The sequence below is a fragment of the Ranitomeya imitator genome, chromosome 1 (assembly GCF_032444005.1).
Source record: "Ranitomeya imitator isolate aRanImi1 chromosome 1, aRanImi1.pri, whole genome shotgun sequence".
NCBI classification, from domain to species: Eukaryota; Metazoa; Chordata; class Amphibia; order Anura; family Dendrobatidae; genus Ranitomeya; species Ranitomeya imitator.
The window spans coordinates 619,176,569-619,244,685 of NC_091282.1; positions in this window are offsets into that span (position 1 = coordinate 619,176,569).

Genomic DNA, 68,117 nt, shown 5'->3' on the forward strand with positions numbered 1-68,117 from the left:
TTAAGGCCTGGGCACAAGTGCGGGCTAGGCTTAAAGCCGGGGCACAAGTGCGGGCTAGGCTTAAGGCCTGGGCACAAGTGCGGGCTAGGCTTAAGGCCTGGGCACAAGTGCGGGCTAGGCTTAAGGCCTGGGCACAAGTGCGGGTTAGGCTTAAGGCCTGGGCACAAGTGCGGGCTAGGCTTAAGGACTGGGCACAAGTGCAGGCTAGGCTTAAGGCCTGGGCACAAGTGCTGGCTAGGCTTAAGGCCTGGGCACAAGTGCGGGCTAGGCTTAAGGCCTGGGCACAAGTGCGGGCTAGGCTTAAGGCCGGGGCACAAGTGCGGGCTAGGCTTAAGGCCGGGGCACAAGTGCGGGCTAGGCTTAAGGCCGGGGCACAAGTGCGGGCTAGGCTTAAGGCCGGGGCACAAGTGCGGGCTAGGCTTAAGGCCGGGACACAAGTGCGGGCTAGGCTTAAGGCCTGGGCACAAGTGCTGGCTAGGCTTAAGGCCTGGGCACAAGTGCGGGCTAGGCTTAAGGCCTGGGCACAAGTGCAGGCTAGGCTTAAGGCCGGGGCACAAGTGCGGGCTAGGCTTAAGGCCGGGGCACAAGTGCGGGCTAGGCTTAAGGCCGGGGCACAAGTGCGGGCTAGGCTTAAGGACGGGGCACAAGTGCGGGCTAGGCTTAAGGCCTGGGCACAAGTGCGGGCTAGGCTTAAGGCCTGGGCACAAGTGCGGGCTAGGCTTAAGGCCTGGGCACAAGTGCAGTGCTGGCTAGGCTTAAGGCATGGGCACAAGTGCTGGCTAGGCTTAAGGCATACAGCTAACTCTTTGCACTCTTTGCATAAAGGGTTAGGCACCCATAGGGGTGAAGAGCTAGCTTTCACCCCTCTACTCTGTACTTGGACATTTAGGACTAGATCCTTTGTTGTACAGTGCGGAGCCTCTCCATAACCCCATGCTCCAAGCGACCAGGCACTTCTTGTCTGTCCTCCGTAAATGGGTAATGCCTTCTTCCCCAATTACAGTCGTGCATGCGCATTCAGATGGGACAAGAGCGAAGAGCGTAAAGCTGGCCCTGTGCATAACCAACATGAAGCTGAAGACAAAAACAAACAAACAAGCATTCAAGGGGCTCGAAAGTGCGGGCTAGGCTTAAGGCCTGGGCACAAGTGCGGGCTAGGCTTAAGGCCTGGGCACAAGTGCGGGCTAGGCTTAAGGCCTGGGCACAAGTGCGGGCTAGGCTTAAGGCCTGGGCACAAGTGCGGGCTAGGCTTAACGCCTGGGCACAAGTGCGGGCTAGGCTTAAGGCCTGGGCACAAGTGCGGGCTAGGCTTAAGGCCGGGGCACAAGTGCGGGCTAGGCTTAAGGCCGGGGCACAAGTGCGGGCTAGGCTTAAGGCCTGGGCACAAGTGCGGGCTAGGCTTAAGGCCGGGGCACAAGTGCGGGCAAGGCTTAAGGCCGGGGCACAAGTGCGGGCTAGGCTTAAGGCCGGGGCACAAGTGCGGGCTAGGCTTAAGGCCAGGGCACAAGTGCGGGCTAGGCTTAAGGCCGGGGCACAAGTGCGGGCTAGGCTTAAGGCCGGGGCACAAGTGCGGGCAAGGCTTAAGGCCGGGGCACAAGTGCGGGCTAGGCTTAAGGCCGGGAAACAAGTGCGGGCTAGGCTTAAGGCCGAGGCACAAGTGAGGGCTAGGCTTAAGACTGGGGCACAAGTGCGGGCTAGGCTTAAGGCCTGGGCACAAGTGCGGGCTAGGATTAAGGCCGGGGCACAAGTGCGGGCTAGGCTTAAGGCCTGGGCATAAGTGCGGGCTAGGCTTAAGGCCTGGGCACAAGTGCGGGCTAGGCTTAAGGCCTGGGCACAAGTGCGGGCTAGGCTTAAGGCCGGGGCACAAGTGCGGGCTAGGCTTAAGGCCGGGGCACAAGTGCGGGCAAGGCTTAAGGCCGGGGCACAAGTGCGGGCTAGGCTTAAGGCCTGGGCACAAGTGCGGGCTAGGCTTAAGGCCTGGGCACAAGTGCGGGCTAGGCTTAAGGCCTGGGCACAAGTGCGGGCTAGGCTTAAGGCCTGGGCACAAGTGCGGGCTAGGCTTAAGGCCTGGGCACAAGTGCGGGCTAGGCTTAAGGCCTGGGCACAAGTGCGGGCTAGGCTTAAGGCCTGGGCACAAGTGCGGGCTACGCTTAAGGCCTGGGCACAAGTGCGGGCTAGGCTTAAGGCCTGGGCACAAGTGCGGGCTAGGCTTAAGGCCTGGGCACAAGTGCAGTGCTGGCTAGGATAAGGCAGGGGGCACAAGTGCTGGCTAGGCTTAAGGCATGGGCAAAAGTGCTGGCTAGGCTTAAGGCATACAGCTAACTCTTTGCACTCTTTGCATAAAGGGTTAGGCACCCATAGGGGTGAAGAGCTAGCTTTCACCCCTCTACTCTGTACTTGGACATTTAGGACTAGATCCTTTGTTGTACAGTGCGGAGCCTCTCCATAACCCCATGCTCCAAGCGACCAGGCACTTCTTGTCTGTCCTCCGTAAATGGGTAATGCCTTCTTATCCAATTATAGTCGTGCATGCGCATTCAGACGGGACAAGAGCGAAGAGCGTAAAGCTGGCCCTATGTGCATAACCAACATGAAGCTGAAGACAAAAACAAACAAACAAGCATTCAAGGGGCTCAAAAGTGCGGGCTAGGCTTAAGGCCAGGGCACAAGTGCGGGCTAGGCTTAAGGCCTGGGCACAAGTGCGGGCTAGGCTTAAGGCCTGGGCACAAGTGCGGGCTAGGCTTAAGGCCTGGGCACAAGTGCGGGCTAGGCTTAAGGCCGGGGCACAAGTGCGGGCTAGGCTTAAGGCCGGGGCACAAGTGCGGGCTAGGCTTAAGGCCGGGGCACAAGTGCGGGCTAGGCTTAAGGCCGGGGCACAAGTGCGGGCTAGGCTTAAGGCCTGGGCACAAGTGCGGGCTAGGCTTAAGGCCGGGGCACAAGTGCGGGCTGGGCTTAAGGCCGGGGCACAAGTGCGGGCTGGGCTTAAGGTCGGGGCACAAGTGCGGGCTAGGCTTAAGGCCGGGGCACAGGTGCGGGCTAGGCTTAAGGCCGGGGCACAGGTGCGGGCTAGGATTCAGGACTGGGCACAAGTGCGGGCTAGGCTTAAGGCCGGGGCACAGGTGCGGGCTAGGCTTAAGGCCAGGGCACAGGTGCGGGCTAGGCTTAAGGCCTGGGCACAAGTGCGGGCTAGGCTTAAGGCCTGGGCACAAGTGCGGGCTAAACTTAAGGCCTGGGCACAAGTGCGGGCTAGGCTTAAGGCGGGGGCACAAGTGCGGGCTAGGCTTAAGGCCGGGGCACAAGTGCGGTCAAGGCTTAAGGCCGGGGCACAAGGGCGGGCTAGGCTTAAGGCCTGGGCACAAGTGCGGGCTAGGCTTAAGGCCTGGGCACAAGTGCGGGCTAGGCTTAAGGCCTGGGCACAAGTGCGGGCTAGGCTTAAGGCCTGGGCACAAGTGCGGGCTAGGCTTAAGGCCTGGGCACAAGTGCGGGCTAGGCTTAAGGCCTGGGCACAAGTGCGGGCTAGGCTTAAGGCCTGGGCACAAGTGCGGGCTAGGCTTAAGGCCTGGGCACAAGTGCGGGCTAGGCTTAAGGGCTGGGCACAAGTGCGGGCTAGGCTTAAGGCCGGGAAACAAGTGCGGGCTAGGCTTAAGGCCTGGGCACAAGTGCGGGCTAGGCTTAAGGCCTGGGCACAAGTGCGGGCTAGGCTTAAGGCCTGGGCACAAGTGCGGGCTAGGCTTAAGGCCTGGGCACAAGTGCGGGCTAGGCTTAAGGCCTGGGCACAAGTGCGGGCTAGGCTTAAGGCCGGGGCACAAGTGCGGGCTAGGCTTAAGGCCGGGGCACAAGTGACACGCGTTGGGCTTTCCCTCCGGTCATCACTGCCCTGCGGTAGCTTAGCCTCATAGCTGAGTCGCGGCCTCTTGGTGCCTCTTTAGTACATACCCTTGGGTCCTTGTATATCCTTGGCTCACGATCTTACTGGGTATGTTGGTTCATTGTGGACACACTTGCTTTTTTGTCTAAGATATTATTCCACTACGCCCTCCCTGGATCCATAGGGATATTGTGCGGGGGCTATGCATTATGTAGGGGTGGCTTTTGCTACCAGGTTTTCATTATTTTGTATTGTGCACAACATGTTAGTATATGATATGGTGTCTTGTATATTATACTGATATTGTACTTAGGATTCATGCACGGTTGTGTATGCGTTCCATTATTGTATGGTTCTTTGCTGCACGCAGTGGGCATAACTATAACTATGTATGTACGGAGGGTGTTGTACACGATTTTAAATGCTTTTAAATTATGTTACCAATAAAGCTTTTGTAATTTTTACATATTATCTTGGTGGTGTGCGGACATCTCTGGTGGCTTCTGTTTCTTATGTGTCGCTGGCCCTATGTGCATAACCAACATGAAGCTGAAGACAAAAACAAACAAACAAGCATTCAAGGGGCTCAAAAGTGCGGGCTAGGCTTAAGGCCTGGGCACAAGTGCGGGCTAGGCTTAAGGCCTGGGCACAAGTGAGGGCTAGGCTTAAGGCCTGGGCACAAGTGCGGGCTAGGCTTAAGGCCTGGGCACAAGTGCGGGCTAGGCTTAAGGCCTGGGCACAAGTGCGGGCTAGGCTTAAGGCCTGGGCACAAGTGCCGGCTAGGCTTAAGGCCGGGGCACAAGTGCCGGCTAGGCTTAAGGCCGGGGCACAAGTGCCGGCTAGGCTTAAGGCCGGGGCACAAGTGCGGGCTAGGCTTAAGGCCGGGGCACAAGTGCGGGCTAGGCTTAAGGCCGGGGCACAAGTGCGGGCTAGGCTTAAGGCCGGGGCACAAGTGCGGGCTAGGCTTAAGGCCTGGGCACAAGTGCGGGCTAGGCTTAAGGCCTGGGCACAAGTGCGGGCTAGGCTTAAGGCCTGGGCACAAGTGCGGGCTAGGCTTAAGGCCTGGGCACAAGTGCGGGCTAGGCTTAAGGCCTGGGCACAAGTGCGGGCTAGGCTTAAGGCCTGGGCACAAGTGCGGGCTAGGCTTAAGGCCTGGGCACAAGTGCGGGCTAGGCTTAAGGCCTGGGCACAAGTGCGGGCTAGGCTTAAGGCCTGGGCACAAGTGCGGGCTAGGCTTAAGGCCGGGGCACAAGTGCGGGCTAGGCTTAAGGCCGGGGCACAAGTGCGGGCTAGGCTTAAGGCCGGGGCACAAGTGCGGGCTAGGCTTAAGGCCTGGGCACAAGTGCGGGCTAGGCTTAAGGCCGGGGCACAAGTGCGGGCTAGGCTTAAGGCCGGGGCACAAGTGCGGGCTAGGCTTAAGGCCGGGGCACAAGTGCGGGCAAGGCTTAAGGCCGGGGCACAAGTGACACGCGTTGGGCTTTCCCTCCGGTCATCACTGCCCTGCGGTAGCTTAGCCTCATAGCTGAGTCGCGGCCTCTTGGTGCCTCTTTAGTACATACCCTTGGGTCCTTGTATATCCTTGGCTCACGATCTTACTGGGTATGTTGGTTCATTGTGGACACACTTGCTTTTTTGTCTAAGATATTATTCCACTACGCACTCCCTGGATCCATAGGGATATTGTGCGGGGGCTATGCATTATGTAGGGGTGGCTTTTGCTACCAGGTTTTCATTATTTTGTATTGTGCACAACATGTTAGTATATATGGTGTCTTGTATATTATACTGATATTGTACTTAGGATTCATGCACGGTTGTGTATGCGTTCCATTATTGTATGGTTCTTTGTTGCACGCAGTGGGCATAACTATAACTATGTATGTACGGAGGGTGTTGTACACGATTTTAAATGCTTTTAAATTATGTTACCAATAAAGCTTTTGTAATTTTTACATATTATCTTGGTGGTGTGCGGACATCTCTGGTGGCTTCTGTTTCTTATGTGTCGCTGGCCCTATGTGCATAACCAACATGAAGCTGAAGACAAAAACAAACAAACAAGCATTCAAGGGGCTCAAAAGTGCGGGCTAGGCTTAAGGCCTGGGCACAAGTGCGGGCTAGGCTTAAGGCCTGGGCACAAGTGAGGGCTAGGCTTAAGGCCTGGGCACAAGTGCGGGCTAGGCTTAAGGCCTGGGCACAAGTGCGGGCTAGGCTTAAGGCCTGGGCACAAGTGCCGGCTAGGCTTAAGGCCGGGGATTAAGTGCCGGCTAGGCTTAAGGCCGGGGCACAAGTGCCGGCTAGGCTTAAGGCCGGGGCACAAGTGCGGGCTAGGCTTAAGGCCGGGGCACAAGTGCGGGCTAGGCTTAAGGCCGGGGCACAAGTGCGGGCTAGGCTTAAGGCCGGGGCACAAGTGCGGGCTAGGCTTAAGGCCGGGGCACAAGTGCGGGCTAGGCTTAAGGCCGGGGCACAAGTGCGGGCTAGGCTTAAGGCCGGGGCACAAGTGCGGGCTAGGCTTAAGGCCGGGGCACAAGTGCGGGCTAGGCTTAAGGCCGGGGCACAAGTGCGGGCTAGGCTTAAGGCCGGGGCACAAGTGCGGGCTAGTCTTAAGGCCGGGGCACAAGTGCGGGCTAGGCTTAAGGCCGGGGCACATTTGCGGGCTAGGCTTAAGGCCTTGGCACAAGTGCGGGCTAGGCTTAAGGCCGGGGCACAAGTGCGGGCTAGGCTTAAGGCCGGGGCACAAGTGCGGGCTAGGCTTAAGGCCGGGGCACAATTGCGGGCTAGGCTTAAGGCCGGGGCACAATTGCGGGCTAGGCTTAAGGCCGGGGCACAAGTGCGGGCTAGGCTTAAGGCCTGGGCACAAGTGCGGGCTAGGCTTAAGGCCTGGGCACAAGTGCGGGCTAGGCTTAAGGCCTGGGCACAAGTGCGGGCTAGGCTTAAGGCCTGGGCACAAGTGCGGGCTAGGCTTAAGACCTGGGCACAAGTGCGGGCTAGGCTTAAGGCCTGGGCACAAGTGCGGGCTAGGCTTAAGGCCTGGGCACAAGTGCCGGCTAGGCTTAAGGCCGGGGCACAAGTGCGGGCTAGGCTTAAGGCCGGGGCACAAGTGCGGGCTAGGCTTAAGGCCGGGGCACAAGTGCGGGCTAGGCTTAAGGCCGGGGCACAAGTGCGGGCTAGGCTTAAGGCCGGGGCACAAGTGCGGGCTAGGCTTAAGGCCGGGGCACAAGTGCGGGCTAGGCTTAAGGCCTGGGCACAAGTGCGGGCTAGGCTTAAGGCCTGGGCACAAGTGCGGGCTAGGCTTAAGGCCTGGGCACAAGTGCAGTGCTGGCTAGGATCAAGGCAGGGGGCACAAGTGCTGGCTAGGCTTAAGGCATGGGCACAAGTGCTGGCTAGGCTTAAGGCATACAGCTAACTCTTTGCACTCTTTGCATAAAGGGTTAGGCACCCATAGGGGTGAAGAGCTAGCTTTCACCCCTCTACTCTGTACTTGGACATTTAGGACTAGATCCTTTGTTGTACAGTGCGGAGCCTCTCCATAACCCCATGCTCCAAGCGACCAGGCACTTCTTGTCTGTCCTCCGTAAATGGGTAATGCCTTCTTCCCCAATTACAGTCGTGCATGCGCATTCAGACGGGACAAGAGCGAAGAGCGTAAAGCTGGCCCTGTGCATAACCAACATGAAGCTGAAGACAAAAACAAACAAACAAGCATTCAAGGGGCTCGAAAGTGCGGGCTAGGCTTAAGGCCTGGGCACAAGTGCGGGCTAGGCTTAAGGCCTGGGCACAAGTGCGGGCTAGGCTTAAGGCCTGGGCACAAGTGCGGGCTAGGCTTAAGGCCTGGGCACAAGTGCGGGCTAGGCTTAACGCCTGGGCACAAGTGCGGGCTAGGCTTAAGGCCTGGGCACAAGTGCGGGCTAGGCTTAAGGCCGGGGCACAAGTGCGGGCTAGGCTTAAGGCCGGGGCACAAGTGCGGGCTAGGCTTAAGGCCTGGGCACAAGTGCGGGCTAGGCTTAAGGCCGGGGCACAAGTGCGGGCAAGGCTTAAGGCCGGGGCACAAGTGCGGGCTAGGCTTAAGGCCGGGGCACAAGTGCGGGCTAGGCTTAAGGCCAGGGCACAAGTGCGGGCTAGGCTTAAGGCCGGGGCACAAGTGCGGGCAAGGCTTAAGGCCGGGGCACAAGTGCGGGCTAGGCTTAAGGCCGGGAAACAAGTGCGGGCTAGGCTTAAGGCCGGGGCACAAGTGAGGGCTAGGCTTAAGACTGGGGCACAAGTGCGGGCTAGGCTTAAGGCCTGGGCACAAGTGCGGGCTAGGATTAAGGACTGGGCACAAGTGCGGGCTAGGCTTAAGGCCTGGGCACAAGTGCGGGCTAGGCTTAAGGCCTGGGCACAAGTGCGGGCTAGGCTTAAGGCCTGGGCACAAGTGCGGGCTAGGCTTAAGGCCGGGGCACAAGTGCGGGCTAGGCTTAAGGCCGGGGCACAAGTGCGGGCAAGGCTTAAGGCCGGGGCACAAGTGCGGGCTAGGCTTAAGGCCTGGGCACAAGTGCGGGCTAGGCTTAAGGCCTGGGCACAAGTGCGGGCTAGGCTTAAGGCCTGGGCACAAGTGCGGGCTAGGCTTAAGGCCTGGGCACAAGTGCGGGCTAGGCTTAAGGCCTGGGCACAAGTGCGGGCTACGCTTAAGGCCTGGGCACAAGTGCGGGCTAGGCTTAAGGCCTGGGCACAAGTGCGGGCTAGGCTTAAGGCCTGGGCACAAGTGCAGTGCTGGCTAGGATAAGGCAGGGGGCACAAGTGCTGGCTAGGCTTAAGGCATGGGCACAAGTGCTGGCTAGGCTTAAGGCATACAGCTAACTCTTTGCACTCTTTGCATAAAGGGTTAGGCACCCATAGGGGTGAAGAGCTAGCTTTCACCCCTCTACTCTGTACTTGGACATTTAGGACTAGATCCTTTGTTGTACAGTGCGGAGCCTCTCCAAAACCCCATGCTCCAAGCGACCAGGCACTTCTTGTCTGTCCTCCGTAAATGGGTAATGCCTTCTTCCCCAATTACAGTCGTGCATGCGCATTCAGACGGGACAAGAGCGAAGAGCGTAAAGCTGGCCCTATGTGCATAACCAACATGAAGCTGAAGACAAAAACAAACAAACAAGCATTCAAGGGGCTCAAAAGTGCGGGCTAGGCTTAAGGCCAGGGCACAAGTGCGGGCTAGGCTTAAGGCCTGGGCACAAGTGCGGGCTAGGCTTAAGGCCTGGGCACAAGTGCGGGCTAGGCTTAAGGCCGGGGCACAAGTGCGGGCTAGGCTTAAGGCCGGGGCACAAGTGCGGGCTAGGCTTAAGGCCGGGGCACAAGTGCGGGCTAGGCTTAAGGCCGGGGCACAAGTGCGGGCTAGGCTTAAGGCCGGGGCACAAGTGCGGGCTAGGCTTAAGGCCTGGGCACAAGTGCAGTGCTGGCTAGGCTTAAGGCATGGGCACAAGTGCTGGCTAGGCTTAAGGCATACAGCCAACTCTTTGCACAAAGGGTTAAGCACCCATAGGGGTGAAGAGCTAGCTTTCACCCCTCTACTCTGTACTTGGACATTTAGGACTAGATCCTTTGTTGTACAGTGCAGAGCCTCTCCATAACCCCATGCTCCAAGCGACCAGGCACTTCTTGTCTGTCCTCCGTAAATGGGTAATGCCTTCTTCACCAATTACAGTCGTGCATGCGCATTCAGACGGGACAAGAGCGAAGAGCGTAAAGCTGGCCCTATGTGCATAACCAACATGAAGCTGAAGACAAAAACAAACAAACAAGCATTCAAGGGGCTCAAAAGTGTGGGCTAGGCTTAAGGCCTGGGCACAAGTGCGGGCTAGGCTTAAGGCCTGGGCACAAGTGCGGGCTAGGCTTAAGGCCTGGGCACAAGTGCGGGCTAGGCTTAAGGCCTGGGCACAAGTGCGGGCTAGGCTTAAGGCCTGGGCACAAGTACGGGCTGGGCTTAAGGCCGGGGCACAAGTGCGGGCTAGGCTTAAGGCCTGGGCACAAGTGCGGGCTAGGCTTAAGGCCTGGGCACAAGTGCGGGCTAGGATTAAGGCCTGGGCACAAGTGCGGGCTAGGTTTAAGGCCTGGGCACAAGTGCGGGCTAGGCTTAAGGCCTGGGCACAAGTGCGGGCTAGGCTTAAGGCCTGGGCACAAGTGCGGGCTAGGCTTAAGGCCTGGGCACAAGTGCGGGCTAGGCTTAAGGCCTGGGCACAAGTGGGGGCTAGGCTTAAGGCATTGGCACAAGTGCGGGCTAGGCTTAAGGCCTGGGCACAATTGCGGGCTAGGCTTAAGGCCTGGGCACAATTGCGGGCTAGGCTTAAGGCCTGGGCACAAGTGCAAGATAGGCTTAAAGCCGGGGCACAAGTGCGGGCTAGGCTTAAGGCCTGGGCACTATTTCGGGCTAGGCTTAAGGCCTGGGCACTATTTCAGGCTAGGCTTAAGGCCTGGGCACAAGTGCGGGCTAGGCTTAAGGCCGGGGCACAAGTGCGGGCTAGGCTTAAGGCCGGGGCACAAGTGCGGGCTAGGCTTAAGGCCGGGGCACAAGTGCGGGCTAGGCTTAAGGCCGGGGCACAAGTGCGGGCTAGGCTTAAGGCCTGGGCACAAGTGCGGGCTAGGCTTAAGGCCGGGGCACAAGTGCGGGCTAGGCTTAAGGCCGGGGCACAAGTGCGGGCTAGGCTTAAGGCCTGGGCACAAGTGCGGGATAGGCTTAAGGCCGGGGCACAAGTGCGGCCTAGGCTTAAGGCCGGGGCACAAGTGCGGGCTAGGCTTAAGGCCGGGGCACAAGTGCGGGCTAGGCTTAAGGCCGGGGCACAAGTGCGGGCTAGGCTTAAGGCCTGGGCACAAGTGCGGGCTAGGCTTAAGGCCGGGGCACAAGTGCGGGCTAGGCTTAAGGCCGGGGCACAAGTGCGGGCTAGGCTTAAGGCCTGGGCACTATTTCGGGCTAGGCTTAAGGCCTGGGCACTATTTCAGGCTAGGCTTAAGGCCTGAGCACAAGTGCGGGCTAGGCTTAAGGCCTGGGCACAAGTGCGGGCTAGGCTTAAGGCCTGGGCACAAGTGCGGGCTAGGCTTAAGGCCTGGGCACAAGTGGGGGCTAGGCTTAAGGCCTGGGCACAAGTGCGGGCTAGGCTTAAGGCCTGGGCACAAGTGCGGGCTAGGCTTAAGGCCTGGGCACAAGTGCGGGCTAGGCTTAAGGCCTGGGCACAAGTGCGGGCTAGGCTTAAGGCTGGGGCACAAGTGCGGGCTAGGCTTAAGGCCGGGGCACAAGTGCGGGCTAGGCTTAAGGCCGGGGCACAAGTGCGGGCTAGGCTTAAGGCCGGGGCACAAGTGCGGGCTAGGCTTAAGGCCGGGGCACAAGTGCGGGCTAGGCTTAAGGCCGGGACACAAGTGCGGGCTAGGCTTAAGGCCGGGACACAAGTGCGGGCTAGGCTTAAGGCCTGGGCACTATTTCGGGCTAGGCTTAAGGCCTGGGCACAAGTGCGGGCTAGGCTTAAGGCCTGGGCACTATTTCGGGCTAGGCTTAAGGCCTGGGCACAAGTACGGGCTAGGCTTAAGGCCTGGGCACTATTTCGGGCTAGGCTTAAGGCCTGGGCACAAGTGCGGGCTAGGCTTAAGGCCGGGGCACAAGTGCGGGCTAGGCTTAAGGCTGGGGCACAAGTGCGGGCTAGGCTTAAGGCCGGGGCACAAGTGCGGGCTAGGCTTAAGGCCTGGGCACAAGTGCGGGCTAGGCTTAAGGCCTGGGCACAAGTGCCGGCTAGGCTTAAGGCCGGGGCACAAGTGCGGGCTAGGCTTAAGGCCGGGGCACAAGTGCGGGCTAGGCTTAAGGCCGGGGCACAAGTGCCGGCTAGGCTTAAGGCCGGGGCACAATTGCGGGCTAGGCTTAAGGCCGGGGCACAAGTGCTGGCTAGGCTTAAGGCATACAGCCAACTCTTTGCACTTTTTGCATAAAGGGTTAGGCACCCATAGGGGTGAAGAGCTATCTTTCACCCCTCTACTCTGTACTTGGACATTTAGGACTAGATCCTTTGTTGTACAGTGCGGAGCCTCTCCATAACCCCATGCTCCAAGCGACCAGGCACTTCTTGTCTGTCCTCCGTAAATGGGTAATGCCTTCTTCACCAATTACAGTCGTGCATGCGCATTCAGACGGGACAAGAGCGAAGAGCGTAAAGCTGGCCCTATGTGCATAACCAACATGAAGCTGAAGACAAAAACAAACAAGCATTCAAGGGGCTCAAAAGTGCGGGCTAGGCTTAAGGCCTGGGCACAAGTGCGGGCAGGGCTTAAGGCCTGGGCACAAGTGCGGGCTGGGCTTAAGGCCTGGGCACAAGTGCGGGCTGGGCTTAAGGCCTGGGCACAAGTGCGGGCTGGGCTTAAGGCCTGGGCACAAGTGCGGGCTGGGCTTAAGGCCTGGGCACAAGTGCGGGCTGGGCTTAAGGCCTGGGCACAAGTGCGGGCTGGGCTTAAGGCCTGGGCACAAGTGCGGGCTGGGCTTAAGGCCTGGGTACAAGTGCGGGCTAGGCTTAAGGCCTGGGCACAAGTGCGGGCTAGGCTTAAGGCCTGGGCACAAGTGCGGGCTAGGCTTAAGGCCTGGGCACAAGTGCGGGCTAGGCTTAAGGCCTGGGCACAAGTGCGGGCTAGGCTTAAGGCCTGGGCACAATTGCGGGCTAGGCTTAAGGCCTGGGCACAAGTGCGGGCTAGGCTTAAGGCCTGGGCACAAGTGCGGGCTAGGCTTAAGGCCTGGGCACTATTTCGGGCTAGGCTTAAGGCCTGGGCACTATTTCAGGCTAGGCTTAAGGCCTGGGCACAAGTGCAGGCTAGGCTTAAGGCCGGGGCACAAGTGCGGGCTAGGCTTAAGGCCTGGGCACAAGTGCGGGCTAGGCTTAAGGCCTGGGCACAAGTGCGGGCTAGGCTTAAGGCCTGGGCACAAGTGCCGGCTAGGCTTAAGGCCGGGGCACAAGTGCGGGCTAGGCTTAAGGCCTGGGCACAAGTGCGGGCTAGGCTTAAGGCCGGGGCACAAGTGCGGGCTAGGCTTAAGGCCGGGGCACAAGTGCGGGCTAGGCTTAAGGCCGGGGCACAAGTGCGGGCTAGGCTTAAGGCCGGGGCACAAGTGCGGGCTAGGCTTAAGGCCTGGGCACAAGTGCGGGCTAGGCTTAAGGCCTGGGCACAAGTGCGGGCTAGGCTTAAGGCCTGGGCACAAGTGCAGTGCTGGCTAGGATCAAGGCAGGGGGCACAAGTGCTGGCTAGGCTTAAGGCATGGGCACAAGTGCTGGCTAGGCTTAAGGCATACAGCTAACTCTTTGCACTCTTTGCATAAAGGGTTAGGCACCCATAGGGGTGAAGAGCTAGCTTTCACCCCTCTACTCTGTACTTGGACATTTAGGACTAGATCCTTTGTTGTACAGTGCGGAGCCTCTCCATAACCCCATGCTCCAAGCGACCAGGCACTTCTTGTCTGTCCTCCGTAAATGGGTAATGCCTTCTTCCCCAATTACAGTCGTGCATGCGCATTCAGACGGGACAAGAGCGAAGAGCGTAAAGCTGGCCCTGTGCATAACCAACATGAAGCTGAAGACAAAAACAAACAAACAAGCATTCAAGGGGCTCGAAAGTGCGGGCTAGGCTTAAGGCCTGGGCACAAGTGCGGGCTAGGCTTAAGGCCTGGGCACAAGTGCGGGCTAGGCTTAAGGCCTGGGCACAAGTGCGGGCTAGGCTTAAGGCCTGGGCACAAGTGCGGGCTAGGCTTAACGCCTGGGCACAAGTGCGGGCTAGGCTTAAGGCCTGGGCACAAGTGCGGGCTAGGCTTAAGGCCGGGGCACAAGTGCGGGCTAGGCTTAAGGCCGGGGCACAAGTGCGGGCTAGGCTTAAGGCCTGGGCACAAGTGCGGGCTAGGCTTAAGGCCGGGGCACAAGTGCGGGCAAGGCTTAAGGCCGGGGCACAAGTGCGGGCTAGGCTTAAGGCCGGGGCACAAGTGCGGGCTAGGCTTAAGGCCAGGGCACAAGTGCGGGCTAGGCTTAAGGCCGGGGCACAAGTGCGGGCAAGGCTTAAGGCCGGGGCACAAGTGCGGGCTAGGCTTAAGGCCGGGAAACAAGTGCGGGCTAGGCTTAAGGCCGGGGCACAAGTGAGGGCTAGGCTTAAGACTGGGGCACAAGTGCGGGCTAGGCTTAAGGCCTGGGCACAAGTGCGGGCTAGGATTAAGGACTGGGCACAAGTGCGGGCTAGGCTTAAGGCCTGGGCACAAGTGCGGGCTAGGCTTAAGGCCTGGGCACAAGTGCGGGCTAGGCTTAAGGCCTGGGCACAAGTGCGGGCTAGGCTTAAGGCCGGGGCACAAGTGCGGGCTAGGCTTAAGGCCGGGGCACAAGTGCGGGCAAGGCTTAAGGCCGGGGCACAAGTGCGGGCTAGGCTTAAGGCCTGGGCACAAGTGCGGGCTAGGCTTAAGGCCTGGGCACAAGTGCGGGCTAGGCTTAAGGCCTGGGCACAAGTGCGGGCTAGGCTTAAGGCCTGGGCACAAGTGCGGGCTAGGCTTAAGGCCTGGGCACAAGTGCGGGCTACGCTTAAGGCCTGGGCACAAGTGCGGGCTAGGCTTAAGGCCTGGGCACAAGTGCGGGCTAGGCTTAAGGCCTGGGCACAAGTGCAGTGCTGGCTAGGATACGGCAGGGGGCACAAGTGCTGGCTAGGCTTAAGGCATGGGCACAAGTGCTGGCTAGGCTTAAGGCATACAGCTAACTCTTTGCACTCTTTGCATAAAGGGTTAGGCACCCATAGGGGTGAAGAGCTAGCTTTCACCCCTCTACTCTGTACTTGGACATTTAGGACTAGATCCTTTGTTGTACAGTGCGGAGCCTCTCCAAAACCCCATGCTCCAAGCGACCAGGCACTTCTTGTCTGTCCTCCGTAAATGGGTAATGCCTTCTTCCCCAATTACAGTCGTGCATGCGCATTCAGACGGGACAGGAGCGAAGAGCGTAAAGCTGGCCCTATGTGCATAACCAACATGAAGCTGAAGACAAAAACAAACAAACAAGCATTCAAGGGGCTCAAAAGTGCGGGCTAGGCTTAAGGCCAGGGCACAAGTGCGGGCTAGGCTTAAGGCCTGGGCACAAGTGCGGGCTAGGCTTAAGGCCTGGGCACAAGTGCGGGCTAGGCTTAAGGCCGGGGCACAAGTGCGGGCTAGGCTTAAGGCCGGGGCACAAGTGCGGGCTAGGCTTAAGGCCGGGGCACAAGTGCGGGCTAGGCTTAAGGCCGGGGCACAAGTGCGGGCTAGGCTTAAGGCCGGGGCACAAGTGCGGGCTAGGCTTAAGGCCGGGGCACAAGTGCGGGCTAGGCTTAAGGCCGGGGCACAAGTGCGGGCTAGGCTTAAGGCCGGGGCACAAGTGCGGGCTAGGCTTAAGGCCGGGGCACAAGTACGGGCTAGGCATAAGGCCTGGGCACAAGTGCGTCTAGGCTTAAGGCCTGGGCACAAGTGCGGGCTAGGCTTAAGGCCTGGGCACAAGTGCAGGCTAGGCTTAAGGCCTGGGCACAAGTGCGGGCTAGGCTTAAGGCCTGGGCACAAGTGCAGGCTAGGCTTAAGGCCGGGGCACAAGTGCTGGCTAGGCTTAAGGCATACAGCCAACTCTTTGAACTTTTTGCATAAAGGGTTAGGCACCCATAGGGGTGAAGAGCTATCTTTCACCCCTCTACTCTGTACTTGGACATTTAGGACTAGATCCTTTGTTGTACAGTGCAGAGCCTCTCCATAACCCCATGCTCCAAGCGACCAGGCACTTCTTGTCTGTCCTCCGTAAATGGGTAATGCCTTCTTCACCAATTACAGTCGTGCATGCGCATTCAGACGGGACAAGAGCGAAGAGCGTAAAGCTGGCCCTATGTGCATAGCCAACATGAAGCTGAAGACAAAAACAAACAAACAAGCATTCAAGGGGCTCAAAAGTGCGGGCTAGGCTTAAGGCCTGGGCACAAGTGCGGGCTGGGCTTAAGGCCTGGGCACAAGTGTGGGCTGGGCTTAAGGCCTGGGCACAAGTGCGGGCTGGGCTTAAGGCCTGGGCACAAGTGCGGGCTGGGCTTAAGGCCTGGGCACAAGTGCGGGCTGGGCTTAAGGCCTGGGCACAAGTGCGGGCTGGGCTTAAGGCCTGGGCACAAGTGCGGGCTGGGCTTAAGGCCTGGGCACAAGTGCGGGCTGGGCTTAAGGCCTGGGCACAAGTGCGGGCTGGGCTTAAGGCCTGGGCACAAGTGCGGGCTGGGCTTAAGGCCTGGGCACAAGTGCGGGCTAGGCTTAAGGCCTGGGCACAAGTGCGGGCTAGGCTTAAGGCCTGGGCACAAGTGCGGGCTAGGCTTAAGGCCTGGGCACAAGTGCGGGCTAGGCTTATGGCCTGGGCACAAGTGCGGGCTAGGCTTAAGGCCTGGGCACAAGTGCGGGCTAGGCTTAAGGCCTGGGCACTATTTCGGGCTAGGCTTAAGGCCTGGGCACTATTTCGGGCTAGGCTTAAGGCCTGGGCACAAGTGCGGGCTAGACTTAAGGCCGGGGCACAAGTGCGGGCTAGGCTTAAGGCCGGGGCACAAGTGCGGGCTAGGCTTAAGGCCTGGGCACAAGTGCGGGCTAGGCTTAAGGCCTGGGCACAAGTGCGGGCTAGGCTTAAGGCCTGGGCACAAGTGCAGTGCTGGCTAGGATCAAGGCAGGGGGCACAAGTGCTGGCTAGGCTTAAGGCATGGGCACAAGTGCTGGCTAGGCTTAAGACATACAGCCAACTCTTTGCACTCTTTGCATAAAGGGTTAAGCACCCATAGGGGTGAAGAGCTAGCTTTCACCCCTCTACTCTGTACTTGGACATTTAGGACTAGATCCTTTGTTGTACAGTGAGGAGCCTCTCCATAACCCCATGCTCCAAGCGACCAGGCACTTCTTGTCTGTCCTCCGTAAATGGGTAATGCCTTCTTCACCAATTACATTCGTGCATGCGCATTCAGACGGGACAAGAGCGAAGAGCGTAAAGCTGGCCCTATGTGCATAACCAACATGAAGCTGAAGACAAAAACAAACAAACAAGCATTCAAGGGGCTCAAAAGTGCGGGCTAGGCTTAAGGCCTGGGCACAAGTGCGGGCTAGGCTTAAGGCCTGGGCACAAGTGCGGGCTGGGCTTAAGGCCTGGGCACAAGTGCAGGCTGGGCTTAAGGCCGGGGCACAAGTGCGGGCTGGGCTTAAGGCCGGGGCACAAGTGCGGGCTGGGCTTAAGGCCTGGGCACAAGTGCGGGCTGGGCTTAAGGCCTGGGCACAAGTGCGGGCTGGGCTTAAGGCCTGGGCACAAGTGCGGGCTGGGCTTAAGGCCTGGGAACAAGTGCGGGCTAGGCTTAAGGCCTGGGCACAAGTGCGGGCTGGGCTTAAGGCCTGGGCACAAGTGCGGGCTGATCTTAAGGCCTGTGCACAAGTGCAGGCTGGGCTTAAGGCCTGGGCACAAGTGCGGGCTAGGCTTAAGGCCTGGGCACAAGTGCGGGCTAGGCTTAAGGCCTGGGCACAAGTGCGGGCTAGTCTTAAGGCCTGGGCACAAGTGCGGGTTAGGCTTAAGGCCTGGGCACAAGTGCGGGCTAGGCTTAAGGCCTGGGCACAAGTGCGGGCTAGGCTTAAGGCCTGGGCACAAGTGCGGGCTAGGCTTAAGGCCTGGGCACAAGTGCTGGCTAGGCTTAAGGCCTGGGCACAAGTGCGGGCTAGGCTTAAGGCCTGGGCACAAGTGCGGGCTAGGCTTAAGGCCGGGGCACAAGTGCGAGCTAGGCTTAAGGCCGGGGCACAAGTGCGGGCTAGGCTTAAGGCCGGGGCACAAGTGCGGGCTAGGCTTAAGGCCGGGGCACAAGTGCGGGCTAGGCTTAAGGCCTGGGCACAAGTGCGGGCTAGGCTTAAGGCCTGGGCACAAGTGCGGGCTAGGCTTAAGGCCTGGGCACAAGTGCAGTGCTGGCTAGGATCAAGGGAGGGGGCACAAGTGCTGGCTAGGCTTAAGGCATGGGCACAAGTGCTGGCTAGGCTTAAGGCATACAGCTAACTCTTTGCACTCTTTGCATAAAGGGTTAGGCACCCATAGGGGTGAAGAGCTAGCTTTCACCCCTCTACTCTGTACTTGGACATTTAGGACTAGATCCTTTGTTGTACAGTGCGGAGCCTCTCCATAACCCCATGCTCCAATCGACCAGGCACTTCTTGTCTGTCCTCCGTAAATGGGTAATGCCTTCTTTCCCAATTACAGTCGTGCATGCGCATTCAGACGGGACAAGAGCGAAGAGCGTAAAGCTGGCCCTGTGCATAACCAACATGAAGCTGAAGACAAAAACAAACAAGCATTCAAGGGGCTCAAAAGTGCGGGCTAGGCTTAAGGCCTGGGCACAAGTGCGGGCTAGGCTTAAGGCCTGGGCACAAGTGCGGGCTAGGCTTAAGGCCTGGGCACAAGTGCGGGCTAGGCTTAAGGCCTGGGCACAAGTGCGGGCTAGGCTTAAGGCCTGGGCACAAGTGCGGGCTAGGCTTAACGCCTGGGCACAAGTGCGGGCTAGGCTTAAGGCCGGGGCACAAGTGCGGGCTAGGCTTAAGGCCGGGGCACAAGTGCGGGCTAGGCTTAATGCCTGGGCACAAGTGCGGGCTGGGCTTAAGGCCTGGGCACAAGTGCGGGCTGGGCTTAAGGCCTGGGCACAAGTGCGGGCTGGGCTTAAGGCCTGGGCACAAGTGCGGGCTGGGCTTAAGGCCTGGGCACAAGTGCGGGCTGGGCTTAAGGCCTGGGCACAAGTGCGGGCTGGGCTTAAGGCCTGGGCACAAGTGCGGGCTGGGCTTAAGGCCTGGGCACAAGTGTGGGCTGGGCTTAAGGCCTGGGCACAAGTGCGGGCTGGGCTTAAGGCCTGGGCACAAGTGCGGGCTGGGCTTAAGGCCTGGGCACAAGTGCGGGCTGGGCTTAAGGCCTGGGCACAAGTGCGGGCTAGGCTTAAGGCCTGGGCACAAGTGCGGGCTAGGCTTAAGGCCTGGGCACAAGTGCGGGCTAGGCTTAAGGCCGGGGCACAAGTGCGGGCTAGGCTTAAAGCCGGGGCACAAGTGCGGGCTAGGCTTAAGGCCGGGGCACAAGTGCGGGCTAGGCTTAAGGCCGGGGCACAAGTGCGGGCTAGGCTTAAGGCCGGGGCACAAGTGCGGGCTAGGCTTAAGGCCGGGGCACAAGTGCGGGCTAGGCTTAAGGCCGGGGCACAAGTGCGGGCTAGGCTTAAGGCCGGGGCACAAGTGCGGGCTAGGCTTAAGGCCGGGGCACAAGTGCGGGCTAGGCTTAAGGCCGGGGCACAAGTGCGGGCAAGGCTTAAGGCCGGGGCACAAGTGCGGGCTAGGCTTAAGGCCGGGAAACAAGTGCGGGCTAGGCTTAAGGCCGGGGCACAAGTGAGGGCTAGGCTTAAGACTGGGGCACAAGTGCGGGCTAGGCTTAAGGCCTGGGCACAAGTGCGGGCTAGGATTAAGGACTGGGCACAAGTGCGGGCTAGGCTTAAGGCCTGGGCACAAGTGCGGGCTAGGCTTAAGGCCTGGGCACAAGTGCGGGCTAGGCTTAAGGCCTGGGCACAAGTGCGGGCTAGGCTTAAGGCCGGGGCACAAGTGCGGGCTAGGCTTAAGGCCGGGGCACAAGTGCGGGCAAGGCTTAAGGCCGGGGCACAAGTGCGGGCTAGGCTTAAGGCCTGGGCACAAGTGCGGGCTAGGCTTAAGGCCTGGGCACAAGTGCGGGCTAGGCTTAAGGCCTGGGCACAAGTGCGGGCTAGGCTTAAGGCCTGGGCACAAGTGCGGGCTAGGCTTAAGGCCTGGGCACAAGTGCGGGCTAGGCTTAAGGCCTGGGCACAAGTGCGGGCTAGGCTTAAGGCCTGGGCACAAGTGCAGTGCTGGCTAGGATAAGGCAGGGGGCACAAGTGCTGGCTAGGCTTAAGGCATGGGCACAAGTGCTGGCTAGGCTTAAGGCATACAGCTAACTCTTTGCACTCTTTGCATAAAGGGTTAGGCACCCATAGGGGTGAAGAGCTAGCTTTCACCCCTCTACTCTGTACTTGGACATTTAGGACTAGATCCTTTGTTGTACAGTGCGGAGCCTCTCCAAAACCCCATGCTCCAAGCGACCAGGCACTTCTTGTCTGTCCTCCGTAAATGGGTAATGCCTTCTTCCCCAATTACAGTCGTGCATGCGCATTCAGACGGGACAGGAGCGAAGAGCGTAAAGCTGGCCCTATGTGCATAACCAACATGAAGCTGAAGACAAAAACAAACAAACAAGCATTCAAGGGGCTCAAAAGTGCGGGCTAGGCTTAAGGCCAGGGCACAAGTGCGGGCTAGGCTTAAGGCCTGGGCACAAGTGCAGGCTAGGCTTAAGGCCTGGGCACAAGTGCGGGCTAGGCTTAAGGCCGGGGCACAAGTGCGGGCTAGGCTTAAGGCCGGGGCACAAGTGCGGGCTAGGCTTAAGGCCGGGGCACAAGTGCGGGCTAGGCTTAAGGCCGGGGCACAAGTGCGGGCTAGGCTTAAGGCCGGGGCACAAGTGCGGGCTAGGCTTAAGGCCGGGGCACAAGTGCGGGCTAGGCTTAAGGCCGGGGCACAAGTGCGGGCTGGGCTTAAGGCCTGGGCACAAGTGCGGGCTGGGCTTAAGGCCTGGGCACAAGTGCGGGCTGGGCTTAAGGCCTGGGCACAAGTGTGGGCTGGGCTTAAGGCCTGGGCACAAGTGCGGGCTGGGCTTAAGGCCTGGGCACAAGTGCGGGCTGGGCTTAAGGCCTGGGCACAAGTGCGGGCTGGGCTTAAGGCCTGGGCACAAGTGCGGGCTAGGCTTAAGGCCTGGGCACAAGTGCGGGCTAGGCTTAAGGCCTGGGCACAAGTGCGGGCTAGGCTTAAGGCCGGGGCACAAGTGCGGGCTAGGCTTAAAGCCGGGGCACAAGTGCGGGCTAGGCTTAAGGCCGGGGCACAAGTGCGGGCTAGGCTTAAGGCCGGGGCACAAGTGCGGGCTAGGCTTAAGGCCGGGGCACAAGTGCGGGCTAGGCTTAAGGCCGGGGCACAAGTGCGGGCTAGGCTTAAGGCCGGGGCACAAGTGCGGGCTAGGCTTAAGGCCGGGGCACAAGTGCGGGCTAGGCTTAAGGCCGGGGCACAAGTGCGGGCTAGGCTTAAGGCCGGGGCACAAGTGCGGGCTAGGCTTAAGGCCGGGGCACAAGTGCGGGCTAGGCTTAAGGCCGGGAAACAAGTGCAGTGCTGGCTAGGATCAAGGCAGGGGGCACAAGTGAGGGCTAGGCTTAAGACTGGGGCACAAGTGCGGGCTAGGCTTAAGGCATACAGCTAACTCTTTGCACTCTTTGCATAAAGGGTTAGGCACCCATAGGGGTGAAGAGCTAGCTTTCACCCCTCTACTCTGTACTTGGACATTTAGGACTAGATCCTTTGTTGTACAGTGCGGAGCCTCTCCATAACCCCATGCTCCAAGCGACCAGGCACTTCTTGTCTGTCCTCCGTAAATGGGTAATGCCTTCTTCCCCAATTACAGTCGTGCATGCGCATTCAGACGGGACAAGAGCGAAGAGCGTAAAGCTGGCCCTGTGCATAACCAACATGAAGCTGAAGACAAAAACAAACAAACAAGCATTCAAGGGGCTCAAAAGTGCGGGCTAGGCTTAAGGCCTGGGCACAAGTGCGGGCTAGGCTTAAGGCCTGGGCACAAGTGCGGGCTAGGCTTAAGGCCTGGGCACAAGTGCGGGCTAGGCTTAAGGCCTGGGCACAAGTGCGGGCTAGGCTTAAGGCCTGGGCACAAGTGCGGGCTAGGCTTAAGGCCTGGGCACAAGTGCGGGCTAGGCTTAACGCCTGGGCACAAGTGCGGGCTAGGCTTAAGGCCGGGGCACAAGTGCGGGCTAGGCTTAAGGCCGGGGCACAAGTGCGGGCTAGGCTTAATGCCGGGGCACAAGTGCGGGCTAGGATTAAGGCCGGGGCACAAGTGCGGGCTAGGCTTAAGGCCGGGGCACAAGTGCGGGCTAGGCTTAAGGCCTGGGCACAAGTGCGGGCTAGGCTTAAGGCCTGGGCACAAGTGCGGGCTAGGCTTAAGGCCGGGGCACAAGTGCGGGCAAGGCTTAAGGCCGGGGCACAAGTGCGGGCAAGGCTTAAGGCCGGGGCACAAGTGCGGGCTAGGCTTAAGGCCGGGGCACAAGTGCGGGCTAGGCTTAAGGCCGGGGCACAAGTGGGGGCTAGGCTTAAGGCCGGGGCACAAGTGCGGGCAAGGCTTAAGGCCGGGGCACAAGTGCGGGCTAGGCTTAAGGCCGGGGCACAAGTGCGGGCTAGGCTTAAGGCCTGGGCACAAGTGCGGGCTAGGATTAAGGACTGGGCACAAGTGCGGGCTAGGCTTAAGGCCTGGGCACAAGTGCGGGCTAGGCTTAAGGCCTGGGCACAAGTGCGGGCTAGGCTTAAGGCCTGGGCACAAGTGCGGGCTAGGCTTAAGGCCGGGGCACAAGTGCAGGCTAGGCTTAAGGCCGGGGCACAAGTGCGGGCAAGGCTTAAGGCCGGGGCACAAGTGCGGGCAAGGCTTAAGGCCGGGGCACAAGTGCGGGCTAGGCTTAAGGCCGGGGCACAAGTGCGGGCTAGGCTTAAGGCCGGGGCACAAGTGCGGGCTAGGCTTAAGGCCGGGGCACAAGTGCGGGCAAGGCTTAAGGCCGGGGCACAAGTGCGGGCTAGGCTTAAGGCCGGGGCACAAGTGCGGGCTAGGCTTAAGGCCTGGGCACAAGTGCGGGCTAGGATTAAGGACTGGGCACAAGTGCGGGCTAGGCTTAAGGCCTGGGCACAAGTGCGGGCTAGGCTTAAGGCCTGGGCACAAGTGCGGGCTAGGCTTAAGGCCTGGGCACAAGTGCGGGCTAGGCTTAAGGCCGGGGCACAAGTGCAGGCTAGGCTTAAGGCCGGGGCACAAGTGCGGGCAAGGCTTAAGGCCGGGGCACAAGTGCGGGCTAGGCTTAAGGCATGGGCACAAGTGCGGGATAGGCTTAAGGCCTGGGCACAAGTGCGGGCTAGGCTTAAGGCCTGGGCACAAGTGCGGGCTAGGCTTAAGGCCTGGGCACAAGTGCGGGCTAGGCTTAAGGCCTGGGCACAAGTGCGGGCTAGGCTTAAGGCCTGGGCACAAGTGCGGGCTAGGCTTAAGGCCTGGGCACAAGTGCGGGCTAGGCTTAAGGCCTGGGCACAAGTGCGGGCTAGGTTTAAGGCCTGGGCACAAGTGCGGGCTAGGCTTAAGGCCTGGGCACAAGTGCGGGCTAGGCTTAAGGCCTGGGCACAAGTGCGGGCTAGGCGTAAGGCCTGGGCACAAGTGCAGTGCTGGCTAGGATCAAGGCAGGGGGCACAAGTGCTGGCTAGGCTTAAGGCATGGGCACAAGTGCTGGCTAGGCTTAAGGCATACAGCTAACTCTTTGCACTCTTTGCATAAAGGGTTAGGCACCCATAGGGGTGAAGAGCTAGCTTTCACCCCTCTACTCTGTACTTGGACATTTAGGACTAGATCCTTTGTTGTACAGTGCGGAGCCTCTCCATAACCCCATGCTCCAAGCGACCAGGCACTTCTTGTCTGTCCTCCGTAAATGGGTAATGCCTTCTTCCCCAATTACAGTCGTGCATGCGCATTCAGACGGGACAAGAGCGAAGAGCGTAAAGCTGGCCCTATGTGCATAACCAACATGAAGCTGAAGACAAAAACAAACAAACAAGCATTCAAGGGGCTCAAAAGTGCGGGCTAGGCTTAAGGCCTGGGCACAAGTGCGGGCTAGGCTTAAGGCCTGGGCACAAGTGCGGGCTAGGCTTAAGGCCGGGGCAAAAGTGCGGGCTAGGCTTAAGGCCGGGGCACAAGTGCGGGCTAGGCTTAAGGCCGGGGCACAAGTGCGGGCTAGGCTTAAGGCCGGGGCACAAGTGCGGGCTAGGCTTAAGGCCTGGGCACAAGTGCGGGCTAGGCTTAAGCCCGGGGCACAAGTGCTGGCTAGGCTTAAGGCCTGGGCACAAGTGCGGGCTAGGCTTAAGGCCTGGGCACAAGTGCGGGCTAGGCTTAAGGCCGGGGCACAAGTGCGAGCTAGGCTTAAGGCCGGGGCACAAGTGCGGGCTAGGCTTAAGGCCGGGGCACAAGTGCGGGCTAGGCTTAAGGCCGGGGCACAAGTGCGGGCTAGGCTTAAGGCCTGGGCACAAGTGCGGGCTAGGCTTAAGGCCTGGGCACAAGTGCGGGCTAGGCTTAAGGCCTGGGCACAAGTGCAGTGCTGGCTAGGATCAAGGGAGGGGGCACAAGTGCTGGCTAGGCTTAAGGCATGGGCACAAGTGCTGGCTAGGCTTAAGGCATACAGCTAACTCTTTGCACTCTTTGCATAAAGGGTTAGGCACCCATAGGGGTGAAGAGCTAGCTTTCACCCCTCTACTCTGTACTTGGACATTTAGGACTAGATCCTTTGTTGTACAGTGCGGAGCCTCTCCATAACCCCATGCTCCAAGCGACCAGGCACTTCTTGTCTGTCCTCCGTAAATGGGTAATGCCTTCTTCCCCAATTACAGTCGTGCATGCGCATTCAGACGGGACAAGAGCGAAGAGCGTAAAGCTGGCCCTGTGCATAACCAACATGAAGCTGAAGACAAAAACAAACAAGCATTCAAGGGGCTCAAAAGTGCGGGCTAGGCTTAAGGCCTGGGCACAAGTGCGGGCTAGGCTTAAGGCCTGGGCACAAGTGCGGGCTAGGCTTAAGGCCTGGGCACAAGTGCGGGCTAGGCTTAAGGCCTGGGCACAAGTGCGGGCTAGGCTTAACGCCTGGGCACAAGTGCGGGCTAGGCTTAAGGCCGGGGCACAAGTGCGGGCTAGGCTTAAGGCCGGGGCACAAGTGCGGGCTAGGCTTAATGCCTGGGCACAAGTGCGGGCTGGGCTTAAGGCCTGGGCACAAGTGCGGGCTGGGCTTAAGGCCTGGGCACAAGTGCGGGCTGGGCTTAAGGCCTGGGCACAAGTGCGGGCTGGGCTTAAGGCCTGGGCACAAGTGCGGGCTGGGCTTAAGGCCTGGGCACAAGTGCGGGCTGGGCTTAAGGCCTGGGCACAAGTGTGGGCTGGGCTTAAGGCCTGGGCACAAGTGCGGGCTGGGCTTAAGGCCTGGGCACAAGTGCGGGCTGGGCTTAAGGCCTGGGCACAAGTGCGGGCTGGGCTTAAGGCCTGGGCAAAAGTGCGGGCTAGGCTTAAGGCCTGGGCACAAGTGCGGGCTAGGCTTAAGGCCTGGGCACAAGTGCGGGCTAGGCTTAAGGCCTGGGCACAAGTGCGGGCTAGGCTTAAGGCCTGGGCACAATTGCGGGCTAGGCTTAAGGCCTGGGCACAAGTGCGGGCTAGGCTTAAGGCCTGGGCACAAGTGCGGGCTAGGATTAAGGCCTGGGCACAATTGCGGGCTAGACTTAAGGCCTGGGCACAAGTGCGGGCTAGGCTTAAGGCCTGGGCACAAGTGCTGGCTAGGCTTAAGGCCTGGGCACAAGTGCGGGCTAGGCTTAAGGCCTGGGCACAAGTGCGGGCTAGGCTTAAGGCCGGGGCACAAGTGCGAGCTAGGCTTAAGGCCGGGGCACAAGTGCGGGCTAGGCTTAAGGCCGGGGCACAAGTGCGGGCTAGGCTTAAGGCCGGGGCACAAGTGCGGGCTAGGTTTAAGGCCTGGGCACAAGTGCGGGCTAGGCTTAAGGCCTGGGCACAAGTGCGGGCTAGGCTTAAGGCCTGGGCACAAGTGCGGGCTAGGCTTAAGGCCTGGGCACAAGTGCCGTGCTGGCTAGGATCAAGGCAGGGGGCACAAGTGCTGGCTAGGCTTAAGGCATGGGCACAAGTGCTGGCTAGGCTTAAGGCATACAGCTAACTCTTTGCATAAAGGGTTAGGCACCCATAGGGGTGAAGAGCTAGCTTTCACCCCTCTACTCTGTACTTGGACATTTAGGACTAGATCCTTTGTTGTACAGTGCGGAGCCTCTCCATAACCCCATGCTCCAAGCGACCAGGCACTTCTTGTCTGTCCTCCGTAAATGGGTAATGCCTTCTTCCCCAATTACAGTCGTGCATGCGCATTCAGACGGGACAAGAGCGAAGAGCGTAAAGCTGGCCCTGTGCATAACCAACATGAAGCTGAAGACAAAAACAAACAAACAAGCATTCAAGGGGCTCAAAAGTGCGGGCTAGGCTTAAGGCCTGGGCACAAGTGCGGGCTAGGCTTAAGGCCTGGGCACAAGTGCGGGCTAGGCTTAAGGCCTGGGCACAAGTGCGGGCTAGGCTTAAGGCCTGGGCACAAGTGCGGGCTAGGCTTAAGGCCTGGGCACAAGTGCGGGCTAGGCTTAACGCCTGGGCACAAGTGCGGGCTAGGCTTAAGGCCGGGGCACAAGTGCGGGCTAGGCTTAAGGCCGGGGCACAAGTGCGGGCTAGGCTTAATGCCTGGGCACAAGTGCGGGCTGGGCTTAAGGCCTGGGCACAAGTGCGGGCTGGGCTTAAGGCCTGGGCACAAGTGCGGGCTGGGCTTAAGGCCTGGGCACAAGTGCGGGCTGGGCTTAAGGCCTGGGCACAAGTGCGGGCTGGGCTTAAGGCCTGGGCACAAGTGCGGGCTGGGCTTAAGGCCTGGGCACAAGTGCGGGCTGGGCTTAAGGCCTGGGCACAAGTGCGGGCTAGGCTTAAGGCCTGGGCACAAGTGCGGGCTAGGCTTAAGGCCTGGGCACAAGTGCGGGCTAGGCTTAAGGCCTGGGCACAAGTGCGGGCTAGGCTTAAGGCCTGGGCACAAGTGCGGGCTAGGCTTAAGGCCTGGGCACAATTGCGGGCTAGGCTTAAGGCCTGGGCACAAGTGCGGGCTAGGCTTAAGGCCTGGGCACAAGTGCGGGCTAGGCTTAAGGCCTGGGCACAAGTGCGGGCTAGGCTTAAGGCCTGGGCACAATTGCGGGCTAGACTTAAGGCCTGGGCACAAGTGCGGGCTAGGCTTAAGGCCTGGGCACAAGTGCGGGCTAGGCTTAAGGCCGGGGCACAAGTGCGGGCTAGGCTTAAAGCCGGGGCACAAGTGCGGGCTAGGCTTAAGGCTGGGGCACAAGTGCGGGCTAGGCTTAAGGCCGGGGCACAAGTGCGGGCTAGGCTTAAGGCCGGGGCACAAGTGCGGGCTAGGCTTAAGGCCGGGGCACAAGTGCGGGCTAGGCTTAAGGCCGGGGCACAAGTGCGGGCTAGGCTTAAGGCCGGGGCACAAGTGCGGGCTAGGCTTAAGGCCGGGGCACAAGTGCGGGCTAGGCTTAAGGCCTGGGCACAAGTGCGGGCTAGGCTTAAGGCCTGGGCACAAGTGCGGGCTAGGCTTAAGGCCTGGGCACAAGTGCAGTGCTGGCTAGGATCAAGGCAGGGGGCACAAGTGCTGGCTAGGCTTAAGGCATGGGCACAAGTGCTGGCTAGGCTTAAGGCATACAGCTAACTCTTTGCACTCTTTGCATAAAGGGTTAGGCACCCATAGGGGTGAAGAGCTAGCTTTCACCCCTCTACTCTGTACTTGGACATTTAGGACTAGATCCTTTGTTGTACAGTGCGGAGCCTCTCCATAACCCCATGCTCCAAGCGACCAGGCACTTCTTGTCTGTCCTCCGTAAATGGGTAATGCCTTCTTCCCCAATTACAGTCGTGCATGCGCATTCAGACGGGACAAGAGCGAAGAGCGTAAAGCTGGCCCTGTGCATAACCAACATGAAGCTGAAGACAAAAACAAACAAACAAGCATTCAAGGGGCTCAAAAGTGCGGGCTAGGCTTAAGGCCTGGGCACAAGTGCGGGCTAGGCTTAAGGCCTGGGCACAAGTGCGGGCTAGGCTTAAGGCCTGGGCACAAGTGCGGGCTAGGCTTAAGGCCGGGGCACAAGTGCGGGCTAGGTTTAAGGCCTGGGCACAAGTGCGGGCTAGGCTTAAGGCCTGGGCACAAGTGCGGGCTAGGCTTAAGGCCTGGGCACAAGTGCGGGCTAGGCTTAAGGCCTGGGCACAAGTGCCGTGCTGGCTAGGATCAAGGCAGGGGGCACAAGTGCTGGCTAGGCTTAAGGCATGGGCACAAGTGCTGGCTAGGCTTAAGGCATACAGCTAACTCTTTGCATAAAGGGTTAGGCACCCATAGGGGTGAAGAGCTAGCTTTCACCCCTCTACTCTGTACTTGGACATTTAGGACTAGATCCTTTGTTGTACAGTGCGGAGCCTCTCCATAACCCCATGCTCCAAGCGACCAGGCACTTCTTGTCTGTCCTCCGTAAATGGGTAATGCCTTCTTCCCCAATTACAGTCGTGCATGCGCATTCAGACGGGACAAGAGCGAAGAGCGTAAAGCTGGCCCTGTGCATAACCAACATGAAGCTGAAGACAAAAACAAACAAACAAGCATTCAAGGGGCTCAAAAGTGCGGGCTAGGCTTAAGGCCTGGGCACAAGTGCGGGCTAGGCTTAAGGCCTGGGCACAAGTGCGGGCTAGGCTTAAGGCCTGGGCACAAGTGCGGGCTAGGCTTAAGGCCTGGGCACAAGTGCGGGCTAGGCTTAAGGCCTGGGCACAAGTGCGGGCTAGGCTTAACGCCTGGGCACAAGTGCGGGCTAGGCTTAAGGCCGGGGCACAAGTGCGGGCTAGGCTTAAGGCCGGGGCACAAGTGCGGGCTAGGCTTAATGCCTGGGCACAAGTGCGGGCTGGGCTTAAGGCCTGGGCACAAGTGCGGGCTGGGCTTAAGGCCTGGGCACAAGTGCGGGCTGGGCTTAAGGCCTGGGCACAAGTGCGGGCTGGGCTTAAGGCCTGGGCACAAGTGCGGGCTGGGCTTAAGGCCTGGGCACAAGTGCGGGCTGGGCTTAAGGCCTGGGCACAAGTGCGGGCTGGGCTTAAGGCCTGGGCACAAGTGCGGGCTAGGCTTAAGGCCTGGGCACAAGTGCGGGCTAGGCTTAAGGCCTGGGCACAAGTGCGGGCTAGGCTTAAGGCCTGGGCACAAGTGCGGGCTAGGCTTAAGGCCTGGGCACAAGTGCGGGCTAGGCTTAAGGCCTGGGCACAATTGCGGGCTAGGCTTAAGGCCTGGGCACAAGTGCGGGCTAGGCTTAAGGCCTGGGCACAAGTGCGGGCTAGGCTTAAGGCCTGGGCACAAGTGCGGGCTAGGCTTAAGGCCTGGGCACAATTGCGGGCTAGACTTAAGGCCTGGGCACAAGTGCGGGCTAGGCTTAAGGCCTGGGCACAAGTGCGGGCTAGGCTTAAGGCCGGGGCACAAGTGCGGGCTAGGCTTAAAGCCGGGGCACAAGTGCGGGCTAGGCTTAAGGCTGGGGCACAAGTGCGGGCTAGGCTTAAGGCCGGGGCACAAGTGCGGGCTAGGCTTAAGGCCGGGGCACAAGTGCGGGCTAGGCTTAAGGCCGGGGCACAAGTGCGGGCTAGGCTTAAGGCCGGGGCACAAGTGCGGGCTAGGCTTAAGGCCGGGGCACAAGTGCGGGCTAGGCTTAAGGCCGGGGCACAAGTGCGGGCTAGGCTTAAGGCCTGGGCACAAGTGCGGGCTAGGCTTAAGGCCTGGGCACAAGTGCGGGCTAGGCTTAAGGCCTGGGCACAAGTGCAGTGCTGGCTAGGATCAAGGCAGGGGGCACAAGTGCTGGCTAGGCTTAAGGCATGGGCACAAGTGCTGGCTAGGCTTAAGGCATACAGCTAACTCTTTGCACTCTTTGCATAAAGGGTTAGGCACCCATAGGGGTGAAGAGCTAGCTTTCACCCCTCTACTCTGTACTTGGACATTTAGGACTAGATCCTTTGTTGTACAGTGCGGAGCCTCTCCATAACCCCATGCTCCAAGCGACCAGGCACTTCTTGTCTGTCCTCCGTAAATGGGTAATGCCTTCTTCCCCAATTACAGTCGTGCATGCGCATTCAGACGGGACAAGAGCGAAGAGCGTAAAGCTGGCCCTGTGCATAACCAACATGAAGCTGAAGACAAAAACAAACAAACAAGCATTCAAGGGGCTCAAAAGTGCGGGCTAGGCTTAAGGCCTGGGCACAAGTGCGGGCTAGGCTTAAGGCCTGGGCACAAGTGCGGGCTAGGCTTAAGGCCTGGGCACAAGTGCGGGCTAGGCTTAAGGCCTGGGCACAAGTGCGGGCTAGGCTTAAGGCCTGGGCACAAGTGCGGGCTAGGCTTAACGCCTGGGCACAAGTGCGGGCTAGGCTTAAGGCCGGGGCACAAGTGCGGGCTAGGCTTAAGGCCGGGGCACAAGTGCGGGCTAGGCTTAATGCCGGGGCACAAGTGCGGGCTAGGATTAAGGCCGGGGCACAAGTGCGGGCTAGGCTTAAGGCCGGGGCACAAGTGCGGGCTAGGCTTAAGGCCTGGGCACAAGTGCGGGCTAGGCTTAAGGCCTGGGCACAAGTGCGGGCTAGGCTTAAGGCCGGGGCACAAGTGCGGGCAAGGCTTAAGGCCGGGGCACAAGTGCGGGCAAGGCTTAAGGCCGGGGCACAAGTGCGGGCTAGGCTTAAGGCCGGGGCACAAGTGCGGGCTAGGCTTAAGGCCGGGGCACAAGTGCGGGCTAGGCTTAAGGCCGGGGCACAAGTGCGGGCAAGGCTTAAGGCCGGGGCACAAGTGCGGGCTAGGCTTAAGGCCGGGGCACAAGTGCGGGCTAGGCTTAAGGCCTGGGCACAAGTGCGGGCTAGGATTAAGGACTGGGCACAAGTGCGGGCTAGGCTTAAGGCCTGGGCACAAGTGCGGGCTAGGCTTAAGGCCTGGGCACAAGTGCGGGCTAGGCTTAAGGCCTGGGCACAAGTGCGGGCTAGGCTTAAGGCCGGGGCACAAGTGCGGGCTAGGCTTAAGGCCGGGGCACAAGTGCGGGCAAGGCTTAAGGCCGGGGCACAAGTGCGGGCTAGGCTTAAGGCATGGGCACAAGTGCGGGATAGGCTTAAGGCCTGGGCACAAGTGCGGGCTAGGCTTAAGGCCTGGGCACAAGTGCGGGCTAGGCTTAAGGCCTGGGCACAAGTGCGGGCTAGGCTTAAGGCCTGGGCACAAGTGCGGGCTAGGCTTAAGGCCTGGGCACAAGTGCGGGCTAGGCTTAAGGCCTGGGCACAAGTGCGGGCTAGGCTTAAGGCCTGGGCACAAGTGCGGGCTAGGCTTAAGGCCTGGGCACAAGTGCGGGCTAGGCTTAAGGCCTGGGCACAAGTGCGGGCTAGGCTTAAGGCCTGGGCACAAGTGCGGGCTAGGCGTAAGGCCTGGGCACAAGTGCAGTGCTGGCTAGGATCAAGGCAGGGGGCACAAGTGCTGGCTAGGCTTAAGGCATGGGCACAAGTGCTGGCTAGGCTTAAGGCATACAGCTAACTCTTTGCACTCTTTGCATAAAGGGTTAGGCACCCATAGGGGTGAAGAGCTAGCTTTCACCCCTCTACTCTGTACTTGGACATTTAGGACTAGATCCTTTGTTGTACAGTGCGGAGCCTCTCCATAACCCCATGCTCCAAGCGACCAGGCACTTCTTGTCTGTCCTCCGTAAATGGGTAATGCCTTCTTCCCCAATTACAGTCGTGCATGCGCATTCAGACGGGACAAGAGCGAAGAGCGTAAAGCTGGCCCTATGTGCATAACCAACATGAAGCTGAAGACAAAAACAAACAAACAAGCATTCAAGGGGCTCAAAAGTGCGGGCTAGGCTTAAGGCCTGGGCACAAGTGCGGGCTAGGCTTAAGGCCTGGGCACAAGTGCGGGCTAGGCTTAAGGCCGGGGCACAAGTGCGGGCTAGGCTTAAGGCCGGGGCACAAGTGCGGGCTAGGCTTAAGGCCGGGGCACAAGTGCGGGCTAGGCTTAAGGCCTGGGCACAAGTGCGGGCTAGGCTTAAGCCCGGGGCACAAGTGCTGGCTAGGCTTAAGGCCTGGGCACAAGTGCGGGCTAGGCTTAAGGCCTGGGCACAAGTGCGGGCTAGGCTTAAGGCCGGGGCACAAGTGCGAGCTAGGCTTAAGGCCGGGGCACAAGTGCGGGCTAGGCTTAAGGCCGGGGCACAAGTGCGGGCTAGGCTTAAGGCCGGGGCACAAGTGCGGGCTAGGCTTAAGGCCTGGGCACAAGTGCGGGCTAGGCTTAAGGCCTGGGCACAAGTGCGGGCTAGGCTTAAGGCCTGGGCACAAGTGCAGTGCTGGCTAGGATCAAGGGAGGGGGCACAAGTGCTGGCTAGGCTTAAGGCATGGGCACAAGTGCTGGCTAGGCTTAAGGCATACAGCTAACTCTTTGCACTCTTTGCATAAAGGGTTAGGCACCCATAGGGGTGAAGAGCTAGCTTTCACCCCTCTACTCTGTACTTGGACATTTAGGACTAGATCCTTTGTTGTACAGTGCGGAGCCTCTCCATAACCCCATGCTCCAAGCGACCAGGCACTTCTTGTCTGTCCTCCGTAAATGGGTAATGCCTTCTTCCCCAATTACAGTCGTGCATGCGCATTCAGACGGGACAAGAGCGAAGAGCGTAAAGCTGGCCCTGTGCATAACCAACATGAAGCTGAAGACAAAAACAAACAAGCATTCAAGGGGCTCAAAAGTGCGGGCTAGGCTTAAGGCCTGGGCACAAGTGCGGGCTAGGCTTAAGGCCTGGGCACAAGTGCGGGCTAGGCTTAAGGCCTGGGCACAAGTGCGGGCTAGGCTTAAGGCCTGGGCACAAGTGCGGGCTAGGCTTAAGGCCTGGGCACAAGTGCGGGCTAGGCTTAACGCCTGGGCACAAGTGCGGGCTAGGCTTAAGGCCGGGGTACAAGTGCGGGCTAGGCTTAAGGCCGGGGCACAAGTGCGGGCTAGGCTTAATGCCTGGGCACAAGTGCGGGCTGGGCTTAAGGCCTGGGCACAAGTGCGGGCTGGGCTTAAGGCCTGGGCACAAGTGCGGGCTGGGCTTAAGGCCTGGGCACAAGTGCGGGCTGGGCTTAAGGCCTGGGCACAAGTGCGGGCTGGGCTTAAGGCCTGGGCACAAGTGCGGGCTGGGCTTAAGGCCTGGGCACAAGTGTGGGCTGGGCTTAAGGCCTGGGCACAAGTGCGGGCTGGGCTTAAGGCCTGGGCACAAGTGCGGGCTGGGCTTAAGGCCTGGGCACAAGTGCGGGCTGGGCTTAAGGCCTGGGCACAAGTGCGGGCTAGGCTTAAGGCCTGGGCACAAGTGCGGGCTAGGCTTAAGGCCTGGGCACAAGTGCGGGCTAGGCTTAAGGCCTGGGCACAAGTGCGGGCTAGGCTTAAGGCCTGGGCACAATTGCGGGCTAGGCTTAAGGCCTGGGCACAAGTGCGGGCTAGGCTTAAGGCCTGGGCACAAGTGCGGGCTAGGCTTAAGGCCTGGGCACAATTGCGGGCTAGACTTAAGGCCTGGGCACAAGTGCGGGCTAGGCTTAAGGCCTGGGCACAAGTGCTGGCTAGGCTTAAGGCCTGGGCACAAGTGCGGGCTAGGCTTAAGGCCTGGGCACAAGTGCGGGCTAGGCTTAAGGCCGGGGCACAAGTGCGAGCTAGGCTTAAGGCCGGGGCACAAGTGCGGGCTAGGCTTAAGGCCGGGGCACAAGTGCGGGCTAGGCTTAAGGCCGGGGCACAAGTGCGGGCTAGGCTTAAGGCCTGGGCACAAGTGCGGGCTAGGCTTAAGGCCTGGGCACAAGTGCGGGCTAGGCTTAAGGCCTGGGCACAAGTGCGGGCTAGGCTTAAGGCCTGGGCACAAGTGCAGTGCTGGCTAGGATCAAGGCAGGGGGCACAAGTGCTGGCTAGGCTTAAGGCATGGGCACAAGTGCTGGCTAGGCTTAAGGCATACAGCTAACTCTTTGCATAAAGGGTTAAGCACCCATAGGGGTGAAGAGCTAGCTTTCACCCCTCTACTCTGTACTTGGACATTTAGGACTAGATCCTTTGTTGTACAGTGCGGAGCCTCTCCATAACCCCATGCTCCAAGCGACCAGGCACTTCTTGTCTGTCCTCCGTAAATGGGTAATGCCTTCTTCCCCAATTACAGTCGTGCATGCGCATTCAGACGGGACAAGAGCGAAGAGCGTAAAGCTGGCCCTGTGCATAACCAACATGAAGCTGAAGACAAAAACAAACAAACAAGCATTCAAGGGGCTCAAAAGTGCGGGCTAGGCTTAAGGCCTGGGCACAAGTGCGGGCTAGGCTTAAGGCCTGGGCACAAGTGCGGGCTAGGCTTAAGGCCTGGGCACAAGTGCGGGCTAGGCTTAAGGCCTGGGCACAAGTGCGGGCTAGGCTTAAGGCCTGGGCACAAGTGCGGGCTAGGCTTAAGGCCGGGGCACAAGTGCGGGCTAGGCTTAAGGCCGGGGCACAAGTGCGGGCTAGGCTTAAGGCCGGGGCACAAGTGCGGGCTAGGCTTAATGCCTGGGCACAAGTGCGGGCTGGGCTTAAGGCCTGGGCACAAGTGCGGGCTGGGCTTAAGGCCTGGGCACAAGTGCGGGCTGGGCTTAAGGCCTGGGCACAAGTGCGGGCTGGGCTTAAGGCCTGGGCACAAGTGCGGGCTGGGCTTAAGGCCTGGGCACAAGTGCGGGCTGGGCTTAAGGCCTGGGCACAAGTGCGGGCTGGGCTTAAGGCCTGGGCACAAGTGCGGGCTGGGCTTAAGGCCTGGGCACAAGTGCGGGCTGGGCTTAAGGCCTGGGCACAAGTGCGGACTAGGCTTAAGGCCTGGGCACAAGTGCGGGCTAGGCTTAAGGCCTGGGCACAAGTGCGGGCTAGGCTTAAGGCCTGGGCACAAGTGCGGGCTAGGCTTAAGGCCTGGGCACAAGTGCGGGCTAGGCTTAAGGCCTGGGCACAATTGCGGGCTAGGCTTAAGGCCTGGGCACAAGTGCGGGCTAGGCTTAAGGCCTGGGCACAAGTGCGGGCTAGGCTTAAGGCCTGGGCACAAGTGCGGGCTAGGCTTAAGGCCTGGGCACAATTGCGGGCTAGACTTAAGGCCTGGGCACAAGTGCGGGCTAGGCTTAAGGCCTGGGCACAAGTGCGGGCTAGGCTTAAGGCCGGGGCACAAGTGCGGGCTAGGCTTAAAGCCGGGGCACAAGTGCGGGCTAGGCTTAAGGCCGGGGCACAAGTGCGGGCTAGGCTTAAGGCCGGGGCACAAGTGCGGGCTAGGCTTAAGGCCGGGGCACAAGTGCGGGCTAGGCTTAAGGCCGGGGCACAAGTGCGGGCTAGGCTTAAGGCCGGGGCACAAGTGCGGGCTAGGCTTAAGGCCGGGGCACAAGTGCGGGCTAGGCTTAAGGCCGGGGCACAAGTGCGGGCTAGGCTTAAGGCCGAGGCACAAGTGCGGGCTAGGCTTAAGGCCGGGGCACAAGTGCGGGCTAGGCTTAAGGCCGGGGCACAAGTACGGGCTAGGCTTAAGGCCTGGGCACAAGTGCGTCTAGGCTTAAGGCCTGGGCACAAGTGCGGGCTAGGCTTAAGGCCTGGGCACAAGTGCAGGCTAGGCTTAAGGCCTGGGCACAAGTGCGGGCTAGGCTTAAGGCCTGGGCACAAGTGCAGGCTAGGCTTAAGGCCGGGGCACAAGTGCTGGCTAGGCTTAAGGCATACAGCCAACTCTTTGAACTTTTTGCATAAAGGGTTAGGCACCCATAGGGGTGAAGAGCTATCTTTCACCCCTCTACTCTGTACTTGGACATTTAGGACTAGATCCTTTGTTGTACAGTGCGGAGCCTCTCCATAACCCCATGCTCCAAGCGACCAGGCACTTCTTGTCTGTCCTCCGTAAATGGGTAATGCCTTCTTCACCAATTACAGTCGTGCATGCGCATTCAGACGGGACAAGAGCAAAGAGCGTAAAGCTGGCCCTATGTGCATAACCTACATGAAGCTGAAGACAAAAACAAACAAGCATTCAAGGGGCTCAAAAGTGCGGGCTAGGCTTAAGGCCTGGGCACAAGTGCGGGCTAGGCTTAAGGCCTGGGCACAAGTGCGGGCTGGGCTTAAGGCCTGGGCACAAGTGCGGGCTGGGCTTAAGGCCTGGGCACAAGTGCGGGCTGGGCTTAAGGCCTGGGCACAAGTGCGGGCTGGGCTTAAGGCCTGGGCACAAGTGCGGGCTGGGCTTAAGGCCTGGGCACAAGTGCGGGCTGGGCTTAAGGCCTGGGCACAAGTGCGGGCTGGGCTTAAGGCCTGGGCACAAGTGCGGGCTGGGCTTAAGGCCTGGGCACAAGTGCGGGCTAGGCTTAAGGCCTGGGCACAAGTGCGGGCTAGGCTTAAGGCCTGGGCACAAGTGCGGGCTAGGCTTAAGGCCTGGGCACAAGTGCGGGCTAGGCTTAAGGCCTGGGCACAAGTGCGGGCTAGGCTTAAGGCCTGGGCACAATTGCGGGCTAGGCTTAAGGCCTGGGCACAAGTGCAGGCTAGGCTTAAGGCCTGGGCACAAGTGCGGGCTAGGCTTAAGGCCTGGGCACAATTGCGGGCTAGGCTTAAGGCCTGGGCACAAGTGCGGGCTAGGCTTAAGGCCTGGGCACAAGTGCGGGCTAGGCTTAAGGCCGGGGCACAAGTGCGGGCTAGGCTTAAAGCCGGGGCACAAGTGCGGGCTAGGCTTAAGGCCGGGGCACAAGTGCGGGCTAGGCTTAAGGCCGGGGCACAAGTGCGGGCTAGGCTTAAGGCCGGGGCACAAGTGCGGGCTAGGCTTAAGGCCGGGGCACAAGTGCGGGCTAGGCTTAAGGCCGGGGCACAAGTGCGGGCTAGGCTTAAGGCCGGGGCACAAGTGCGGGCTAGGCTTAAGGCCGGGGCACAAGTGCGGGCTAGGCTTAAGGCCGGGGCACAAGTGCGGGCTAGGCTTAAGGCCGGGGCACAAGTACGGGCTAGGCTTAAGGCCTGGGCACAAGTGCGTCTAGGCTTAAGGCCTGGGCACAAGTGCGGGCTAGGCTTAAGGCCTGGGCACAAGTGCGGGCTAGGCTTAAGGCCTGGGCACAAGTGCGGGCTAGGCTTAAGGCTTGGGCACAAGTGCGGGCTAGGCTTAAGGCCTGGGCACAAGTGCGGGCTAGGCTTAAGGCCTGGGCACAAGTGCGGGCTAGGCTTAAGGCCTGGGCACTATTTCGGGCTATGCTTAAGGCCTGGGCACTATTTCGGGCTAGGCTTAAGGCCTGGGCACAAGTGCGGGCTAGACTTAAGGCCGGGGCACAAGTGCGGGCTAGACTTAAGGTATGGGCACAAGTGCGGGCTAGGCTTAAGGCCTGGGCACAAGTGCGGGCTAGGCTTAAGGCCTGGGCACAAGTGCAGTGCTGGCTAGGATCAAGGCAGGGGGCACAAGTGCTGGCTAGGCTTAAGGCATACAGCCAACTCTTTGCACTCTTTGCATAAAGGGTTAAGCACCCATAGGGGTGAAGAGCTAGCTTTCACCCCTCTACTCTGTACTTGGACATTTAGGACTAGATCCTTTGTTGTACAGTGCGGAGCCTCTCCATAACCCCATGCTCCAAGCGACCAGGCACTTCTTGTCTGTAATCCGTAAATGGGTAATGCCTTCTTCACCAATTACAGTCGTGCATGCGCATTCAGACGGGACAAGAGCGAAGAGCGTAAAGCTGGCCCTATGTGCATAACCAACATGAAGCTGAAGACAAAAACAAACAAACAAGCATTCAAGGGGCTCAAAAGTGCGGGCTAGGCTTAAGGCCTGGGCACAAGTGCGGGCTAGGCTTAAGGCCTGGGCACAAGTGCGGGCTGGGCTTAAGGCCTGGGCACAAGTGCAGGCTGGGGTTAAGGCCGGGGCACAAGTGCGGGCTGGGCTTAAGGCCGGGGCACAAGTGCGGGCTGGGCTTAAGGCCTGGGCACAAGTGCGGGCTGGGCTTAGGGCCTGGGCACAAGTGCGGGCTGGGCTTAAGGCCTGGGCACAAGTGCGGGCTGGGCTTAAGGCCTGGGCACAAGTGCGGGCTGGGCTTAAGGCCTGGGCACAAGTGCGGGCTGATCTTAAGGCCTGGGCACAAGTGCAGGCTGGGCTTAAGGCCTGGGCACAAGTGCGGGCTAGGCTTAAGGCCTGGGCACAAGTGCGGGCTAGGCTTAAGGCCTGGGCACAAGTGCGGGCTAGGCTTAAGGCCTGGGCACAAGTGCGGGTTAGGCTTAAGGCCTGGGCACAAGTGCGGGCTAGGCTTAAGGCCTGGGCACAAGTGCGGGCTAGGCTTAAGGCCTGGGCACAAGTGCGGGCTAGGCTTAAGGCCTGGGCACAAGTGCGGGCTAGGCTTAAGGCCTGGGCACAAGTGCGGGCTAGGCTTAAGGCCTGGGCACAAGTGCAGTGCTGGCTAGGATCAAGGCAGGGGGCACAAGTGCTGGCTAGGCTTAAGGCATGGGCACAAGTGCTGGCTAGGCTTAAGGCATACAGCTAACTCTTTGCACTCTTTGCATAAAGGGTTAGGCACCCATAGGGGTGAAGAGCTAGCTTTCACCCCTCTACTCTGTACTTGGACATTTAGGACTAGATCCTTTGTTGTACAGTGCGGAGCCTCTCCATAACCCCATGCTCCAAGCGACCAGGCACTTCTTGTCTGTCCTCCGTAAATGGGTAATGCCTTCTTCCCCAATTACAGTCGTGCATGCGCATTCAGACGGGACAAGAGCGAAGAGCGTAAAGCTGGCCCTGTGCATAACCAACATGAAGCTGAAGACAAAAACAAACAAACAAGCATTCAAGGGGCTCAAAAGTGTGGGCTAGGATTAAGGCCGGGGCACAAGTGCGGGCTAGGCTTAAGGCCGGGGCACAAGTGCGGGCTAGGCTTAAGGCCTGGGCACAAGTGCGGGCTAGGCTTAAGGCCTGGGCACAAGTGCGGGCTAGGCTTAAGGCCGGGGCACAAGTGCGGGCAAGGCTTAAGGCCGGGGCACAAGTGCGGGCAAGGCTTAAGGCCGGGGCACAAGTGCGGGCTAGGCTTAAGGCCGGGGCACAAGTGCGGGCTAGGCTTAAGGCCGGGGCACAAGTGCGGGCTAGGCTTAAGGCCGGGGCACAAGTGCGGGCAAGGCTTAAGGCCGGGGCACAAGTGCGGGCTAGGCTTAAGGCCGGGGCACAAGTGCGGGCTAGGCTTAAGGCCTGGGCACAAGTGCGGGCTAGGATTAAGGACTGGGCACAAGTGCGGGCTAGGCTTAAGGCCTGGGCACAAGTGCGGGCTAGGCTTAAGGCCTGGGCACAAGTGCGGGCTAGGCTTAAGGCCTGGGCACAAGTGCGGGCTAGGCTTAAGGCCGGGGCACAAGTGCGGGCTAGGCTTAAGGCCGGGGCACAAGTGCGGGCAAGGCTTAAGGCCGGGGCACAAGTGCGGGCTAGGCTTAAGGCATGGGCACAAGTGCGGGATAGGCTTAAGGCATGGGCACAAGTGCGGGATAGGCTTAAGGCCTGGGCACAAGTGCGGGCTAGGCTTAAGGCCTGGGCACAAGTGCGGGCTAGGCTTAAGGCCGGGGCACAAGTGCGGGCTAGGCTTAAGGCCTGGGCACAAGTGCGGGCTAGGCTTAAGGCCTGGGCACAAGTGCGGGCTAGGCTTAAGGCCTGGGCACAAGTGCGGGCTAGGCTTAAGGCCTGGGCACAAGTGCGGGCTAGGCTTAAGGCCTGGGCACAAGTGCGGGCTAGGCTTAAGGCCTGGGCACAAGTGCGGGCTAGGCTTAAGGCCTGGGCACAAGTGCGGGCTAGGCGTAAGGCCTGGGCACAAGTGCAGTGCTGGCTAGGATCAAGGGAGGGGGCACAAGTGCTGGCTAGGCTTAAGGCATGGGCACAAGTGCTGGCTAGGCTTAAGGCATACAGCTAACTCTTTGCACTCTTTGCATAAAGGGTTAGGCACCCATAGGGGTGAAGAGCTAGCTTTCACCCCTCTACTCTGTACTTGGACATTTAGGACTAGATCCTTTGTTGTACAGTGCGGAGCCTCTCCATAACCCCATGCTCCAAGCGACCAGGCACTTCTTGTCTGTCCTCCGTAAATGGGTAATGCCTTCTTCCCCAATTACAGTCGTGCATGCGCATTCAGACGGGACAAGAGCGAAGAGCGTAAAGCTGGCCCTGTGCATAACCAACATGAAGCTGAAGACAAAAACAAACAAGCATTCAAGGGGCTCAAAAGTGCGGGCTAGGCTTAAGGCCTGGGCACAAGTGCGGGCTAGGCTTAAGGCCTGGGCACAAGTGCGGGCTAGGCTTAAGGCCTGGGCACAAGTGCGGGCTAGGCTTAAGGCCTGGGCACAAGTGCGGGCTAGGCTTAAGGCCTGGGCACAAGTGCGGGCTAGGCTTAACGCCTGGGCACAAGTGCGGGCTAGGCTTAAGGCCGGGGTACAAGTGCGGGCTAGGCTTAAGGCCGGGGCACAAGTGCGGGCTAGGCTTAATGCCTGGGCACAAGTGCGGGCTGGGCTTAAGGCCTGGGCACAAGTGCGGGCTGGGCTTAAGGCCTGGGCACAAGTGCGGGCTGGGCTTAAGGCCTGGGCACAAGTGCGGGCTGGGCTTAAGGCCTGGGCACAAGTGCGGGCTGGGCTTAAGGCCTGGGCACAAGTGCGGGCTGGGCTTAAGGCCTGGGCACAAGTGTGGGCTGGGCTTAAGGCCTGGGCACAAGTGCGGGCTGGGCTTAAGGCCTGGGCACAAGTGCGGGCTGGGCTTAAGGCCTGGGCACAAGTGCGGGCTGGGCTTAAGGCCTGGGCACAAGTGCGGGCTAGGCTTAAGGCCTGGGCACAAGTGCGGGCTAGGCTTAAGGCCTGGGCACAAGTGCGGGCTAGGCTTAAGGCCTGGGCACAAGTGCGGGCTAGGCTTAAGGCCTGGGCACAATTGCGGGCTAGGCTTAAGGCCTGGGCACAAGTGCGGGCTAGGCTTAAGGCCTGGGCACAAGTGCGGGCTAGGCTTAAGGCCTGGGCACAATTGCGGGCTAGACTTAAGGCCTGGGCACAAGTGCGGGCTAGGCTTAAGGCCTGGGCACAAGTGCTGGCTAGGCTTAAGGCCTGGGCACAAGTGCGGGCTAGGCTTAAGGCCTGGGCACAAGTGCGGGCTAGGCTTAAGGCCGGGGCACAAGTGCGAGCTAGGCTTAAGGCCGGGGCACAAGTGCGGGCTAGGCTTAAGGCCGGGGCACAAGTGCGGGCTAGGCTTAAGGCCGGGGCACAAGTGCGGGCTAGGCTTAAGGCCTGGGCACAAGTGCGGGCTAGGCTTAAGGCCTGGGCACAAGTGCGGGCTAGGCTTAAGGCCTGGGCACAAGTGCGGGCTAGGCTTAAGGCCTGGGCACAAGTGCAGTGCTGGCTAGGATCAAGGCAGGGGGCACAAGTGCTGGCTAGGCTTAAGGCATGGGCACAAGTGCTGGCTAGGCTTAAGGCATACAGCTAACTCTTTGCATAAAGGGTTAAGCACCCATAGGGGTGAAGAGCTAGCTTTCACCCCTCTACTCTGTACTTGGACATTTAGGACTAGATCCTTTGTTGTACAGTGCGGAGCCTCTCCATAACCCCATGCTCCAAGCGACCAGGCACTTCTTGTCTGTCCTCCGTAAATGGGTAATGCCTTCTTCCCCAATTACAGTCGTGCATGCGCATTCAGACGGGACAAGAGCGAAGAGCGTAAAGCTGGCCCTGTGCATAACCAACATGAAGCTGAAGACAAAAACAAACAAACAAGCATTCAAGGGGCTCAAAAGTGCGGGCTAGGCTTAAGGCCTGGGCACAAGTGCGGGCTAGGCTTAAGGCCTGGGCACAAGTGCGGGCTAGGCTTAAGGCCTGGGCACAAGTGCGGGCTAGGCTTAAGGCCTGGGCACAAGTGCGGGCTAGGCTTAAGGCCTGGGCACAAGTGCGGGCTAGGCTTAAGGCCGGGGCACAAGTGCGGGCTAGGCTTAAGGCCGGGGCACAAGTGCGGGCTAGGCTTAAGGCCGGGGCACAAGTGCGGGCTAGGCTTAATGCCTGGGCACAAGTGCGGGCTGGGCTTAAGGCCTGGGCACAAGTGCGGGCTGGGCTTAAGGCCTGGGCACAAGTGCGGGCTGGGCTTAAGGCCTGGGCACAAGTGCGGGCTGGGCTTAAGGCCTGGGCACAAGTGCGGGCTGGGCTTAAGGCCTGGGCACAAGTGCGGGCTGGGCTTAAGGCCTGGGCACAAGTGCGGGCTGGGCTTAAGGCCTGGGCACAAGTGCGGGCTGGGCTTAAGGCCTGGGCACAAGTGCGGGCTGGGCTTAAGGCCTGGGCACAAGTGCGGACTAGGCTTAAGGCCTGGGCACAAGTGCGGGCTAGGCTTAAGGCCTGGGCACAAGTGCGGGCTAGGCTTAAGGCCTGGGCACAAGTGCGGGCTAGGCTTAAGGCCTGGGCACAAGTGCGGGCTAGGCTTAAGGCCTGGGCACAATTGCGGGCTAGGCTTAAGGCCTGGGCACAAGTGCGGGCTAGGCTTAAGGCCTGGGCACAAGTGCGGGCTAGGCTTAAGGCCTGGGCACAAGTGCGGGCTAGGCTTAAGGCCTGGGCACAATTGCGGGCTAGACTTAAGGCCTGGGCACAAGTGCGGGCTAGGCTTAAGGCCTGGGCACAAGTGCGGGCTAGGCTTAAGGCCGGGGCACAAGTGCGGGCTAGGCTTAAAGCCGGGGCACAAGTGCGGGCTAGGCTTAAGGCCGGGGCACAAGTGCGGGCTAGGCTTAAGGCCGGGGCACAAGTGCGGGCTAGGCTTAAGGCCGGGGCACAAGTGCGGGCTAGGCTTAAGGCCGGGGCACAAGTGCGGGCTAGGCTTAAGGCCGGGGCACAAGTGCGGGCTAGGCTTAAGGCCGGGGCACAAGTGCGGGCTAGGCTTAAGGCCGGGGCACAAGTGCGGGCTAGGCTTAAGGCCGAGGCACAAGTGCGGGCTAGGCTTAAGGCCGGGGCACAAGTGCGGGCTAGGCTTAAGGCCGGGGCACAAGTACGGGCTAGGCTTAAGGCCTGGGCACAAGTGCGTCTAGGCTTAAGGCCTGGGCACAAGTGCGGGCTAGGCTTAAGGCCTGGGCACAAGTGCAGGCTAGGCTTAAGGCCTGGGCACAAGTGCGGGCTAGGCTTAAGGCCTGGGCACAAGTGCAGGCTAGGCTTAAGGCCGGGGCACAAGTGCTGGCTAGGCTTAAGGCATACAGCCAACTCTTTGAACTTTTTGCATAAAGGGTTAGGCACCCATAGGGGTGAAGAGCTATCTTTCACCCCTCTACTCTGTACTTGGACATTTAGGACTAGATCCTTTGTTGTACAGTGCGGAGCCTCTCCATAACCCCATGCTCCAAGCGACCAGGCACTTCTTGTCTGTCCTCCGTAAATGGGTAATGCCTTCTTCACCAATTACAGTCGTGCATGCGCATTCAGACGGGACAAGAGCAAAGAGCGTAAAGCTGGCCCTATGTGCATAACCTACATGAAGCTGAAGACAAAAACAAACAAGCATTCAAGGGGCTCAAAAGTGCGGGCTAGGCTTAAGGCCTGGGCACAAGTGCGGGCTAGGCTTAAGGCCTGGGCACAAGTGCGGGCTGGGCTTAAGGCCTGGGCACAAGTGCGGGCTGGGCTTAAGGCCTGGGCACAAGTGCGGGCTGGGCTTAAGGCCTGGGCACAAGTGCGGGCTGGGCTTAAGGCCTGGGCACAAGTGCGGGCTGGGCTTAAGGCCTGGGCACAAGTGCGGGCTGGGCTTAAGGCCTGGGCACAAGTGCGGGCTGGGCTTAAGGCCTGGGCACAAGTGCGGGCTGGGCTTAAGGCCTGGGCACAAGTGCGGGCTAGGCTTAAGGCCTGGGCACAAGTGCGGGCTAGGCTTAAGGCCTGGGCACAAGTGCGGGCTAGGCTTAAGGCCTGGGCACAAGTGCGGGCTAGGCTTAAGGCCTGGGCACAAGTGCGGGCTAGGCTTAAGGCCTGGGCACAATTGCGGGCTAGGCTTAAGGCCTGGGCACAAGTGCAGGCTAGGCTTAAGGCCTGGGCACAAGTGCGGGCTAGGCTTAAGGCCTGGGCACAATTGCGGGCTAGGCTTAAGGCCTGGGCACAAGTGCGGGCTAGGCTTAAGGCCTGGGCACAAGTGCGGGCTAGGCTTAAGGCCGGGGCACAAGTGCGGGCTAGGCTTAAAGCCGGGGCACAAGTGCGGGCTAGGCTTAAGGCCGGGGCACAAGTGCGGGCTAGGCTTAAGGCCGGGGCACAAGTGCGGGCTAGGCTTAAGGCCGGGGCACAAGTGCGGGCTAGGCTTAAGGCCGGGGCACAAGTGCGGGCTAGGCTTAAGGCCGGGGCACAAGTGCGGGCTAGGCTTAAGGCCGGGGCACAAGTGCGGGCTAGGCTTAAGGCCGGGGCACAAGTGCGGGCTAGGCTTAAGGCCGGGGCACAAGTGCGGGCTAGGCTTAAGGCCGGGGCACAAGTACGGGCTAGGCTTAAGGCCTGGGCACAAGTGCGTCTAGGCTTAAGGCCTGGGCACAAGTGCGGGCTAGGCTTAAGGCCTGGGCACAAGTGCGGGCTAGGCTTAAGGCCTGGGCACAAGTGCGGGCTAGGCTTAAGGCTTGGGCACAAGTGCGGGCTAGGCTTAAGGCCTGGGCACAAGTGCGGGCTAGGCTTAAGGCCTGGGCACAAGTGCGGGCTAGGCTTAAGGCCTGGGCACTATTTCGGGCTATGCTTAAGGCCTGGGCACTATTTCGGGCTAGGCTTAAGGCCTGGGCACAAGTGCGGGCTGGGCTTAAGGCCGGGGCACAAGTGCGGGCTAGACTTAAGGTATGGGCACAAGTGCGGGCTAGGCTTAAGGCCTGGGCACAAGTGCGGGCTAGGCTTAAGGCCTGGGCACAAGTGCAGTGCTGGCTAGGATCAAGGCAGGGGGCACAAGTGCTGGCTAGGCTTAAGGCATACAGCCAACTCTTTGCACTCTTTGCATAAAGGGTTAAGCACCCATAGGGGTGAAGAGCTAGCTTTCACCCCTCTACTCTGTACTTGGACATTTAGGACTAGATCCTTTGTTGTACAGTGCGGAGCCTCTCCATAACCCCATGCTCCAAGCGACCAGGCACTTCTTGTCTGTAATCCGTAAATGGGTAATGCCTTCTTCACCAATTACAGTCGTGCATGCGCATTCAGACGGGACAAGAGCGAAGAGCGTAAAGCTGGCCCTATGTGCATAACCAACATGAAGCTGAAGACAAAAACAAACAAACAAGCATTCAAGGGGCTCAAAAGTGCGGGCTAGGCTTAAGGCCTGGGCACAAGTGCGGGCTAGGCTTAAGGCCTGGGCACAAGTGCGGGCTGGGCTTAAGGCCTGGGCACAAGTGCAGGCTGGGGTTAAGGCCGGGGCACAAGTGCGGGCTGGGCTTAAGGCCGGGGCACAAGTGCGGGCTGGGCTTAAGGCCTGGGCACAAGTGCGGGCTGGGCTTAGGGCCTGGGCACAAGTGCGGGCTGGGCTTAAGGCCTGGGCACAAGTGCGGGCTGGGCTTAAGGCCTGGGCACAAGTGCGGGCTGGGCTTAAGGCCTGGGCACAAGTGCGGGCTGATCTTAAGGCCTGGGCACAAGTGCAGGCTGGGCTTAAGGCCTGGGCACAAGTGCGGGCTAGGCTTAAGGCCTGGGCACAAGTGCGGGCTAGGCTTAAGGCCTGGGCACAAGTGCGGGCTAGGCTTAAGGCCTGGGCACAAGTGCGGGTTAGGCTTAAGGCCTGGGCACAAGTGCGGGCTAGGCTTAAGGCCTGGGCACAAGTGCGGGCTAGGCTTAAGGCCTGGGCACAAGTGCGGGCTAGGCTTAAGGCCTGGGCACAAGTGCGGGCTAGGCTTAAGGCCTGGGCACAAGTGCGGGCTAGGCTTAAGGCCTGGGCACAAGTGCAGTGCTGGCTAGGATCAAGGCAGGGGGCACAAGTGCTGGCTAGGCTTAAGGCATGGGCACAAGTGCTGGCTAGGCTTAAGGCATACAGCTAACTCTTTGCACTCTTTGCATAAAGGGTTAGGCACCCATAGGGGTGAAGAGCTAGCTTTCACCCCTCTACTCTGTACTTGGACATTTAGGACTAGATCCTTTGTTGTACAGTGCGGAGCCTCTCCATAACCCCATGCTCCAAGCGACCAGGCACTTCTTGTCTGTCCTCCGTAAATGGGTAATGCCTTCTTCCCCAATTACAGTCGTGCATGCGCATTCAGACGGGACAAGAGCGAAGAGCGTAAAGCTGGCCCTGTGCATAACCAACATGAAGCTGAAGACAAAAACAAACAAACAAGCATTCAAGGGGCTCAAAAGTGTGGGCTAGGATTAAGGCCGGGGCACAAGTGCGGGCTAGGCTTAAGGCCGGGGCACAAGTGCGGGCTAGGCTTAAGGCCTGGGCACAAGTGCGGGCTAGGCTTAAGGCCTGGGCACAAGTGCGGGCTAGGCTTAAGGCCGGGGCACAAGTGCGGGCAAGGCTTAAGGCCGGGGCACAAGTGCGGGCAAGGCTTAAGGCCGGGGCACAAGTGCGGGCTAGGCTTAAGGCCGGGGCACAAGTGCGGGCTAGGCTTAAGGCCGGGGCACAAGTGCGGGCTAGGCTTAAGGCCGGGGCACAAGTGCGGGCAAGGCTTAAGGCCGGGGCACAAGTGCGGGCTAGGCTTAAGGCCGGGGCACAAGTGCGGGCTAGGCTTAAGGCCTGGGCACAAGTGCGGGCTAGGATTAAGGACTGGGCACAAGTGCGGGCTAGGCTTAAGGCCTGGGCACAAGTGCGGGCTAGGCTTAAGGCCTGGGCACAAGTGCGGGCTAGGCTTAAGGCCTGGGCACAAGTGCGGGCTAGGCTTAAGGCCGGGGCACAAGTGCGGGCTAGGCTTAAGGCCGGGGCACAAGTGCGGGCAAGGCTTAAGGCCGGGGCACAAGTGCGGGCTAGGCTTAAGGCATGGGCACAAGTGCGGGATAGGCTTAAGGCATGGGCACAAGTGCGGGATAGGCTTAAGGCCTGGGCACAAGTGCGGGCTAGGCTTAAGGCCTGGGCACAAGTGCGGGCTAGGCTTAAGGCCGGGGCACAAGTGCGGGCTAGGCTTAAGGCCTGGGCACAAGTGCGGGCTAGGCTTAAGGCCTGGGCACAAGTGCGGGCTAGGCTTAAGGCCTGGGCACAAGTGCGGGCTAGGCTTAAGGCCTGGGCACAAGTGCGGGCTAGGCTTAAGGCCTGGGCACAAGTGCGGGCTAGGCTTAAGGCCTGGGCACAAGTGCGGGCTAGGCTTAAGGCCTGGGCACAAGTGCGGGCTAGGCGTAAGGCCTGGGCACAAGTGCAGTGCTGGCTAGGATCAAGGCAGGGGGCACAAGTGCTGGCTAGGCTTAAGGCATGGGCACAAGTGCTGGCTAGGCTTAAGGCATACAGCTAACTCTTTGCACTCTTTGCATAAAGGGTTAGGCACCCATAGGGGTGAAGAGCTAGCTTTCACCCCTCTACTCTGTACTTGGACATTTAGGACTAGATCCTTTGTTGTACAGTGCGGAGCCTCTCCATAACCCCATGCTCCAAGCGACCAGGCACTTCTTGTCTGTCCTCCGTAAATGGGTAATGCCTTCTTCCCCAATTACAGTCGTGCATGCGCATTCAGACGGGACAAGAGCGAAGAGCGTAAAGCTGGCCCTATGTGCATAACCAACATGAAGCTGAAGACAAAAACAAACAAACAAGCATTCAAGGGGCTCAAAAGTGCGGGCTAGGCTTAAGGCCGGGGCACAAGTGCGGGCTAGGCTTAAGGCCGGGGCACAAGTGCGGGCTAGGCTTAAGGCCGGGGCACAAGTGCGGGCTAGGCTTAAGGCCGGGGCACAAGTGCGGGCTAGGCTTAAGGCCTGGGCACAAGTGCGGGCTAGGCTTAAGCCCGGGGCACAAGTGCGGGCTGGGCTTAAGGCCGGGGCACAAGTGCGGGCTGGGCTTAAGGCCGGGGCACAAGTGCGGGCTGGGCTTAAGGCCGGGGCACAAGTGCGGGCTAGGCTTAAGGCCGGGGCACAAGTGCGGGCTAGGCTTAAGGCCGGGGCACAAGTGCGGGCTAGGCTTAAGGCCGGGGCACAAGTGCGGGCTAGGCTTAAGGCCGGGGCACAAGTGCGGGCTAGGCTTAAGGCCGGTGCACAAGTGCGGGCTAGGCTTAAGGCCGAGCACAAGTGCGGGCTAGGCTTAAGGCCGGGGCACAAGTGCGGGCTAGGCTTAAGGCCTGGGCACAAGTGCGGGCTAGGCTTAAGGCCTGGGCACAAGTGCGGGCTAGGCTTAAGGCCTGGGAACAAGTGCGGGCTAGGCTTAAGGCCTGGGCACAAGTGCGGGCTAGGCTTAAGGCCGGGGCACAAGTGCGGGCTAGGTTTAAGGCCGGGGCACAAGTGCGTGCTAGGTTTAAGGCCGGGGCACAAGTGCGGGCTAGGCTTAAGGCCTGAGCACAAGTGCAGGCTAGGCTTAAGGCCTGGGCACAAGTGCGGGCTAGGCTTAAGGCCGGGGCACAAGTGCGGGCTAGGCTTAAGGCCGAAGCACAAGTGCGGGCTAGGCTTAAGGCCTGGGCACAAGTGCGGGCTAGGCTTAAGGCCTGGGCACAAGTGCGGGCTAGGCTTAAGGCCTGAGCACAAGTGCGGGCTAGGCTTAAGGCCTGGGCACAAGTGCGGGATAGGCTTAAGGCCTGGGCACAAGTGCGGGCTAGGCTTAAGGCCTGGGCACAAGTGCGGGCTAGGCTTAAGGCCGGGGCACAAGTGCGGGCTAGGCTTAAGGCCGAAGCACAAGTGCGGGCTAGGCTTAAGGCCTGGGCACAAGTGCGGGCTAGGCTTAAGGCCTGGGCACAAGTGCGGGCTAGGCTTAAGGCCGGGGCACAAGTGCGGGCTAGGCTTAAGGCCTGGGCACAAGTGCGGGCTAGGCTTAAGGCCTGAGCACAAGTGCGGGCTAGACTTAAGGCCTGGGCACAAGTGCGGGATAGGCTTAAGGCCTGGGCACAAGTGCGGGCTAGGCTTAAGGCCTGGGCACAAGTGCGGGCTAGGCTTAAGGCCTAGGCACAAGTGCGGGCTAGGCTTAAGGCTTGGGCACAAGTGCGGGCTAGGCTTAAGGCCTGGGCACAAGTGCGGGCTAGGCTTAAGGCCAGAGCACAAGTGCGGGCTAGGCTTAAGGCCGGGGCACAAGTGCGGGCTAGGCTTAAGGCCGGGGCACAAGTACGGGCTAGGCTTAAGGCCGGGGCACAAGTGCGGGCTAGGCTTAAGGCCGGGGCACAAGTGCGGGCTAGGCTTAAGGCCGGGGCACAAGTGCGGGCTAGGCTTAAGGCCGGGGCACAAGTGCGGGCTAGGCTTAAGGCCGGGGCACAAGTGCGGGCTAGGCTTAAGGCCGGGGCACAAGTGTGGGCTAGGCTTAAGGCCGGGGCACAAGTGCGGGCTAGGCTTAAGGCAGGGGCACAAGTGCGGGCTAGGCTTAAGGCCGGGGCACAAGTGCGGGCTAGGCTTAAGGCCGGGGCACAAGTGCGGGCTAGGCTTAAGGCCGGGGCACAAGTGCGGGCTAGGCTTAAGGCCGGGGCACAAGTGCGGGCTAGGCTTAAGGCCGGGGCACAAGTGCGGGCTAGGCTTAAGGCCGGGGCACAAGTGCGGGCTAGGCTTAAGGCCGGGGCACAAGTGCGGGCTAGGCTTAAGGCCGGGGCACAAGTGCGGGCTAGGCTTAAGGCCGGGGCACAAGTGCAGGCTAGGCTTAAGGCCGGGGCACAAGTGCGGGCTAGGCTTAAGGCCGGGGCACAAGTGCGGGCTAGGCTTAAGGCCGGGGCACAATTGCGGGCTAGGCTTAAGGCCGGGGCACAAGTGCTGGCTAGGCTTAAGGCATACAGCCAACTCTTTGCACTTTTTGCATAAAGGGTTAGGCACCCATAGGGGTGAAGAGCTATCTTTCACCCCTCTACTCTGTACTTGGACATTTAGGACTAGATCCTTTGTTGTACAGTGCGGAGCCTCTCCATAACCCCATGCTCCAAGCGACCAGGCACTTCTTGTCTGTCCTCCGTAAATGGGTAATGCCTTCTTCACCAATTACAGTCGTGCATGCGCATTCAGACGGGACAAGAGCGAAGAGCGCAAAGCTGGCCCTATGTGCATAACCAACATGAAGCTGAAGACAAAAACAAACAAACAAGCATTCAAGGGGCTCAAAAGTGCGGGCTAGGCTTAAGGCCTGGGCACAAGTGCGGGCTGGGCTTAAGGCCTGGGCACAAGTGCGGGCTGGGCTTAAGGCCTGGGCACAAGTGCGGGCTGGGCTTAAGGCCTGGGCACAAGTGCGGGCTGGGCTTAAGGCCTGGGCACAAGTGCGGGCTGGGCTTAAGGCCTGGGCACAAATGCGGGCTGGGCTTAAGGCCTGGGCACAAGTGCGGGCTGGGCTTAAGGCCTGGGCACAAGTGCGGGCTGGGCTTAAGGCCTGGGCACAAGTGCGGGCTGGGCTTAAGGCCTGGGCACAAGTGCGGGCTGGGCTTAAGGCCTGGGCACAAGTGCGGGCTAGGCTTAAGGCCTGGGCACAAGTGCGGGCTAGGCTTAAGGCCTGGGCACAAGTGCGGGCTAGGCTTAAGGCCTGGGCACAAGTGCGGGCTAGGCTTAAGGCCTGGGCACAAGTGCGGGCTAGGCTTAAGGCCTGGGCACAAGTGCGGGCTAGGCTTAAGGCCTGGGCACAAGTGCGGGCTAGGCTTAAGGCCGGGGCACAAGTGCGGGCTAGGCTTAAGGCCGGGGCACAAGTGCGGGCTAGGCTTAAGGCCAGGGCACAAGTGCGGGCTAGGCTTAAGGCCGGAACACAAGTGCGGGCTAGGCTTAAGGCCGGGGCACAAGTGCGGGCTAGGCTTAAGGCCGGGGCACAAGTGCGGACTAGGCTTAAGGCCGGGGCACAAGTGCGGGCTAGGCTTAAGGCCGGGGCACAAGTGCGGGCTAGGCTTAAGGCCGGGGCACAAGTGCGGGCTAGGCTTAAGGCCGGGGCAAAATTGCGGGCTAGGCTTAAGGCCGGGGCACAATTGCGGGCTAGGCTTAAGGCCGGGGCACAAGTGCGGGCTAGGCTTAAGGCCTGGGCACAAGTGCGGGCTAGGCTTAAGGCCTGGGCACAAGTGCGGGCTAGGCTTAAGGCCTGGGCACTATTTCGGGCTAGGCTTAAGGCCTGGGCACAAGTGCGGGCTAGGCTTAAGGCCTGGGCACAAGTGCGGGCTAGGCTTAAGGCCGGGGCACAAGTGCGGGCTAGGCTTAAATCCGGGGCTCAAGTGCGGGCTAGGCTTAAGGCCGGGGCACAAGTGCGGGCTAGGCTTAAGGCATGGGCACAAGTGCAGGCTAAGCTTAAGGCCTGGGCACAATTGCGGGCTAGGCTTAAGGCCTGGGCACAAGTGCGGGCTAGGCTTAAGGCCTGGGCACAAGTGCGGGCTAGGCTGAAGGCCGGGGCACAAGTGCGGGCTAGGCTTAAAGCCGGGGCACAAGTGCGGGCTAGGCTTAAGGCCGGGGCACAAGTGCGGGCTAGGCTTAAGGCCGGGGCACAAGTGCGGGCTAGGCTTAAGGCCGGGGCACAAGTGCGGGCTAGGCTTAAGGCCGGGGCACAAGTGCGGGCTAGGCTTAAGGCCGGGGCACAAGTGCGGGCTAGGCTTAAGGCCGGGGCACAAGTGCGGGCTAGGCTTAAGGCCGGGGCACAAGTGCGGGCTAGGCTTAAGGCCGGGGCACAAGTACGGGCTAGGCTTAAGGCCTGGGCACAAGTGCGTCTAGGCTTAAGGCCTGGGCACAAGTGCGGGCTAGGCTTAAGGCCTGGGCACAAGTGCGGGCTAGGCTTAAGGCTTGGGCACAAGTGCGGGCTAGGCTTAAGGCCTGGGAACAAGTGCGGGCTAGGCTTAAGGCCTGGGCACAAGTGCGGGCTAGGCTTAAGGCCTGGGCACTATTTCGGGCTAGGCTTAAGGCCTGGGCACTATTTCGGGCTAGGCTTAAGGCCTGGGCACAAGTGCGGGCTAGACTTAAGGCCGGGGCACAAGTGCGGGCTAGGCTTAAGGCCAGGGCACAAGTGCGGGCTAGGCTTAAGGCCGGGGCACAAGTGCGGGCTAGGCTTAAGGCATGGGCACAAGTGCGGGCTAGGCTTAAGGCCTGGGCACAAGTGCGGGCTAGGCTTAAGGCCTGGGCACAAGTGCAGTGCTGGCTAGGATCAAGGCAGGGGGCACAAGTGCTGGCTAGGCTTAAGGCATGGGCACAAGTGCTGGCTAGGCTTAAGGCATACAGCCAACTCTTTGCACTCTTTGCATAAAGGGTTAAGCACCCATAGGGGTGAAGAGCTAGCTTTCACCCCTCTACTCTGTACTTGGACATTTAGGACTAGATCCTTTGTTGTACAGTGCGGAGCCTCTCCATAACCCCATGCTCCAAGCGACCAGGCACTTCTTGTCTGTCCTCCGTAAATGGGTAATGCCTTCTTCACCAATTACAGTCGTGCATGCGCATTCAGACGGGACAAGAGCGAAGAGCGTAAAGCTGGCCCTATGTGCATAACCAACATGAAGCTGAAGACAAAAACAAACAAACAAGCATTCAAGGGGCTCAAAAGTGCGGGCTATGCTTAAGGCCTGGGCACAAGTGCGGGCTAGGCTTAAGGCCTGGGCACAAGTGCGGGCTAGGCTTAAGGCCTGGGCACAAGTGCGGGCTAGGCTTAAGGCCTGGGCACAAGTGCGGGCTGGGCTTAAGGCCGGGGCACAAGTGCGGGCTGGGCTTAAGGCCTGGGCACAAGTGCGGGCTGGGCTTAAGGCCTGGGCACAAGTGCGGGCTGGGCATAAGGCCTGGGCACAAGTGCGGGCTGGGCTTAAGGCCTGGGCACAAGTGCGGGCTGGGCTTAAGGCCTGGGCACAAGTGCGGGCTGATCTTAAGGCCTGGGCACAAGTGCGGGCTGGGCTTAAGGCCTGGGCACAAGTGCGGGCTGGGCTTAAGGCCTGGGCACAAGTGCGGGCTAGGCTTAAGGCCTGGGCACAAGTGCGGGCTAGGCTTAAGGCCGGGGCACAAGTGCGGGCTAGGCTTAAGGCCGGGGCACAAGTGCGGGCTAGGCTTAAGGCCGGGGCACAAGTGCGGGCTAGGCTTAAGGCCGGGGCACAAGTGCGGGCTAGGCTTAGGGCCGGGGCACAAGTGCGGGCTAGGCTTAAGGCCGGGGCACAAGTGCGGGCTAGGCTTAAGGCCGGGGCACAAGTGCGGGCTAGGCTTAAGGCCGGGGCACAAGTGCGGGCTAGGCTTAAGGCCTGGGCACAAGTGCGGGCTAGGCTTAAGGCCTGGGCACAAGTGCGGGCTAGGCTTAAGGCCGGGGCACAAGTGCGGGCTAGGCTTAAGGCCGGGGCACAATTGCGGGCTAGGCTTAAGGCCGGGGCACAAGTGAGGGCTAGGCTTAAGGCCTGGGCACTATTTCGGGCTAGGCTTAAGGACTGGGCACAAGTGCGGGCTAGGCTTAAGGCCTGGGCACTATTTCAGGCTAGGCTTAAGGCCTGGGCACAAGTGCGGGCTAGGCTTAAGGCCTGGGCACAAGTGCGGGCTAGGCTTAAGGCCTGGGCACAAGTGCGGGCTAGGCTTAAGGCCTTGGCACAAGTGCGGGCTAGGCTTAAGGCCTGGGCACAAGTGCGGGCTAGGCTTAAGGCCTGGGCACAAGTGCGGGCTAGGCTTAAGGCCTGGGCACAAGTGCGGGCTAGGCTTAAGGCCGGGGCACAAGTGCGGGCTAGGCTTAAGGCCGGGGCACAAGTGCGGGCTAGGCTTAAGGCCTGGGCACAAGTGCGGGCTAGGTTTAAGGCCTGGGCACAAGTGCGGGCTAGGCTTAAGGCCTGGGCACAAGTGCGGGCTAGGCTTAAGGCCTGGGCACAAGTGCGGGCTAGGCTTAAGGCCTGGGCACAAGTGCGGGCTAGGCTTAAGGCCTGGGCACAAGTGCGGGCTAGGCTTAAGGCCTGGGCACAAGTGCGGGCTAGGCTTAAGGCCTGGGCACAAGTGCGGGCTAGGCTTAATGCCTGGGCACAAGTGCGGGCTAGGCTTAAGGCCTGGGTAAAAGTGCAGTGCTGGCTAGGATCAAGGCAGGGGGCACTAGTGCTGGCTAGGCTTAAGGCATGGGCACAAGTGCGAGCTAGGCTTAAGGCCTGGGCACAAGTGCGGGCTAGGCTTAAGGCCTGGGCACAAGTGCGGGCTAGGCTTAAGGCCTGGGCAAAAGTGCGGGCTAGGCTTAACGCCTGGGCACAAGTGCGGGCTAGGCTTAAAGCCGGGGCACAAGTGCGGGCTAGGCTTAAGGCCTGGGCACAAGTGCGGGCTAGGCTTAAGGCCTGGGCACAAGTGCGGGCTAGGCTTAAGGCCTGGGCACAAGTGCGGGCTAGGCTTAAGGCCTGGGCACAAGTGCGGGTTAGGCTTACGACCTGGGCACAAGTGCGGGCTAGGCTTAAGGCCTGGGCACAAGTGCGGGCTAGGCTTAAGGCCTGGGCACAAGTGCTGGCTAGGCTTAAGGCCTGGGCACAAGTGCGGGCTGGGCTTAAAGCCGGGGCACAAGTGCGGGCTAGGCTTAAGGCCTGGGCACAAGTGCGGGCTAGACTTAAGGCCTGGGCACAAGTGCGGGCTAGGCTTAAGGCCTGGGCACAAGTGCGGGTTAGGCTTAAGGCCTGGGCACAAGTGCGGGCTAGGCTTAAGGCCTGGGCACAAGTGCGGGCTAGGCTTAAGGCCTGGGCACAAGTGCTGGCTAGGCTTAAGGCCTGGGCACAAGTGCGGGCTAGGCTTAAGGCCTGGGCACAAGTGCGGGCTAGGCTTAAGGCCGGGGCACAAGTGCGGGCTAGGCTTAAGGCCGGGGCACAAGTGCGGGCTAGGCTTAAGGCCGGGGCACAAGTGCGGGCTAGGCTTAAGGCCTGGGCACAAGTGCTGGCTAGGCTTAAGGCCTGGGCACAAGTGCGGGCTAGGCTTAAGGCCTGGGCACAAGTGCGGGCTAGGCTTAAGACCGGGGCACAAGTGCGGGCTAGGCTTAAGGCCGGGGAACAAGTGCGGGCTAGGCTTAAGGCCGGGGCACAAGTGCGGGCTAGGCTTAAGGACGGGGCACAAGTGCGGGCTAGGCTTAAGGCCTGGGCACAAGTGCGGGCTAGGCTTAAGGCCTGGGCACAAGTGCGGGCTAGGCTTAAGGCCTGGGCACAAGTGCAGTGCTGGCTAGGCTTAAGGCATGGGCACAAGTGCTGGCTAGGCTTAAGGCATACAGCTAACTCTTTGCACTCTTTGCATAAAGGGTTAGGCACCCATAGGGGTGAAGAGCTAGCTTTCACCCCTCTACTCTGTACTTGGACATTTAGGACTAGATCCTTTGTTGTACAGTGCGGAGCCTCTCCATAACCCCATGCTCCAAGTGACCAGGCACTTCTTGTCTGTCCTCCGTAAATAGGTAATGCCTTCTTCCCCAATTACAGTCGTGCATGCGCATTCAGACGGGACAAGAGCGAAGAGCGTAAAGCTGGCCCTGTGCATAACCAACATGAAGCTGAAGACAAAAACAAACAAGCATTCAAGGGGCTCGAAAGTGCGGGCTAGGCTTAAGGCCTGGGCACAAGTGCGGGCTAGGCTTAAGGCCTGGGCACAAGTGCGGGCTAGGCTTAAGGCCTGGGCACAAGTGCGGGCTAGGCTTAAGGCCTGGGCACAAGTGCGGGCTAGGCTTAACGCCTGGGCACAAGTGCGGGCTAGGCTTAAGGCCTGGGCACAAGTGCGGGCTAGGCTTAAGGCCGGGGCACAAGTGCGGGCTAGGCTTAAGGCCGGGGCACAAGTGCGGGCTAGGCTTAAGGCCGGGGCACAAGTGCGGGCTAGGCTTAAGGCCTGGGCACAAGTGCGGGCTAGGCTTAAGGCCGGGGCACAAGTGCGGGCAAGGCTTAAGGCCGGGGCACAAGTGCGGGCTAGGCTTAAGGCCGGGGCACAAGTGCGGGCTAGGCTTAAGGCCAGGGCACAAGTGCGGGCTAGGCTTAAGGCCGGGGCACAAGTACGGGCAAGGCTTAAGGCCGGGGCACAAGTGCGGGCTAGGCTTAAGGCCGGGAAACAAGTGCGGGCTAGGCTTAAGGCCGGGGCACAAGTGAGGGCTAGGCTTAAGACTGGGGCACAAGTGCGGGCTAGGCTTAAGGCCTGGGCACAAGTGCGGGCTAGGATTAAGGACTGGGCACAAGTGCGGGCTAGGCTTAAGGCCTGGGCACAAGTGCGGGCTAGGCTTAAGGCCTGGGCACAAGTGCGGGCTAGGCTTAAGGCCGGGGCACAAGTGCGGGCTAGGCTTAAGGCCTGGGCACAAGTGCGGGCTAGGCTTAAGGCCTGGGCACAAGTGCGGGCTAGGCTTAAGGCCTGGGCACAAGTGCGGGCTAGGCTTAAGGCCTGGGCACAAGTGCGGGCTAGGCTTAAGGCCTGGGCACAAGTGCGGGCTAGGCTTAAGGCCTGGGCACAAGTGCGGGCTACGCTTAAGGCCTGGGCACAAGTGCGGGCTAGGCTTAAGGCCTGGGCACAAGTGCGGGCTAGGCTTAAGGCCTGGGCACAAGTGCAGTGCTGGCTAGGATAAGGCAGGGGGCACAAGTGCTGGCTAGGCTTAAGGCATGGGCACAAGTGCTGGCTAGGCTTAAGGCATACAGCTAACTCTTTGCACTCTTTGCATAAAGGGTTAGGCACCCATAGGGGTGAAGAGCTAGCTTTCACCCCTCTACTCTGTACTTGGACATTTAGGACTAGATCCTTTGTTGTACAGTGCGGAGCCTCTCCATAACCCCATGCTCCAAGCGACCAGGCACTTCTTGTCTGTCCTCCGTAAATGGGTAATGCCTTCTTCCCCAATTACAGTCGTGCATGCGCATTCAGACGGGACAAGAGCGAAGAGCGTAAAGCTGGCCCTATGTGCATAACCAACATGAAGCTGAAGACAAAAACAAACAAACAAGCATTCAAGGGGCTCAAAAGTGCGGGCTAGGCTTAAGGCCAGGGCACAAGTGCGGGCTAGGCTTAAGGCCTGGGCACAAGTGCGGGCTAGGCTTAAGGCCTGGGCACAAGTGCGGGCTAGGCTTAAGGCCTGGGCACAAGTGCGGGCTAGGCTTAAGGCCGGGGCACAAGTGCGGGCTAGGCTTAAGGCCGGGGCACAAGTGCGGGCTAGGCTTAAGGCCGGGGCACAAGTGCGGGCTAGGCTTAAGGCCGGGTCACAAGTGCTGGGTAGGCTTAAGGCCTGGGCACAAGTGCGGGCTAGGCTTAAGGCCGGGGCACAAGTGCGGGCTGGGCTTAAGGCCGGGGCACAAGTGCGGGCTGGGCTTAAGGTCGGGGCACAAGTGCGGGCTGGGCTTAAGGCCGGGGCACAGGTGCGGGCTAGGCTTAAGGCCGGGGCACAGGTGCGGGCTAGGATTCAGGACTGGGCACAAGTGCGGGCTAGGCTTAAGGCCGGGGCACAGGTGCGGGCTAGGCTTAAGGCCGGGGCACAGGTGCGGGCTAGGCTTAAGGCCTGGGCACAAGTGCGGGCTAGGCTTAAGGCCTGGGCACAAGTGCGGGCTAAACTTAAGGCCTGGGCACAAGTGCGGGCTAGGCTTAAGGCCGGGGCACAAGTGCGGGCTAGGCTTAAGGCCGGGGCACAAGTGCGGTCAAGGCTTAAGGCCGGGGCACAAGGGCGGGCTAGGCTTAAGGCCTGGGCACAAGTGCGGGCTAGGCTTAAGGCCTGGGCACAAGTGCGGGCTAGGCTTAAGGCCTGGGCACAAGTGCGGACTAGGCTTAAGGCCGGGGCACAAGTGCGGGCTAGGCTTAAGGCCGGGGCACAAGTGCGGGCTAGGCTTAAGGCCGGGGCACAATTGCGGGCTAGGCTTAAGGCCGGGGCACAAGTGCTGGCTAGGCTTAAGGCATACAGCCAACTCTTTGCACTTTTTGCATAAAGGGTTAGGCACCCATAGGGGTGAAGAGCTATCTTTCACCCCTCTACTCTGTACTTGGACATTTAGGACTAGATCCTTTGTTGTACAGTGCGGAGCCTCTCCATAACCCCATGCTCCAAGCGACCAGGCACTTCTTGTCTGTCCTCCGTAAATGGGTAATGCCTTCTTCACCAATTACAGTCGTGCATGCGCATTCAGACGGGACAAGAGCGAAGAGCGCAAAGCTGGCCCTATGTGCATAACCAACATGAAGCTGAAGACAAAAACAAACAAACAAGCATTCAAGGGGCTCAAAAGTGCGGGCTAGGCTTAAGGCCTGGGCACAAGTGCGGGCTGGGCTTAAGGCCTGGGCACAAGTGCGGGCTGGGCTTAAGGCCTGGGCACAAGTGCGGGATGGGCTTAAGGCCTGGGCACAAGTGCGGGCTGGGCTTAAGGCCTGGGCACAAGTGCGGGCTGGGCTTAAGGCCTGGGCACAAATGCGGGCTGGGCTTAAGGCCTGGGCACAAGTGCGGGCTGGGCTTAAGGCCTGGGCACAAGTGCGGGCTGGGCTTAAGGCCTGGGCACAAGTGCGGGCTGGGCTTAAGGCCTGGGCACAAGTGCGGGCTGGGCTTAAGGCCTGGGCACAAGTGCGGGCTAGGCTTAAGGCCTGGGCACAAGTGCGGGCTAGGCTTAAGGCCTGGGCACAAGTGCGGGCTAGGCTTAAGGCCTGGGCACAAGTGCGGGCTAGGCTTAAGGCCTGGGCACAAGTGCGGGCTAGGCTTAAGGCCTGGGCACAAGTGCGGGCTAGGCTTAAGGCCTGGGCACAAGTGCGGGCTAGGCTTAAGGCCGGGGCACAAGTGCGGGCTAGGCTTAAGGCCGGGGCACAAGTGCGGGCTAGGCTTAAGGCCAGGGCACAAGTGCGGGCTAGGCTTAAGGCCGGAACACAAGTGCGGGCTAGGCTTAAGGCCGGGGCACAAGTGCGGGCTAGGCTTAAGGCCGGGGCACAAGTGCGGACTAGGCTTAAGGCCGGGGCACAAGTGCGGGCTAGGCTTAAGGCCGGGGCACAAGTGCGGGCTAGGCTTAAGGCCGGGGCACAAGTGCGGGCTAGGCTTAAGGCCGGGGCAAAATTGCGGGCTAGGCTTAAGGCCGGGGCACAATTGCGGGCTAGGCTTAAGGCCGGGGCACAAGTGCGGGCTAGGCTTAAGGCCTGGGCACAAGTGCGGGCTAGGCTTAAGGCCTGGGCACAAGTGCGGGCTAGGCTTAAGGCCTGGGCACTATTTCGGGCTAGGCTTAAGGCCTGGGCACAAGTGCGGGCTAGGCTTAAGGCCTGGGCACAAGTGCGGGCTAGGCTTAAGGCCGGGGCACAAGTGCGGGCTAGGCTTAAATCCGGGGCTCAAGTGCGGGCTAGGCTTAAGGCCGGGGCACAAGTGCGGGCTAGGCTTAAGGCATGGGCACAAGTGCAGGCTAAGCTTAAGGCCTGGGCACAATTGCGGGCTAGGCTTAAGGCCTGGGCACAAGTGCGGGCTAGGCTTAAGGCCTGGGCACAAGTGCGGGCTAGGCTGAAGGCCGGGGCACAAGTGCGGGCTAGGCTTAAAGCCGGGGCACAAGTGCGGGCTAGGCTTAAGGCCGGGGCACAAGTGCGGGCTAGGCTTAAGGCCGGGGCACAAGTGCGGGCTAGGCTTAAGGCCGGGGCACAAGTGCGGGCTAGGCTTAAGGCCGGGGCACAAGTGCGGGCTAGGCTTAAGGCCGGGGCACAAGTGCGGGCTAGGCTTAAGGCCGGGGCACAAGTGCGGGCTAGGCTTAAGGCCGGGGCACAAGTGCGGGCTAGGCTTAAGGCCGGGGCACAAGTACGGGCTAGGCTTAAGGCCTGGGCACAAGTGCGTCTAGGCTTAAGGCCTGGGCACAAGTGCGGGCTAGGCTTAAGGCCTGGGCACAAGTGCGGGCTAGGCTTAAGGCTTGGGCACAAGTGCGGGCTAGGCTTAAGGCCTGGGAACAAGTGCGGGCTAGGCTTAAGGCCTGGGCACAAGTGCGGGCTAGGCTTAAGGCCTGGGCACTATTTCGGGCTAGGCTTAAGGCCTGGGCACTATTTCGGGCTAGGCTTAAGGCCTGGGCACAAGTGCGGGCTAGACTTAAGGCCGGGGCACAAGTGCGGGCTAGGCTTAAGGCCAGGGCACAAGTGCGGGCTAGGCTTAAGGCCGGGGCACAAGTGCGGGCTAGGCTTAAGGCATGGGCACAAGTGCGGGCTAGGCTTAAGGCCTGGGCACAAGTGCGGGCTAGGCTTAAGGCCTGGGCACAAGTGCAGTGCTGGCTAGGATCAAGGCAGGGGGCACAAGTGCTGGCTAGGCTTAAGGCATGGGCACAAGTGCTGGCTAGGCTTAAGGCATACAGCCAACTCTTTGCACTCTTTGCATAAAGGGTTAAGCACCCATAGGGGTGAAGAGCTAGCTTTCACCCCTCTACTCTGTACTTGGACATTTAGGACTAGATCCTTTGTTGTACAGTGCGGAGCCTCTCCATAACCCCATGCTCCAAGCGACCAGGCACTTCTTGTCTGTCCTCCGTAAATGGGTAATGCCTTCTTCACCAATTACAGTCGTGCGTGCGCATTCAGACGGGACAAGAGCGAAGAGCGTAAAGCTGGCCCTATGTGCATAACCAACATGAAGCTGAAGACAAAAACAAACAAACAAGCATTCAAGGGGCTCAAAAGTGCGGGCTATGCTTAAGGCCTGGGCACAAGTGCGGGCTAGGCTTAAGGCCTGGGCACAAGTGCGGGCTAGGCTTAAGGCCTGGGCACAAGTGCGGGCTAGGCTTAAGGCCTGGGCACAAGTGCGGGCTGGGCTTAAGGCCGGGGCACAAGTGCGGGCTGGGCTTAAGGCCTGGGCACAAGTGCGGGCTGGGCTTAAGGCCTGGGCACAAGTGCGGGCTGGGCATAAGGCCTGGGCACAAGTGCGGGCTGGGCTTAAGGCCTGGGCACAAGTGCGGGCTGGGCTTAAGGCCTGGGCACAAGTGCGGGCTGATCTTAAGGCCTGGGCACAAGTGCGGGCTGGGCTTAAGGCCTGGGCACAAGTGCGGGCTGGGCTTAAGGCCTGGGCACAAGTGCGGGCTAGGCTTAAGGCCTGGGCACAAGTGCGGGCTAGGCTTAAGGCCGGGGCACAAGTGCGGGCTAGGCTTAAGGCCGGGGCACAAGTGCGGGCTAGGCTTAAGGCCGGGGCACAAGTGCGGGCTAGGCTTAAGGCCGGGGCACAAGTGCGGGCTAGGCTTAGGGCCGGGGCACAAGTGCGGGCTAGGCTTAAGGCCGGGGCACAAGTGCGGGCTAGGCTTAAGGCCGGGGCACAAGTGCGGGCTAGGCTTAAGGCCGGGGCACAAGTGCGGGCTAGGCTTAAGGCCTGGGCACAAGTGCGGGCTAGGCTTAAGGCCTGGGCACAAGTGCGGGCTAGGCTTAAGGCCGGGGCACAAGTGCGGGCTAGGCTTAAGGCCGGGGCACAATTGCGGGCTAGGCTTAAGGCCGGGGCACAAGTGAGGGCTAGGCTTAAGGCCTGGGCACTATTTCGGGCTAGGCTTAAGGACTGGGCACAAGTGCGGGCTAGGCTTAAGGCCTGGGCACTATTTCAGGCTAGGCTTAAGGCCTGGGCACAAGTGCGGGCTAGGCTTAAGGCCTGGGCACAAGTGCGGGCTAGGCTTAAGGCCTGGGCACAAGTGCGGGCTAGGCTTAAGGCCTTGGCACAAGTGCGGGCTAGGCTTAAGGCCTGGGCACAAGTGCGGGCTAGGCTTAAGGCCTGGGCACAAGTGCGGGCTAGGCTTAAGGCCTGGGCACAAGTGCGGGCTAGGCTTAAGGCCGGGGCACAAGTGCGGGCTAGGCTTAAGGCCGGGGCACAAGTGCGGGCTAGGCTTAAGGCCTGGGCACAAGTGCGGGCTAGGTTTAAGGCCTGGGCACAAGTGCGGGCTAGGCTTAAGGCCTGGGCACAAGTGCGGGCTAGGCTTAAGGCCTGGGCACAAGTGCGGGCTAGGCTTAAGGCCGGGGCACAAGTGCGGGCTAGGCTTAAGGCCGGGGCACAAGTGCGGGCTAGGCTTAAGGCCGGGGCACAAGTGCGGGCTAGGCTTAAGGCCGGGGCACAAGTACGGGCTAGGCTTAAGGCCTGGGCACAAGTGCGTCTAGGCTTAAGGCCTGGGCACAAGTGCGGGCTAGGCTTAAGGCCTGGGCACAAGTGCGGGCTAGGCTTAAGGCTTGGGCACAAGTGCGGGCTAGGCTTAAGGCCTGGGAACAAGTGCGGGCTAGGCTTAAGGCCTGGGCACAAGTGCGGGCTAGGCTTAAGGCCTGGGCACTATTTCGGGCTAGGCTTAAGGCCTGGGCACTATTTCGGGCTAGGCTTAAGGCCTGGGCACAAGTGCGGGCTAGACTTAAGGCCGGGGCACAAGTGCGGGCTAGGCTTAAGGCCAGGGCACAAGTGCGGGCTAGGCTTAAGGCCGGGGCACAAGTGCGGGCTAGGCTTAAGGCATGGGCACAAGTGCGGGCTAGGCTTAAGGCCTGGGCACAAGTGCGGGCTAGGCTTAAGGCCTGGGCACAAGTGCAGTGCTGGCTAGGATCAAGGCAGGGGGCACAAGTGCTGGCTAGGCTTAAGGCATGGGCACAAGTGCTGGCTAGGCTTAAGGCATACAGCCAACTCTTTGCACTCTTTGCATAAAGGGTTAAGCACCCATAGGGGTGAAGAGCTAGCTTTCACCCCTCTACTCTGTACTTGGACATTTAGGACTAGATCCTTTGTTGTACAGTGCGGAGCCTCTCCATAACCCCATGCTCCAAGCGACCAGGCACTTCTTGTCTGTCCTCCGTAAATGGGTAATGCCTTCTTCACCAATTACAGTCGTGCATGCGCATTCAGACGGGACAAGAGCGAAGAGCGTAAAGCTGGCCCTATGTGCATAACCAACATGAAGCTGAAGACAAAAACAAACAAACAAGCATTCAAGGGGCTCAAAAGTGCGGGCTATGCTTAAGGCCTGGGCACAAGTGCGGGCTAGGCTTAAGGCCTGGGCACAAGTGCGGGCTAGGCTTAAGGCCTGGGCACAAGTGCGGGCTAGGCTTAAGGCCTGGGCACAAGTGCGGGCTGGGCTTAAGGCCGGGGCACAAGTGCGGGCTGGGCTTAAGGCCTGGGCACAAGTGCGGGCTGGGCTTAAGGCCTGGGCACAAGTGCGGGCTGGGCATAAGGCCTGGGCACAAGTGCGGGCTGGGCTTAAGGCCTGGGCACAAGTGCGGGCTGGGCTTAAGGCCTGGGCACAAGTGCGGGCTGATCTTAAGGCCTGGGCACAAGTGCGGGCTGGGCTTAAGGCCTGGGCACAAGTGCGGGCTGGGCTTAAGGCCTGGGCACAAGTGCGGGCTAGGCTTAAGGCCTGGGCACAAGTGCGGGCTAGGCTTAAGGCCGGGGCACAAGTGCGGGCTAGGCTTAAGGCCGGGGCACAAGTGCGGGCTAGGCTTAAGGCCGGGGCACAAGTGCGGGCTAGGCTTAAGGCCGGGGCACAAGTGCGGGCTAGGCTTAGGGCCGGGGCACAAGTGCGGGCTAGGCTTAAGGCCGGGGCACAAGTGCGGGCTAGGCTTAAGGCCGGGGCACAAGTGCGGGCTAGGCTTAAGGCCGGGGCACAAGTGCGGGCTAGGCTTAAGGCCTGGGCACAAGTGCGGGCTAGGCTTAAGGCCTGGGCACAAGTGCGGGCTAGGCTTAAGGCCGGGGCACAAGTGCGGGCTAGGCTTAAGGCCGGGGCACAATTGCGGGCTAGGCTTAAGGCCGGGGCACAAGTGAGGGCTAGGCTTAAGGCCTGGGCACTATTTCGGGCTAGGCTTAAGGACTGGGCACAAGTGCGGGCTAGGCTTAAGGCCTGGGCACTATTTCAGGCTAGGCTTAAGGCCTGGGCACAAGTGCGGGCTAGGCTTAAGGCCTGGGCACAAGTGCGGGCTAGGCTTAAGGCCTGGGCACAAGTGCGGGCTAGGCTTAAGGCCTTGGCACAAGTGCGGGCTAGGCTTAAGGCCTGGGCACAAGTGCGGGCTAGGCTTAAGGCCTGGGCACAAGTGCGGGCTAGGCTTAAGGCCTGGGCACAAGTGCGGGCTAGGCTTAAGGCCGGGGCACAAGTGCGGGCTAGGCTTAAGGCCGGGGCACAAGTGCGGGCTAGGCTTAAGGCCTGGGCACAAGTGCGGGCTAGGTTTAAGGCCTGGGCACAAGTGCGGGCTAGGCTTAAGGCCTGGGCACAAGTGCGGGCTAGGCTTAAGGCCTGGGCACAAGTGCGGGCTAGGCTTAAGGCCTGGGCACAAGTGCGGGCTAGGCTTAAGGCCTGGGCACAAGTGCGGGCTAGGCTTAAGGCCTGGGCACAAGTGCGGGCTAGGCTTAAGGCCTGGGCACAAGTGCGGGCTAGGCTTAATGCCTGGGCACAAGTGCGGGCTAGGCTTAAGGCCTGGGTAAAAGTGCAGTGCTGGCTAGGATCAAGGCAGGGGGCACTAGTGCTGGCTAGGCTTAAGGCATGGGCACAAGTGCGAGCTAGGCTTAAGGCCTGGGCACAAGTGCGGGCTAGGCTTAAGGCCTGGGCACAAGTGCGGGCTAGGCTTAAGGCCTGGGCAAAAGTGCGGGCTAGGCTTAACGCCTGGGCACAAGTGCGGGCTAGGCTTAAAGCCGGGGCACAAGTGCGGGCTAGGCTTAAGGCCTGGGCACAAGTGCGGGCTAGGCTTAAGGCCTGGGCACAAGTGCGGGCTAGGCTTAAGGCCTGGGCACAAGTGCGGGCTAGGCTTAAGGCCTGGGCACAAGTGCGGGTTAGGCTTACGACCTGGGCACAAGTGCGGGCTAGGCTTAAGGCCTGGGCACAAGTGCGGGCTAGGCTTAAGGCCTGGGCACAAGTGCTGGCTAGGCTTAAGGCCTGGGCACAAGTGCGGGCTGGGCTTAAAGCCGGGGCACAAGTGCGGGCTAGGCTTAAGGCCTGGGCACAAGTGCGGGCTAGACTTAAGGCCTGGGCACAAGTGCGGGCTAGGCTTAAGGCCTGGGCACAAGTGCGGGTTAGGCTTAAGGCCTGGGCACAAGTGCGGGCTAGGCTTAAGGCCTGGGCACAAGTGCGGGCTAGGCTTAAGGCCTGGGCACAAGTGCTGGCTAGGCTTAAGGCCTGGGCACAAGTGCGGGCTAGGCTTAAGGCCTGGGCACAAGTGCGGGCTAGGCTTAAGGCCGGGGCACAAGTGCGGGCTAGGCTTAAGGCCGGGGCACAAGTGCGGGCTAGGCTTAAGGCCGGGGCACAAGTGCGGGCTAGGCTTAAGGCCTGGGCACAAGTGCTGGCTAGGCTTAAGGCCTGGGCACAAGTGCGGGCTAGGCTTAAGGCCTGGGCACAAGTGCGGGCTAGGCTTAAGACCGGGGCACAAGTGCGGGCTAGGCTTAAGGCCGGGGAACAAGTGCGGGCTAGGCTTAAGGCCGGGGCACAAGTGCGGGCTAGGCTTAAGGACGGGGCACAAGTGCGGGCTAGGCTTAAGGCCTGGGCACAAGTGCGGGCTAGGCTTAAGGCCTGGGCACAAGTGCGGGCTAGGCTTAAGGCCTGGGCACAAGTGCAGTGCTGGCTAGGCTTAAGGCATGGGCACAAGTGCTGGCTAGGCTTAAGGCATACAGCTAACTCTTTGCACTCTTTGCATAAAGGGTTAGGCACCCATAGGGGTGAAGAGCTAGCTTTCACCCCTCTACTCTGTACTTGGACATTTAGGACTAGATCCTTTGTTGTACAGTGCGGAGCCTCTCCATAACCCCATGCTCCAAGTGACCAGGCACTTCTTGTCTGTCCTCCGTAAATGGGTAATGCCTTCTTCCCCAATTACAGTCGTGCATGCGCATTCAGACGGGACAAGAGCGAAGAGCGTAAAGCTGGCCCTGTGCATAACCAACATGAAGCTGAAGACAAAAACAAACAAGCATTCAAGGGGCTCGAAAGTGCGGGCTAGGCTTAAGGCCTGGGCACAAGTGCGGGCTAGGCTTAAGGCCTGGGCACAAGTGCGGGCTAGGCTTAAGGCCTGGGCACAAGTGCGGGCTAGGCTTAAGGCCTGGGCACAAGTGCGGGCTAGGCTTAACGCCTGGGCACAAGTGCGGGCTAGGCTTAAGGCCTGGGCACAAGTGCGGGCTAGGCTTAAGGCCGGGGCACAAGTGCGGGCTAGGCTTAAGGCCGGGGCACAAGTGCGGGCTAGGCTTAAGGCCGGGGCACAAGTGCGGGCTAGGCTTAAGGCCTGGGCACAAGTGCGGGCTAGGCTTAAGGCCGGGGCACAAGTGCGGGCAAGGCTTAAGGCCGGGGCACAAGTGCGGGCTAGGCTTAAGGCCGGGGCACAAGTGCGGGCTAGGCTTAAGGCCAGGGCACAAGTGCGGGCTAGGCTTAAGGCCGGGGCACAAGTACGGGCAAGGCTTAAGGCCGGGGCACAAGTGCGGGCTAGGCTTAAGGCCGGGAAACAAGTGCGGGCTAGGCTTAAGGCCGGGGCACAAGTGAGGGCTAGGCTTAAGACTGGGGCACAAGTGCGGGCTAGGCTTAAGGCCTGGGCACAAGTGCGGGCTAGGATTAAGGACTGGGCACAAGTGCGGGCTAGGCTTAAGGCCTGGGCACAAGTGCGGGCTAGGCTTAAGGCCTGGGCACAAGTGCGGGCTAGGCTTAAGGCCGGGGCACAAGTGCGGGCTAGGCTTAAGGCCTGGGCACAAGTGCGGGCTAGGCTTAAGGCCTGGGCACAAGTGCGGGCTAGGCTTAAGGCCTGGGCACAAGTGCGGGCTAGGCTTAAGGCCTGGGCACAAGTGCGGGCTAGGCTTAAGGCCTGGGCACAAGTGCGGGCTAGGCTTAAGGCCTGGGCACAAGTGCGGGCTACGCTTAAGGCCTGGGCACAAGTGCGGGCTAGGCTTAAGGCCTGGGCACAAGTGCGGGCTAGGCTTAAGGCCTGGGCACAAGTGCAGTGCTGGCTAGGATAAGGCAGGGGGCACAAGTGCTGGCTAGGCTTAAGGCATGGGCACAAGTGCTGGCTAGGCTTAAGGCATACAGCTAACTCTTTGCACTCTTTGCATAAAGGGTTAGGCACCCATAGGGGTGAAGAGCTAGCTTTCACCCCTCTACTCTGTACTTGGACATTTAGGACTAGATCCTTTGTTGTACAGTGCGGAGCCTCTCCATAACCCCATGCTCCAAGCGACCAGGCACTTCTTGTCTGTCCTCCGTAAATGGGTAATGCCTTCTTCCCCAATTACAGTCGTGCATGCGCATTCAGACGGGACAAGAGCGAAGAGCGTAAAGCTGGCCCTATGTGCATAACCAACATGAAGCTGAAGACAAAAACAAACAAACAAGCATTCAAGGGGCTCAAAAGTGCGGGCTAGGCTTAAGGCCAGGGCACAAGTGCGGGCTAGGCTTAAGGCCTGGGCACAAGTGCGGGCTAGGCTTAAGGCCTGGGCACAAGTGCGGGCTAGGCTTAAGGCCTGGGCACAAGTGCGGGCTAGGCTTAAGGCCGGGGCACAAGTGCGGGCTAGGCTTAAGGCCGGGGCACAAGTGCGGGCTAGGCTTAAGGCCGGGGCACAAGTGCGGGCTAGGCTTAAGGCCGGGTCACAAGTGCTGGGTAGGCTTAAGGCCTGGGCACAAGTGCGGGCTAGGCTTAAGGCCGGGGCACAAGTGCGGGCTGGGCTTAAGGCCGGGGCACAAGTGCGGGCTGGGCTTAAGGTCGGGGCACAAGTGCGGGCTGGGCTTAAGGCCGGGGCACAGGTGCGGGCTAGGCTTAAGGCCGGGGCACAGGTGCGGGCTAGGATTCAGGACTGGGCACAAGTGCGGGCTAGGCTTAAGGCCGGGGCACAGGTGCGGGCTAGGCTTAAGGCCGGGGCACAGGTGCGGGCTAGGCTTAAGGCCTGGGCACAAGTGCGGGCTAGGCTTAAGGCCTGGGCACAAGTGCGGGCTAAACTTAAGGCCTGGGCACAAGTGCGGGCTAGGCTTAAGGCCGGGGCACAAGTGCGGGCTAGGCTTAAGGCCGGGGCACAAGTGCGGTCAAGGCTTAAGGCCGGGGCACAAGGGCGGGCTAGGCTTAAGGCCTGGGCACAAGTGCGGGCTAGGCTTAAGGCCTGGGCACAAGTGCGGGCTAGGCTTAAGGCCTGGGCACAAGTGCGGACTAGGCTTAAGGCCGGGGCACAAGTGCGGGCTAGGCTTAAGGCCGGGGCACAAGTGCGGGCTAGGCTTAAGGCCGGGGCACAATTGCGGGCTAGGCTTAAGGCCGGGGCACAAGTGCTGGCTAGGCTTAAGGCATACAGCCAACTCTTTGCACTTTTTGCATAAAGGGTTAGGCACCCATAGGGGTGAAGAGCTATCTTTCACCCCTCTACTCTGTACTTGGACATTTAGGACTAGATCCTTTGTTGTACAGTGCGGAGCCTCTCCATAACCCCATGCTCCAAGCGACCAGGCACTTCTTGTCTGTCCTCCGTAAATGGGTAATGCCTTCTTCACCAATTACAGTCGTGCATGCGCATTCAGACGGGACAAGAGCGAAGAGCGCAAAGCTGGCCCTATGTGCATAACCAACATGAAGCTGAAGACAAAAACAAACAAACAAGCATTCAAGGGGCTCAAAAGTGCGGGCTAGGCTTAAGGCCTGGGCACAAGTGCGGGCTGGGCTTAAGGCCTGGGCACAAGTGCGGGCTGGGCTTAAGGCCTGGGCACAAGTGCGGGATGGGCTTAAGGCCTGG